Source organism: Ipomoea nil, unplaced genomic scaffold (genome assembly GCF_001879475.1).
Source record: "Ipomoea nil cultivar Tokyo-kokei standard unplaced genomic scaffold, Asagao_1.1 scaffold2939, whole genome shotgun sequence".
Classification (NCBI taxonomy): domain Eukaryota; kingdom Viridiplantae; phylum Streptophyta; class Magnoliopsida; order Solanales; family Convolvulaceae; genus Ipomoea; species Ipomoea nil.
Genome location: NW_017619367.1, coordinates 530,907 through 602,995, shown reverse-complemented (window position 1 = coordinate 602,995; position 72,089 = coordinate 530,907). Strand labels below are relative to the sequence as shown.

Here is a 72,089-nt window from a genome sequence, read left to right as displayed (position 1 = left end):
TTCATAATTTTTATACTGCACATTCATAATTTCTGTACTGTAGATTCATAATTTTTATACTGCACATTTATAATTTCTGTACTGTAGATTCATAATGTCTATGCATTTCTTTAATTTATAATTATGTGTCTACAATGCCTTTATTCAAAAAAAATTATTCATTATCAATAAATTAAATAAGAAAAATAATTTCATTAGTTATATTGTCTTTATTTTTCGCCAATATAAAAATTCTCTACATTCAAATTCATCAATTAATTATATTCATTACATTGTCCCTACAATGTCTTTATTCAAAAAAAAAAATTATTCATTATCAATAAATTAATTAAGAGAAATAATTTCATTAGTTATATTGTCTTTATTTTTCTCGAATGTAAAAATTCTTTACATTCAAATTCATCAATTGATTATATTCACTACATAGTCTATTATCTTTTTTGTGCACTATTTTTTAATTAAATATCAAAGTTATAATACAAAATAATACTATATATTTATTTACCAAGTATTTTATAAGTATCATGAAAAAACTAAAAATATATATATAATTAATAAAGTCAATCATATTAACTACTTGAGGGATTTGTTGACAAAGAGAGTATTCAAATCACACAACAAATTGAAGTGGGAAACTACCTCGCAATATCCTTGTTTGACAATCAGCAGTTAGCGGTTAGCGTTAGCGGATTATACTAGCGGATTTGACTAGCGAATTATATCAACGGTGGGTAAAAAGATATTTGGAGAAAATAGCTGTCTAGATTAACATGTAAAATGACCTAAGGGTATACATATATATTTAATAATAATAATAATAATAATAATAATAATAATAATAATAATAATAATAATAATAATTATTATTATTATTATTATTATTATTATTATTGTTGTTGTTGTTGTTGTTGTTGTTATTGTTTTTGTTTTAAAATAATAATAATAATAATAATTTAATAAAAAAATTTAAAAAATAAATAAAACATATGGAGAGTCGAACGATCGGTTCCCCTTAGTTTTGTCACTTTTTTCACATCGGTGGAAAAAGTGGCATGGGAGCCTTAAGGCTCCAATTTAAAAATATAGCTTGCCCATCCGTTGATGGGCAAGCAATGAGCCAGTGAAACTAGCTCTTATTATTCAAGGAATCGAAATGGCTTTACAGTAAATTTTTTTTTTTATTAATAAATATAGAGGTGGTTTGGAGAAATCATTGTAAAAAACGTTAAGTGAAAAAATTGTAAATTACAATGTTTGTATTTTCAGTGGTTTGGAATAAATTGTTATTTCAAACTGTTGAATAACCTAATACTTTCTTTAGCATTTTGATCTTTGGGTTACATCATATGTACCAATCATCCAACATCACAACAGAATTAATTTTTGTTGCCGATTCTATCGCCATAACGTGACAGACATATAGGGCGTTGCATTTTCTATCCCCAATGTGTTAACATATTAGCGACGGAATTAATTCCGTCGTCCCATTCTGTAGCAAAAATAAACTTTACTTCAAAATTTATATATTTTCGCGACGAAAAAAATTCCCGTCGCAAATTCCGTCGTCAATCCCTTGTTGCCAGAATATTTTTCACATTGCGCCAATTCTCGAAACAGAATTTATTCTCGTTGCCGATTCTGTAGCAAAACCACGATGGAATCATCGGTCGTTGCCTTTTCCGTCGCTATTGTGGTGACAGAACTTAATTCTGTCGCAATATCCGTCGCCAAAATGTGGGCGCCAAAATTTACCGGTTTTTTTCTCACTTTGCGCCAAAAATCGCTACGGAATTGCATTCTGTCACCATTTCCGACGCAAGATCGCGACGGAACACATTCCGTCGCAAAAACTGTCACGAATTAACAACGGATTACGTTCCGTCGCGATATTTCCGTCGCTATTCATGATTTTTCTTGTAGTTATAATATACTCATACTCATATGCAATCTAGTGCAACAATATAATCATACTCTTATGCAATCTAGTGCAACAATATACTCATACTCATAAGCAATCTAGTGCAATAATATAATCATACTTTTATGCAATCTAGTGCAACAATATAATCATACTCTTATGCAATCTAGTGCAACAATATACTCATACACTCTTTTATAAATTAGAGTACTTTCTGTGGAGGTCTCTTTGTTACTTTCTCGAGTCTCTCTTGACTCTCTTTCTTTCTCTCGAGTCTTTATTGACTCTCTTTCTTGAGTCTCTATTGACTCTCTTTCTTTCTCTTATACTCGTAGATGGTTTAGGGTTTCACAAAAGTGTGAATTACCCCATCGGGAACGGCATAATTCCGACCCAATATCTCCTACTGTCTACGGAACCAATCTCGTGGTTCAAACTCTGTGGAAATAGGTATCGAACTATTAGTGTGCACACCCCCTAACCAGGATTCCAAGCCAGGTGGGATGTTTCCAACCTCGTAACGTGGGAATACGCCGTGTTACATATACTGGGACCGCAATGTCCATAAATATCTCCCGAGAGGAACATAGTCCAAACGGTATCCTCCAAAACCTCACTGATATAGATAATACATAAATATATCGCTCATGCATCAATCTCATGCATGCAACAATTCTACTACTTCTCAATGCATCAAAGAATGCTATACCACATGTTTATGGTTTTTGAAAGTATTCTAGGACACACGTTGGCCCCTTATACATTTTTGAAATATGACGCATGTGAAATTTCAAAATGCTCTATAACATGCTTCTAAATCATGTATAAACTAACATGAAGTATTCAAGAATATAATATCATGCTTGATTTGCAACGTAGCAAATTCTATACATTCTATCAACAAAATATGCTTCATTTCTCATTGATCAAATATCACAAACTAATCATGCTTTCATAATAAATCATATTCTCAAATGATCATGCTTCTTTACTTAATAAAATATCATCAGATCACAATAAGCAAATAATTCTTCATACACAGTAAACTAGCAAATATGCACTGTGTAGCAATCCTTCACAAATTCCTTCATAATATACTCGTTTTTAATCCAAATTCCATGAAATCAAAGCCAAAATGTGCGTCGAGACGATCCCGAAGAGCCGAGCCACAAGGGCCCGTAACACTCGGTCCGAAGCGACACGTAGCTGAGCCACAAGGGCCCGACCACTGCACAAAAATCCTTCACAGACTATACTCAGGGACCTAGGGCTGGACTCCTCATGGTCCGCCCCATGAGCCCCGTTAAAGAATCGGGACTAGGCAACGACCCTCCTCTAGGGCCGTGCCCTAGTCCCGTGCCACCACGGCTCTAGCTGGCGGCCCTTCTGATGGGCCGCGCCTAGGGCCGCCCCTCTGATCTGGTGCACACTGTGTTGTGCACCAGATGATGCTTCTCCTGCAAAGTCTCATCCAAACAAGTCCAAAATAATCTCAAAAACTCACAAACACATACTAAATCACTTCTAAGCATGAACACATCAAAACTCATAGTCTACTCAAAGCTAAGGCTTCACAGAGCCGAATTTAAAGAGGAATCCATGGGGTTATACCTCTTGTAGTATAATCTTCTTGCTTGGATTTCTTCTTCCTCTCTACCTAGCTTGAGCCTCCTTCACCACCTATACTTCCCAAACACACCTTCTATCCTTAGCCTAGAACCTCAAAGACTAAAGGAAACTAGAAGAGAAAAGAGGCTAGAAATGAAGGATGAACAAGCTTACTATGATGTTGTTTCTCTTCTTGTTCTTGGCAGACAAAATGGTGAGGAAGAGACAAAGAATGAGATCGGGGAATCACGATGGAATAAGGTGGTTTATATAGGGTTCAAAACCCTAGGATGATTCACAATTATTGGTTCAGGGCAAAGGGGTAATTCCACAAGCTAAAAGATGATTCAAGAAGGGATTTTGGATGTCTTGTGGTCCACCATGCAACATGAACCATAAGCTAGAAATGCTATCTTTTATTACTTTGGGGTTGAAAGTGAATTTTCCCAAAATCTATTTGGATGAACACTTGTTCAAAAATCCTTTTTGAATTCTCCCGGTCTCACTCAGAAAAAATTTTCGATTTAAATCTTGGTACGCGAAGTATCCGAAAACTTAGAAATTTTCGAATAGAATCCATTTCTTCGGTGTCAAATAAATTTTAAAATGCGACGAAATTATTTTATTTAAACACCGATTGATCGTAAAATTTTTTACTGGAGTGAAAAAGCTATTTTGGAATTTCTTAATACTGGATTTATAAAATGAAATTTTGGGTTGTTACAGTGGGTACGCAAGTCAAGCGATCGGGAAGACTCTACCGATCGATACTAGGTATACGGTCACGGGTACGGGGGTCTATCCCTATCATGAAGCCCCCCTTGGCTTGCGAGCCCAACGACGGGTCGGGAGGAGGGACGCGGGCCATGAACAACTTGTGGATGCGTTTGGGGGGAAAGTTGTATGCAACGCGACACACCTTGCACTCGTGTGAGGCAGCCGTTCCCCAGGCCGAAGGACACGCGTCGTCTCACTATCAGCCTCGGGATCTGCGCGAAGGTTTTGGGAGACGGAACGTTTCCTGCTGAAATCCCCTCCCTATAAATAGGGCCAACCTTGGGGACCCATTATATTTTCAATTCCTGCAACTATAGATCGGACGTTCCCGAGCACCGACCGCCAGCACTTGATTTCTCGCTATCTTTCCATACTCAATCAATCACTCAACATGCACAACAACGCCGTGGCCACCGCTCAACAACAACAACAATCAATACACATCAACACACATCAATGGATAGTCAAAAGGGAAGACACAACAATCATATCAACAAGTGACATCAACATAAACACGCAACCCACAAGATGCAGCCTAAACACTACTTCCCAAGATAATGAGACAACCATAAGGCACTCACGGGATCATACAAATCTCATCCTAGGCCAACGGGATACTAACTTAACTCACATGCAATAACCACGACTCACGACTCCTAAAACGGTACCCGAAACATCAAACGAGACACATAAATATCAAATGGTGCACAACGGGGCACGGGGAAACGACAAATGGGGTAAAACGTCACGACACACCTTTCCGTTCCAGCGGGCGAGCGGCGGGTGGTCAACCACCCGCCGGCCACCCGCTGGTGGGCGACTGTGTACCAGCGGGTACACGACGGGTGGTCGGCTACCCGCTGGTATAGCGAGCAGTACTGGCGACTGGTTAGGTGGGGGTTCGTCCCCCCACTGACCCCCCACTGGTACGATGGTAACTTGGTATTTTTCCCAACTCGGGAATTCCCCAATTACACCCAAAACCAAGTCCGAATACATCTCAATACATAACAACAACAATATGGACTTGAACCACAAGAATTAAGCCAAGAAACCAACACAAACAAATCTTAAATTCATGCTCCTAATATATCAAGATTCAAGAATCAATTCCTAAACATGCAAGAACAACAAGAATCACAAGGACATCAAGATTCCATTAAACAAACCCTAATAACAAGCTCTAGACATGCCTAAACGTAGGATCACACATATAATAAATCGCAACATCAAGATCATCAATATTATCGAATAAACACAACATAAACCTTAGGCAAAGCTCTATCAAGACTCAAACAATGAATCATACATACAATTATCAAAGGAGCCAATAATCAAGATATAGCAAGGAAAATAGGTTTTGTAAGACATGGGTTACCTCTTAGCCTTAATTAATTCTTCCTTGGCTATTAAGGTTCTTTCCCAAGATTTCCTCCCGGTTGATTTCCCTAGGCTCGGTGGCGGGGAATTCCTTTTTGGCTAGGTCTCCTGGGCGGTTCATGTATTCAGTATTATGAGAGGTGGGAGGGTTCTAATTGCTTTCTAATCCCCTATTTATAAAGTTATGAATCCTAATCTGAGTCTGAGTAGCAGAAGGCCTATTTCTTTATCCCTATTGGGCTTGTAGTCTTTAATATGGACAAGGGTCCCATGGTCCATCGTGGACCACATTAATTAATTAGGGGGTCCTAACGAATTTAAGTCCCTTTTAATTATTTATCTACGGGATTAATTCCAAAATTCATCCGGGTTTGAAGGCCGTAACACCGGGTGTTACAGCTATCATTGAAACCTTCCTCCCCTCCTCTTTTAGGGGCGGAATCATGTCAGGCTCGGACAGACAGAATTAGTTAGCCCAGAGCTACAGGGGCAGCGACGGCGATGAGAGCGAGGATACGATGGTAGAGGACTCGTCGCCTGAAGAGTCGACAATCGCCCGGGGCGAAATTGCCAGAGGGCAACAGAGCGGCAGCGATCACGATCGGGCATCCACGAGGTCGGGTGACGACCGCGAGAGCGATCGAGCTTCGGCCCGGCTGGATGAGGCGGACGAGGCGGGGCCCTCAGGGCGAGTGTGACACCCCGAAATCCAAATTCAATTAAGGGATTAATTGAGTAATTAATCCTATTTCAATTTGTAATTTAATTCCTTAAATTCCTGAAATTTAATAGTTGGGGAATAGTAATTGACTAGTCAACCCCAAAGTCAAAGTTGTACATTGCGCTTTGTAAGGAGTTCCCTTGTTCCTTACACTTCCTTATGTTAGTAAGGGTATTCTTGACCTTTCACTTGTTGTTGGTAATGTAACCTAACCTAGTAAGACCACTTTCATTCTCTCCTTACACCTTTCTAAATATCTAGCTCCACCTTCTCTCTAAAAAGGTGAGTAGCTTTTCTTCCAAGCCAAGTTGGAGCCTTGCCAAAACTTCAAGAGTTGCTTCCAAGATTCAACCTTTCTTATATTTGGGCATCTAGGAGGGTAAGATCTAAGTTCATCTTGTGTTTTTGGTTTTATCTAAGGTGTCTTTTCTTAAAGATAAGATCTTTATGATCTTTTGGTAAGTTCTTGAAGTGGGTTTGGAAGGTGAGCCTTGTGAGGAGCTTGTTGAGGTGTAAAGTGAAGTCTTTAGTCTACAAGAGGTAACCCATGCTCTACAAAACCTATTTTGCTTACCTATATGTGATTTCTTGGATTTTACATGTGTTTTGCTATGAAATGTGAGTGTTGATGCATGATCTTGTGAAAATGCATATATAGAGCTTGTGTTTAGGGTTCATTTGTGCCATTGCTTGGCATTTCCTTCGATTCAAGTCATTTTTTTGTATTTGGTGAGATTTGGCATGTTTTGGACTTTAATTTGAGTTGGAGATGAAAAATCCGCGAAGTTGGTTTTGTGGTACAGGACGTGTACCCGCGGGTGGGGCACTACTCGTCGCCCCACCCACGGGTACAAGCCTTGTGGGAATGTGTTCCCGCGGGTGGAACCACGGGCGGGGCACCACCCGTGGGTCTACCCGCGGGTACACAAGTGTGAATGTTGGGGGATTTGTTCCCCGTGATTCTTTTGACTCGGTATTTGGTCTTTTGACTTCCCGATGTTCTTTTGTGGAACTATTTGAGTGTCTTCTTGATGTTTCGTATGTCTAGAACTATATGGTAGGATTCCATGTAGGTTTTGGTGTCTTGAATCGTGCTAAGTGTTCAACATTGTGTTTCGTTGAACCGTGATGAGTCTTGTGTGTTCTTCGGAACTAGGTTTGGTTTACCCGTTTGATAAGCATGTTAGTTCGGTGTTTAAATGCTAGCGTGTGTGTTGTTTATACCTTCCGATTGGTTGATGATAACTTGTGTTATTCATTGTTGTTGTTGTTGGGTTGTGACCCATTTCTTGATTGAGTATGGTTTCATATCTTCGTTGTGATCCGTTGATTGATTCCTGTTGAGGTGTGATGTGTGTGTAGCTTTACCTGGATTGCACGATTAGTGGTATGGGACACTAGTCACCAAGGTATTGCACCGGTCCTCGTGGTGGCCATGACGTGATTATGGAGTTGTGGCCTTTGTGTAAGGTTCACGTGTTTATTTCTGGGATAACATGTGTTATTCAGGGCATATGTTGCCGTGTGTGATCGGTACCCTTGTGTACTATGAAATTGGTGGTCTCGTTGGTGGTCGTTGGTGGGGGACGACGGTCCCAGGAGGGAAAAGGTTGGACTAAGAAGTACAGGGGTCCTGGAGGTAATGGTTGGAAAGAAGATACAAGGTTGGGGGTAGCCATAAGGTTGGAACCGGGCATAAGGAAGGCATATCAACTCGTGATGGGTGATGTCACGAGGGCTTGTGTAGCCATTGTGGTGAGTACTTCTCTTGTGACATGTGTAGTCACAAAGGCATGTGTTGCCGTTGGGTGAGTCTTATTCCTTTGCGTTGTGCTTGTCGGGTTTTGATATATTGAGTGATGATAGATCATGCCTTGACTCTTTTTGTGAGTCATGTTGTTCCTTGTGGTCTTGGGATGTGTTCCCGTGTTGTTGTTGAGAGTGTTGAGTCTTTTGTTGACTATTGCTCTTGGTTTTGTACTTATATATATGTATTCCGTTTCGAAAATGGCTTTACAACTTATATCTTACTTATGTATGTTATTTCACATGTATTGGTGGGTTACCAGCTTTATTCGCTGACCGGGCGTCGTCCCATGTTTTATTGTGTTCTTTCAGGTAATGTCTAGGCGAGTGAGCAGTCTAGTGCCTGTAACATAGCTTCCCCCGTTGGTTTTATGGCCTGTGTGCCGCTCTAGTTATAGAATTTGGAGACTTTTGGATAGTTGTAAACAATGCAGATATTGCCGTAGCGTTCATCCTTGTTGGTGAACGTGGCATAACACCCCATGACTTGGATTTATATTTATCCAGTTATCTTTTAGTTTTTCACTGTGTTTGTTGTTTAGTTGCGTTATCTGCATGTTTTAAGGTTTTAATTAGCCTGTTTTAGGGGGGTGTTACAGTTGGTATCAGAGCCTAGATTTGAGCCTAGGAAGGAGTTAAGTCTAGACTTTCTAAGTGGCTAAGTGTGGTTTGAGACCTTTAAGCGACCTTAAGAATCTAAGTGTTAGGCTTAGGACTCTAGGTTCCACGGTGAGGTTGTGAGTTCTTGTGTCGTTTTCTGTTGTGTTTTCGGTCCTTTGTTTTTCTTTTTGCTTTGGTTCTCTTTAGTTAAGGCACCGGGTAAGGGTGCGGGCCCTAAGTTTCCTCCCGTTATCGTGTTGTTGCTGTTGAAGTCTAGGATGGAACCATCGAGACGTCGTGTAAGGTCTTTAGAAGCAGTCACCAATGATCAGCAAGTTCAGAAAGTAATCCGAGAGAACCGTAAGAGGAAGCTTGAAGGAAGTGTTGCACCTATGGTTAAGAGTTTGATGGCTACCGGTGCCAAATCAACAAGAAGTTTTCAAAGAGATGGCTCTAAGAGAGATAAGGCTCCCAAACCAAGCCGGAAGATCAAGGCTAAGGGAAGGCGCTCCGTTTGCAAGAAGTGTGGAAGTGACCACCCCGGCGTTGGCTGTCATGGGAAGCCGATAGAGTGCTTTGCTTGTGGCAAGAAAGGCCACCGGTCCTTCGAGTGCAAGTTTAGGAGGAAGACTTCAGCGGCCTCAACGACAACCTCGGCAAGGCAAGATCAATAGTTGTGAGACAGATGCAAGTGGGAACCGTGGAAGTAAGCTCTTGTGTCTTTTGTTGCACCTTCCTTCGTCTTTGTGCTTTTCTTGCGTGTTAGCTTCGGACGTTAGCTTGTTTGAGTGTTACCCTTGATCCCCGTTAATCTTTCCTTTCCCTAGTCAAACCCTATCACCCTTTTTGCCAAGTGATCCTTTTTCTTCCGATCCTTGTTCTTGTTTTCTTTTTGAATCATCTTGTGCAAGATGGCGGTGACATCTGCTGTTGAAGGAATCTGGCAAGATCTAAGAGTTAAGCCGCGTTCGAGTTGAAGTAGAGAGCCTTCAGTTCATCAAAAGTGCAGTGATCGAAGAAGTCGCCTGTAATCGAGAATCCTTAACCCTCTTTAAGCCGTCTTTCTATCCCCTTCTTGTCAAACCAATTGTCTCTTTCCGAGAAATCTTTCATATCTCTTTGAGCGTCGTTCTCGTTTCCTTCTTAATGTGATTCTGTACAAGATGACAACCTCGTTTTCTTAAGTTGTAATCTTGAAAATCTTGATTTCCTTCCTAACCTACGCTATTCTTGAGCATAAAGCTAGAACCCTTCGTTAGGAAATCTTTCCTATCTTTTCAAACCTCGTCTTTTCTAAGTTGTGACTTTGAAAATCTTGATTCCCTTCATAAACAACGTTATTCTTGAGTTTTAAACCGGATACCCCCCGTGAGGAAATTCTTTCAACTCCCTAAAACCTCGTTTTGATTCCTTACTCCCTAAGTTGTAACTTCGTTTACAATTCCCTTCTTCTTAATCAACATGGTCATCGAATTGTTGAACCTAAACTCTCACCTTGATCTTTCCCTTTGAATCGAACCTCGTTCTTGTATTCCCCACTTCTAACGATTCTGTGCAAGGTGGCAACCTTATTTCCTAAGTTGCAACTTTGATGACTTTGATCCTACTCCTAAGTAACGTGGTCCTTGAGTTTCTGAACCCAAACCTTTCGCTCTAATCCTTTCCGTTGAACCGAATCCCTTCTTGTGAGCTTTCTTTCCCCTGAGTTACCTTTCTCCTTTGTTACCGATCCTGTTTCGAACCTTTTCATCCGGACCGGAAATTTTGAAGTTTCAAGCGTTGCTTGGTGGAGAGTTCGAAGTGGTGTGCTAATGCAAGTGTTAAGTTGACAGGCTGCATCAAGTTAGCCCAAGAGTTAGGGAGAAGTTCATCCTTCTCGTGTTTTGGACCTATCAGTTGAAGCCTTTGTCGGAAGTGTCGGGTCAAGTTCACGTAGATGCCGAGCTCAAGTTGTGTAGTGTGTTTACCTTGGTTGAAGAAGTCAGCAGAGATCAGTTGAAGTTGCAACCCTGGTTCTGTGATCCTGAGTCATCTAGTTTAGGGTTCTTGTGGTGTCTGTTTCTGTTTGTGGCTTGTTCCTTAGCTGAGCCGTCTCGTTTTGAGTAGATCGTTGGCTAGTTTTGAGCAGGAGTTAGGCTCAGTGTGAAGTTAGCTTTCCTTTCGGGTAAATCTTTTATCCATCACCTTATCTTTCTTTCTTGTCTTACCTTTGTGAACCCTCAACCTATCTCTAAGTCTTGTCTCTTGTTTTGTTAACCGACGGTTTTGGTGTTGAACTTCGTTGTGACTAAGCCTATCATTCTTACTACCTTAATTCGAACCCTTGTTTCCTCTAAATCTAGTTAGTGGCGAACACCTTTATTGCTTAAAACCTCGTTTGCAACTCATCTCTTAAACTTTGTCACCCGTTTCGCAAGCCGACTGTTTTGTTGTGGTAGCTCGTTTATTCCTTCGTTTGCTGTTGCCACTTTGTTGTTGTCACTTTTTGGCTGTACTTAGTTGTTCTCTCTTGTTTGTCGTGGTTGTTAGCTTGTAGTTTGGATAGTTGGTTTAGTTGCTTTGCTTTTATGAAGACGCAGTTTGTCGCCGTGCACCAAAGGCTAGATCAGATGGAGGCCAGTTCAAGCCGTAGAAGAGAAAGCGATGAAGAGTTCGAGAAGTCGGAGAGCGAGTCCTTCTAGAGTGAAGTTGTGGCTATCTTGTTCGCCTTTCCTGAGTAGTTGGGTCTCCTTAGCCGTCGTTGCCGTTTGTTGTTGCTTTTGTGTTTGCTTCGCTTTTTGCTTTGTTGTTTAGTTAGCTTAGTAGTAGTTGGTGCTTTGTGTTGGTTGTTTAAGTTCTTAGTTGTTGTTTAGAAGTTGATGTTTGTGTTGGGACTAGAGTTCGTGATGCTAAATCTATCCGTTTGTTTAACTCTTGCCAATCCTTGATTTGATATGCCCTTTTTCTTGCTTTGGAATTCTTGTGAAATCTTTTGGAGTTTTTGACCAAAAGAGTTTATTCTTGAACCTCTTGTCACAATATTGTTTCTTTTCACCGTTTGCTTTCAATTCGTCGTACCCAAGCTCCGGGGACGAAGCTTCTTTGAAGGGGGAGGGGATGTGACACCCCGAAATCCAAATTCAATTAAGGGATTAATTGAGTAATTAATCCTATTTCAATTTGTAATTTAATTCCTTAAATTCCTGAAATTTAATAGTTGGGGACTAGTAATTGACTAGTCAACCCCAAAGTCAAAGTTGTACATTGAGCTTTGTAAGGAGTTCCGTTGTTCCTTACACTTCCTTATGTTAGCAAGGGTATTCTTGACCTTTCACTTGTTGTTGGTAATGTAACCTAACCTAGTATGACCACTTTTATTCTCTCCTTACACCTTTCTAAAAATCTAGCTCCACCTTCTCTCTAAAAAGGTGAGTAACTTTTCTTCCAAGCCAAGTTGGAGCCTTGCCAAAACTTCAAGAGTTGCTTCCAAGATTCAACCTTTCTTATATTTGGTCATCTAGGAGGGTAAGATCTAAGTTCATCTTGTGTTTTTAGTTTTATCTAAGGTGTCTTTTCTTAAAGATAGGATCTTTATGATCTTTTGGTATGTTCTTGAAGTGGGTTTGGAAGGTGAGCCTTGTGAGGAGCTTGTTGAGGTGTAAAGTGAAGTCTTTAGTCTACAAGAGGTAACCCATGCTCTAAAAAACCTATTTTGCTTACCTATATGTGATTTCTTGGATTCTACATGTGTTTTGCTATGAAATGTGAGTGTTGATGCATGATCTTGTGAAAATGCATATCTAGAGCTTGTGTTTAGGGTTCATTTGTGCCATTGCTTGGCATTTCCTTTGATTCAAGTCATTTTGTTGTATTTGGTGAGATTTGGCATGTTTTGGACTTGAATTTGAGTTGGAGATGAAAAATCCGCGAAGTTGGTTTTGTGGTACAGGACGTGTACCCGCGGGCGGAACGGCGGGCGGGGCACCACCCGTCGCCCCACCCACTGGTACAAGCCTTGTGGGAATGTGTTCCCGCGGGCGGAACCACGGGCGGGGCACCACCCGTGGGTCCACCCGCGGGTACACAAGTGTGAATGTTGGGGGATTTGTTCCCCGTGATTCTTTTGACTCGGTATTTGGTCTTTTGACTTTCCGATGTTCTTTTGTGGAACTATTTGAGTGTCTTCTTGATGTTTCGTATGTTTAGAACTATATGGTGGGATTCCATGTAGGTTTTGGTGTCTTGAATCGTACTAAGTGTTCAACATTGTGTTTCGTTGAACCGTGATGAGTCTTGTGTGTTCTTCGGATCTACGTTTGGTTTTCCCGTTTGATAAGCATGCTAGTTCGGTGTTTAAATGCTAGCGTGTGTGTTGTTTATACCTTCCGATTGGTTGATGATAACTTGTGTTATTCATTGTTGTTGTTGTTGGGCTGTGACCCATTTCTTGATTGAGTATGGTTTCATATCTTCGTTGTGATCCGTTGATTGATTCCTGTTGAGGTGTGATGTGTGTGTGGCTTTACCTGGATTGCACGATTAGTGGTATGGGACACTAGTCACCAAGGTATTGCACCGGTCCTCGTGGTGGCCGTGACGTGATTATGGAGTTGTGGCCTTTGTGTAAGGTTCACGTGTTTATTTCTGGGATAACATGTGTTATTCAGGGCATATGTTGCCGTGTGTGATCGGTACCCTCGTGTACTATGAAATTGGTGGTCTCGTTGGTGGTCGTTGGTGGGGGACGACGGTCCCAGGAGGGAAAAGGTTGGACTAAGAAGTACAGGGGTCCTGGAGGTAATGGTTGGAAAGAAGATACAAGGTTGGGGGTAGCCATAAGGTTGGAACCGGGCATAAGGAAGGCATATCAACTCGTGATGGGTGATGTCACGAGGGCTTGTGTAGCCATTGTGGTGAGTACTTCTCTTGTGACATGTGTAGTCACAAAGGCATGTGTTGCCGTTGGGTGAGTCTTATTCCTTTGCGTTGTGCTTGTCGGGTTTTGATATATTGAGTGATGATAGATCATGCCTTGACTCTTTTTGTGAGTCATGTTGTTCCTTGTGGTCTTGGGATGTGTTCCCGCGTTGTTGTTGAGAGTGTTGAGTCTTTTGTTGACTATTGCTCTTGGTTTTGTACTTATATATATGTATTCCGTTTCGAAAATGACTTTACAACTTATATCTTACTTATGTATGTTATTTCACATGTATTGGTGGGTTGCCAGCTTTATTCGCTGACCGGGCGTCGTCCCATGTTTTATTGTGTTCTTTCAGGTGATGTCTAGGCGTGTGAGCAGTCTAGTGCCTGTAGCATAGCTTCTCCCGTTGGTTTTATGGCCTGTGTGCCGCTCTAGTTATAGACTTTGGAGACTTTTGGATAGTTGTAAACAATGCAGATATTGCCGTAGCGTTCATCCTTGTTGGTGAACGTGGCATAACACCCCATGACTTGGATTTATATTTATCCAGTTATCTTTTAGTCTTCCGCTGTGTTTGTTGTTTAGTTGTGTTATCTGCATGTTTTAAGGTTTTAATTATCCTGTTTTCGGGGGGTGTTACAGCGAGAGCCTCCTGCATACGGCAACCAAGGTCGTGGAATAACGGAGCTTGGGCCTTGAAGAGCATGGCTTACATACTATACAGGTCACTGAACTCCCTCCGAATCCGTGCGACACAACACTGCGCTAACGGCCCGGTCCGACACAGCGTGGTAAACGTCTAGATCTTCACCCAGCTCGGGTTTGGAGAGGACGATCGGTGACATCAAGTACTCCTTTAGCTTAGCGAAGGTTGTCTTGCATTCCTCGTCCCATGCGAAACCATTTACTTTTCTTAGTGTCTTGAAGAAGGGGAGTGCTTTCTCTGCTAGCTTGGACAAAAAACGACTGAGAGCGGCCAACCTCTCCGTTAGCTGCTGGACCTCGCGGATTGTAGATGTCCGGTTGCATTTCCAAAATAGCTTTCACCTTGGTCGGGTTGGGCTCGATTCCACGCTTTGTCATCATAAATCCTAAGAACTTTCCGGTTTGTACTGCGAACGTGCACTTGGTCGGGTTTAGGCATAGGCGGTACGTGCGCATAATCTCGAAGCAAGCTCAGAGATCTTGGTCATGCTGAGACCGATCGACGCTCTTCACGAGCATGTCGTCGACATACGCCTCCATTGTACGACCTAACAGTCCCTCAAACAGGGCGTTGATCATCTGCTGGTACGTCGCGCCGGCGTTCCTTAGCCTGAACGGCATTACCCGGTAACAGTATAGGTCATCCAGCGTAACGAAGGACGTCTTGTTCTCGTCCTCCTCAGCCATCATTATTTGGTGGTAGCCTTTAAAGGCATCCATAAAACTCATGAGATCAGCCTCGACTGTATCGTCAACCATTGGATGCATGCTCGGCAAGGGGTATGGATCCAACGGGTAGGCACAATTCAGGTCAGTGTAGTCGATGCACATCCGTCAGGTGGGAGGCTTAGGCACAAGAACAACGTTTGCGACCCAGTCTGGGTACGCCACCGATCGAATGTGACCGATCTCGACGAGGGTTTTAACTTCGTTTTTCACAAAGTCTCGTCGGTCAGTGGAGAGGTGCTTTGTCCTTTGCTTTATCGGCCGGGCTGTTGGGTTGACAGCCAAATGGTGATATATCACAGACCGGTCCACGCCCGGCATATCTTCTGGGCCCCAGGTGAAGACGTTTGAAAACTCCCTTAGGACCGATAGTACGGCGGCCTTGAGTTCAAGAGTCAATCCCCGACCAATTCGAACTGTCCTCTCTGGTCGGCACTTGTGTAGTGGGACCTCCTCTATTTCATCCACGGGTTTGAACTGCTCCCTCTTTCCCCTCGTCGCTCCTCTTGGAGATCGAATTTACTCGAGAGCTCTTGGCCTCCTTTCGATTCACAGCTTTGAGGTAGCAGCTCCTGGAAGATCGGACATCTCCTCGGATAACGCTGACCCCTTTTGGTGTCGGGAACTTCATGCACAGGTGCGATATGGAAATTATCCCCCCAGTCGAAATGATGGTCGGCCGTCCTAGGATTGCATTGTGTACACAGCACAAACTGACTACCACAAACTCCATCATGGTCTTCACTACACGTGGGAACGTGCCGATCTCCACCGGCAAGCTTATCTTTCCTTCCGGGTGGATTGTGTCACCGGTAAAATCGGACAGGGGGGTACTAATCGGGGTGAGCTCGATCGGGTCGAGCTTGAGCTTCTGGAACACATCTATGTAGAGGACGTTTACGCTGCTTCCAGTGTCAATCATAACTCGCTGCACGTCCATTCCTATGGTGTCGATCGTGACCATGAGCGCCTCCGCGCTATTGTCCATTCCCTTTGGGACGTCGTTGGTAGTGAATGTGATTGGCTCGAGTTTCTGCCTTTTTTCTCCGGTCTCTGATCTGATTAGACCGATTGGGAGATGCTCTCTGGGCCCACGACAATCCTCAGGACCGCCAAAGATGACATGGATCACCTACTTAGTGGATGGCGGGCGAGAGGGGTCATTGTCTTTCTTACCGTGGTCCGACCTTTTGAAGATCTTCTTCCACGAGGACTTCTTTCCTTCCTCCTTCTTGTCAGTGAATTGTGTTAATTTACCCGATTAAAGTAAATCCTCGATCAACTGTTTCAGGTATGTGCATTCCTACGTCTCATGGCCCTTGCAGCGATGGTAGGCGCAAAACTTCGACTTATCCCGACCGTCACTAAACGGTTCGGGGAGCTGGATCATATCACAAAACTGGGCGTACCGAGGGACGTCTACCACCGATCGGTTCAGCAGCGTGAAATCCAGTGCCCCACCCGGACCTCGACCGGCTTTGGCATAGTCAGTGACTCGTCGTATGGGCTCATCATAACTCTTCGGGGGGTGCAGGATGAACTCTTGGTACAACGCTCCTGCTTGGATAGATGAGTGAAGGACGTTCACCGCAGTCCGATCAGCCATCAGCTCAACTTCGCCGATCGCACTTTTCCACTTGACTAGGACGTCGGTCAAGGACTCGCCTTCCAACTGCTTCGCCTTTTCGAGGTACGTAAAATGCTTCCTCACTGCCTTTGAGGTCGCAAATTTTTGCACTAACTTCTTCCCCAGCTCAGCGAAGCACGGTATCGATCCGGGCTCTAGCGATTTGAACTAATTTGTAGCTCGCCCGGTGAGAGTGGAATAGAATGCCCGGCACATTACTGCGTCGGTTACGCTCATCATTGACATGTTGCAATAATAGGAGTTGACATGGGCCTCTGGGTCAGCTTTTCCATCATAATCCTTGCTTCCGGGGATCCGCAGGTCATAAGGGTATGGCTGGTTCATGATGTCGGTCGTGAAGGGAGTTCGTAGCAAGGGCGCATCGGCCTCGTTCGATCGTGATCCGTGCTCTTGCTTCCATCTGTTGAACTCCTGACGGACCTGTTGCAGGAGTCTCCTAGCCTCTATCTGCAGGTCATCACGGGCGTGCGGTGGCCCGCTTCGCATGTCTCCTAGATCAGGAGGTACTGACCTCGACCGACCCCTCCTGATGACTGGCCGCCGGTGCGTTCACGGATTCCCGAGCTTCACCGCGGGAACCCAAACGAACGAAGGCACTGGTCTTTTCGGGGACCACTTCGTCTCTTCCCTTAGAGGCACCCTCAAGGCCTAATCTCGACCGGACCGGGCGACGTTCGGACTAGGCTCGGCGGAGCTCGGGTGCATTGGGCACGGGCATCTGTGCATACAACGGGTACACTCCCGGAACGGGTTGGTAAGGGTACTGCGGGGTGTAGAACCTTTGGGGGCTCTGCCAAAATTGGTAAGCGGGATCAAACATCCCGGGCGGGTATGCTGGGTATTGGAACATCATCTGCCTGACCATTGCGGGGAAGGTCGGCCCTTGTTGGATGTCGTTAACTGGGTCGGTGGTTGGGCCCCTCCCCGGAGTGCTATTGAGATCCATCCGGGAATTGAGCTACGAGTGGTGGTCGGAGGAGCTTTCCTCGGCTTCCGCGTCGTTGTGGAAATTCATGAACGGATACATAGCGTAAGGGATCGGTAATTATCGCACTAAGCGGCTTCTCGTACCGGTCCCCATAGACGGCGCCAAAATGATATTGTAAATACGGGTATACGTAGAGTACTGAAGCTTGGGATTCCCAACAGTGGGTCGGGAGGCTCCGGTTCAATTAAATGCCAAAAGTCCTCTCCAGTTGCAATAAATGTCCTATTTATAGGAAGGGGGGGGGGGGTGGGGAACAGGCCCCGGCAGCTCGGCATGGCTGCCACGTGGTGAGCATGCACCGGTCACCTCCGAGGTCATGTAACATCCCGCCACGCAGCAGTGCATTCCTAGCGGACCAAGGGATACGAGGCCAGACACATAGCGTGCGGTCCCCGAGCGGGTAACGAAGGACGGTTGGCACAGGCTCGCGGTCAAACTGCGATAGGGTGTACCCTGGCACGATCGGCTCGGTCGGGTTACCGATCGGCTCTGGCGGTCCCAAAAAGGGTCAGGAAGTCGCCTGAGTGTCTGGTCAGGGTGGGTTCGCAAGTCAAGCGGTCGGGAAGACTCTACCGACCGATACTAGGTATATGGTCACGGGTTCGGGGGTCTATCCCTATCAGAAAGTATTATTTTATAGGAAAATACTACATGTACTCCCATTCTCTACTCCCAACTTTTACTCTCACACATAAAATATTGATGTAGACACTTTTACAGGAGCCCACATGAAAAAATAACATATCAGAGAGTAAATTTGAGGGAGTAAGATTTGGGAGTACATGTAGTAGAACTCTATTTTATATACTATCAAATAATGTACTTTTAGTATATTAGAAATGTACATTTTATTCAGGGAAAGTATATTATCTGGGTAATAAAAGTACATTATTTTGCATAATGTACATTATGTATACAAATAATCTACTTTAAAATATTAAAAATATTTTTTTATGGTCCACATAGCACTGTGTGGACTATATTCCACATAATAATTTACCTTTTAGGGATGGAGTTCTATAAATTTACGATTAGTCAGGCGAAACTAATATCATCTAATTTTTTTTTTTTAAAAAAAATGAAAATTTCTTTTGACAAATGATACTCTCATTACTCCGTTGTATTACTTTTACCTTCCTACGGAGTGGAGATTCCATTGAGTTTAACTGTTCTAGAAGCTATACTTTTGGATTAATTGGCATTATTCCACAAGACACATTAATAAAGAAAATAATGCATGTTAGGGTGAGGTTGAAGATCAAGTATAATATTTTATTATAAAAAATGTGATATTAACTATTATCTAAATATAAAGAAATACAATTATACTTTCACTACTAATTATAATTTTTGATATAATTGTTGATGGAATAATTATGAATAGATCCGGAGTGGAACAATATGGAACAAATCAAACCCGAAACAACGGACGAACCCACACCGAGGTCGGTCGAGCAGACCATTGGATGGTCTTCCACCCCATGGTCTGCCATGCCACGGTCGGCCACCTCGTGGTTGGGCACCCCGAGGGTCGGCCAACTCGAGGGTCGGCCACCTCGAGGGTTGGGTACCTCGAGGGTCGGACACCCCAAGGGTCGGCTACCTTGAGGGTCGGGCACCCCGAGGGTCGGCTACCCCGAGGGTTAGCCACCTCGAGGGTCGGCCGCCTCATGGTCGGCCACTTGGCCGAGCTCCGTCACTGCTGGAAATTATAGAATTTCTGACCACCTGAAAGTGATCTTAAATCAAGTCGAAAGCCTTGTTTCGACCACTTTTGGTATCCGGAAAAACCTTTGTTGCTATTTCCGACCACTTTTTGCTTTCGACTTGATTTAAGATTACTTTCAGGTGGTCGGAAATTCCATAATTTCCAGCAGTGCGTGCTCGGACAAGGAGCGGGGTCTCCGCGTTGTCCGAGTCTTGCAGCGACGATTGCGGTCCATGGCGGTTGAAGCAGCTCCCACCGCGTCCTCCGGGATTATTGGGGCGACATGGAGTATAAAAACCCTCATTTGTGTCTTGTTTAGACATCTCCTACCTTTTATCTAGACTTGTCTTGTTATTACATGATTCCTGTCTTTGTAATAGCACTTTATATACGATTAATACAATATTCATCCCCGTGACGTATATTCGTTCATTATTATCGTTATATTTGTTCTTAGTTCGTTTAATCCTATACTTGTCACGTTCTTTCATATATTTGGGTTTATTAATTCGAACCCCCGGGTTAATATAATCCATCAATTGTAAGTACACTATGAATTCAAAGTCCATTGAAAACATGTTGTATAATTGCGCCTTTGTAGTGATATTTAATTAATTTATTAGGAATTGAACAAGACAATCATAAACAAATTATTTACATTTATAAACAAATTATAACAGAAATCCATACGGCATATATACACAAACATTTTATTGACATTAATTAACAGATTATTATAACATGTTAATTAAGTTGTTAACAGTCTAATGACATGAAAGCTCCATGAAATCCATATGGCACTCTACTTGGTAAGCTAATTACTGCAACTGCTTCACTTGAAAACTTCTTTGCATCAACTATATATACCTGCAAAAGGAAATCAATGGAACTAACACACCGTTTGGTTGTAAAGAGATAATTAGGGGAGAAAAGAATTGGAATTCAGTTGGAAAGGAATTGAATAAAGTGGAATAAAATAAGAATTCAAATTCCATTGTTTGGTCGCCATAAATAGAATTACTAAGAATTTCAATTATAGTGTTTGGTATATATAGGAATTGAAAGAGAAGGAGCTGAGTAATTTAAAGAATAAAAGGTCTTTGTGTTGTGGTGATGATGATGATGAGCAAAGCCACTTAATAATAATAATAATAATACTCCGTAATAATGTACTCTGAAACACAATATATTGAACAGATATTACATTATAATAGAGTCGATAGTACTCAAAAATAATAATGTGAAGCAAAGCAAAGCAACCACATTTATTTGGCAAGTATAAGGAAATAAAATTACCTTATTATTGAAATGTAACATTAATTGCTACGCAAGTATAAAGAAATAAAGTTACGCGTTCGTTACAAGATATAAGTTTTGCCGTGGTGGTAACCGCTTGAATTTGACAATTATTACATTTGCATTGACATGTATGGGTGCAATGTGCTAAATTAGTGTGTTATAATATAAGAATAATTGTAATTTGATTAATATAAGGAAACATAATCTTATTCTAGCATGCAACAATAATTAAAACACTAAAAATAATAATAACAATTACCTACCTGAGATATATTTGTGTTTTCGTTGTGTACAAACATGATAATCCAACCATCATCCTCGTCCACTCCTCCGATTCTTGGAACAAACGTAGCTCCACTGCAAAATGTGTTGTTTGGGAGCATATGGTACTCAACTTTCATCAAATCTTGTGATTCTTTTTCATCCTAAGTCACAAGTACAAATGCTAGCTTGATTATATTAATCATTTAGAATTTTAATTGTCTACTTGTCGGATAAATTCAACAAAACTGATATATACAAGGTGTATCTTGTGATATATGTTTTACCATGGAGGTTTCAAATCTCCAATGCTCAAAATTTAGCTTGGCCAACCCTCCATATTTTGCGATCCCTACCAACAAATTTAAGATGGTCGTAGAAATGTTGAGCATATAATACATTTAAAAATAAAAAAAAAAAAAAACGATGGGAGAACATAAAATTTTCCTACAGTGATATATATATATATATATATATATATATATATATATATATATATATATATATATATATATATAGGAGAGCGCTCAGGTGCGAATGGCTTGTCCAAACAAGAAATGAGAATGCATGTCATCCGTCTACGTATCTAGATCTAATGGATGAAAATATTGATTTATAAAAAAAAATGAGATGGTATTTTCGTAAATAATTGAATATCGAAGTGCAAGTAAAATGTATTACAAGTGCATGTAAAATGTATTATAGGTGCAAGTAAAATTTACACTAAGCATCAATGCTAAGTGCACCTGGCATTATAACTAGGTACATCTATAGTTATAAGTAGTTGCACCTAGGTGCACGAATGTTAACAAGACAAAACTACTTGCACTTGTAAGTGAAAATATGTGCACTCGTAAGTGATTTTACTTGCACATTTTAATTGCAAAGATGTACCAGCTACTTGCACTTATAACACATTTACTTGCACCAAAGTTTGAGTTATTTACAAAAATGCCACCACGTCTTATTTCTTTTTTTTTTTTTTAAATAAGTCTGATTCGTTGATCTAGACACGTGGATGACTGGCATGCATTCTTATTTCTCTCCTGGACGAGTATTCTCACCAGATCACACCTATATATATATATATATATATATATATATATATATATATGGGCGCGCTTAGGTGAGAACGACCGCGTTATGTCTAATTATTTACGAAAATGCTACCACGTTATGTTAAAAATCAGTATTTCTCGTCCGTTAAATCTGGACATGTGGACGAATGTTATGCGTTCTGAGTAATTCTTTCCTGGACGGGCAGTTATATATATATATATATATATATATATATATATATATATATATATATATATATATGTTCAGGTGCGGTTGTGATTTTCATGTGCGCGGTTGTGCGGTTAAATCTAAACCATTGATCTTGCCTAAATCAAAGTCTAGGATTAACAATGATAAAAAAAACGCGCAATGTCAATTTGATCTTTTTGCATCTAAGTCAAATTTAAGGTGCGTGATTTTCCTTGTTATGGTGCGTAATTTTTGTGCTTAAAATGAGTGATTTTTTACTCTGTGATTTAAGGTGCGTCAAGGGTTGAAAACTTAACTCTCCTAATAAATATGAAGTCTACGAACAACCAAACAATAAACAATTAAGAAAATTACCTGAAATAGAGCTAGCTTGCGAGTCAACAACTTGGGTGTAACCAAATTTGTTTCTAACTCCCACAAAATTGTGATTAATCATCGGAAATTCCATCGAGAAATCAGTTCCGGTGAGAATCCTCTGCTTCACCTCTCCGGTATGCATGTTCAATCTCCATTCACACACGCGACAAAGAAATGATTCGTCGTCTGTAGAAAATTTGTCACAATTTTCGTCAATATGATCTTTTGTATGCTGAAAGCCTTTGGAAAACCATTCAAATTTGTCCAGTCCAAAGTCAGGTCCTGGTATAGCCGATTTACAGGCTCTCAATGCTATTACCACCACCTATCACATTAAACTGAAATTTTCTCAGTACTCAAACAAGAAAATTCAAATCATATGGCACACAGTTTTCGTAAAATTGATTTGTTATTTTTATGCGCGAGAAAGTCTATATTATACCTTTCAAACTCATCTAAAAAGGATGGAATTATATATATATATATATATATATATATATATATATATATATATATATATATATATATATATATATATATATATATATATATATATATATAATCCGGATCAGGTGAGGACCTAATCTTAGGTGAGGACGTGAGAACTAATCTTGTGCGTTTGTTTTTTAATTTGGATGGTCCAGATTTGAGTTCTTGAGATGACATGGATTGATTTTTTTGTTAAAGTGGGATAATAGTGTCTTTTTCTATTTTTTTAAGTGTGTACGCATGTATAATCCTTGGCCAAATTGATTTCCTATTTTCTTGGATCATCACCGTTGCAATTTGGAGCCGCGATTTCTTCATCATTGATTGAGTGTTCGCCCATGCAAACTAATCAGTATTTTTTTTATTTTTTTCGCTTGTTCTTTTGAGTATAATATTGTCTATATTTGGATTGTCGTGTATATGTATAAATGCCTGGATAGTACGATTGTGCATTCGTGTGTGCTGATTGTGCAACCTAGTGTTGTAAGTTGTGCACTATAGGCTAGGGAGTTGTGCATTATAGCACATAGTTCAATGCATCGTAGAACATTGGATGTTCACTGTGTGATTTTTTGGCGGGGTTTGAATGCACAACAATGAAGTTATTGATGCACAACACACAGTATAGGAATGCACAACATTTTGTATAGGAATGCACATATTTTAATAAGACTGATTTACCTTAAATTTATATATTTTAATATTTTAAAGGGATTTGTTTTCTTAATCCGTGTGATTTGTTTCTTTTAATCTCAATCATACATCATTCTGATTTAATGGTCTAGATTAGTCCTCACGTCCTCACCTAAGATTAGGTCCTCACCTGATCCGGACTATATATATATATATATATATATATATATGGAAGGGTTCCGGTGCGGGAGGGTTTCCCGTGAAGTTGTGCGGTTGGATGCACATTAAACATTAACTGATGCACTTTAAGTACACAACACAAACACATTAAGCACACAAACAAAAACCTTCAGAACACAAACTCACGCACGTTAAGCACAAAACTCACGCATCTTAAGCACAAGCCTCGCGCATGTTAAGAACAAGCCGCACGCACCTTAAGCACAGAACTCAGGCACCTTTTAAGTTTCAACAACTACGCACATTAAGCACAAACACATGCACGTTAAGCACAAAACGCACGCATGTTAAGCACGAAACTCACGCACCGTAAGCACAAAACTCACGCACTTAAGCACAAAACTCACTCACTTAAGTTTTTAACAATAACTCACATTAAGCACAAACACACGCACATTAAGCACAAACCTAATGCACATTAAGCACAAGACTCACGCACTTGAAGTACAAAACTGACGCACGTTAAAACCGCACAACCGCACGGGAAACACTTAAATGCACTGGAACTTAATTATATATATATATATATATATATATATATATATATATATAATTAGGTTCAGGTACAGTTGGTGCATCCATGTGCGGTTGTGTAGTGAGAGGAGAGCCATTGTCACATCTAGGATTATCAAAATTATAAAAAAAAAAAAAATACGGTGGCAATTTGATAATTTTTGCATTTAGGTCAAATTTAAGGTGCGTGGTTTTTGTACTTAAGGTGCGAGAGTTTTGTGCTTAAGGTGCGTGGGGTTTGTGCTTAAGGTGCGTGGGTTGTGTACTTAATTTAATGTGAGTAGTTGTTAAAACTTAAGGTGTGTGTGTTTTGTGTTTAAGGTGCGTGATTTGTATGCTTAAGCTGCGTCAGTTGTGTGAAACTTAAGGTGAACCATTTTGAAACCTTAGGTGCGTGGTTTGTGTTCTTAAGGTGCTTTGTTGTATGCTTAAGGTGCGTGGTTTGTGTTCTTAAGGTGCGTGATTTGTGTTCTTAAGGTGTTTTATTTGTGTGCTTAAGGTGCGTGGTTTGTGTACTTAAGGTGCACTATTTTAATGCTTAAGGTGCATCCTTCGCACAACCACACGGGAACCCTTCCCTGCACCACAAAACACACCACACACTAAAAAAATCCACCACACCTCACAACACCTAATGGTGTATTCCGACCACTTTGTGGTGAATTTATGCGCACCAAATGGTGAGTGATCGCACGGCCGCACCAGAACTTGACCATATATATATCGCACACACACACACATATCCCTTACACATAAGGGTGTAATCAAATCGAATCAAGTTAAATATCTTACTATTCGATTCAAATTCGAGTATTTTAAGAACTATTCATATTCGTATTCGATAAATATTCGAATATAAAATTTTATTCATATTCGATTCGGTTTATATTATTCGAATATATTCGATTCGACTTGAATATTCGAATTTGAAATGCTTAACTTAATATTTTTCCAAGTTCTTCAAGAAATTAATAAGATAAAATATAATAAAAATTTAATTTAAAATAGCATAAAAATTTTGATTACAAATTTAAGTTTTAATATATATATATATATATATATATATATATATATATATATATATATATATATATATATATATTCGAATATATTTGAATATTAATCGAATCAAATATACTCTGATTCGTATAATTCAATTTCAAATCGATATATTCAAATTCGAATCACGAATCGAATTAAAATATTTGATTTGTTTATATTAGGACTATGTTATCCATATTAGACTAGGACTATGTTATCCATATTAGACTAGGACTATATTATTCATGTTAGACTAGGATTCTATCTAGTATCTATATATTCGCTTTTTGTACTCTCAGACATTATGATTGAATACAACACAATCTATATTCTCATCTGGTATCAGTTTCCAGGTTTTATCTCATGGAGCTAGGGTTTAGCGCTTAAGAGTGTTGGTAATTACAATTGTTGGTTGATGTGGTTCCATAATTACAATGAGCACTTGTAAAGGTTACCGAGAACCGTGTCAAATTTGTAAAGGTTTCGGCCACACGGGAGCTAATTGTTTATGGCGCTATGATGAACCGAGTCAAATTTGTAAAGGTTTTGGTCACACGGGAGCCAATTGTTTTTGGCACTATGCTGATCCATGTCAAATTTGAAAATGTTTCGGTCACACGGGAGCCAATTGATTTCGGCGATATTCAGGGGCTCAGGGTTCTCAGCGTTTTGCAACCTCCCCGGCTCCTCAGGCGAATGTGTCTGTCTCTGGTGAGAATGGTGATCACACAGGTCCACATGAGTGGTTCCCAGACACTGGTGCTACGAATCATGCTACACATGATTCGTCCTTGATGACTTCTGCAACAAGTTATAATGCCCCGGAAACTTTGCGAGTCGGCAGTGGTACAGGTTTGCCTATTGTTAATGTTGGTTCTGCTTCGTTAGCCACTAATTCTAGATCCTTTACATTGCGTGATGTTTTGCATGTCCCTGGTCTCTCTACTTCATTATTATCTGTTCAGCGTTTTGCCAAAGATAATAATGTTTTCTTTGAGTTTCACCCTCTTTGTTTCTTTGTGAAAGACACTTTGACCAAGAAAGTCTTTTTTAAAAGGCATGCGTCTGGAGGTCTTTATTCCTGGCCTACGTCTTCTCCTGCCCCAGCTGCCTTTGTTGTTGCGCGCTCGTCCTTCGTTTGGCATATGCGGTTGGGTCATCCGCACTCTCGAGTCTTACGCAAAATTTTAGTGCCTTCGTCTGTTAGTACTTTTAATTCGAAAGATCTTCCCAATGTTTGTTCCTCTTGTCAATTGGGAAAATCATCTCGTTTTCCATTATCTCGTGTTGAAACTACTAGTACACATCCTTTAGAATTAATATATTCTGATATTTGGGGCCCTGCGCCGTTACTTTCTGCGAATGGCTTTAAATATTTTGTGTTGTTTGTGGATGATTACACACGGTATATATGGTATTATCCGATGCGTGACAAATCTGAATTATTTGGCATATTTGATAAGTTTCGGTCACTTGTTGAACGTTCTTTTTCTCGCAATATTATTTCTTTTCAATCTGATTTAGGGGGGGAATATAAGAAGCTTGGTTCCACCCTTTCTTCTCTAGGTATTCGTCACAGGCAATCTTGTGCGTATACTCATGAACAGAATGGACGGGTGGAGCGCAGGCATCGTCATGTTGTTGAGACAGGACTGTCCTTAATGGCTCAAGCATCTGTTCCTTCTCGTTTCTGGGACTATGCTTTTGAGACTGCTGTCTATCTTATAAATAAAATACCCACTCGTGTTTTGTCTGATGAGTCACCACACTTTCGTTTGCATCGTACTCCCCCATACTACTCTTACTTTCGGGTATTTGGTTGTTTGTGCTTTCCTGTTTTGCGTCCATATAATTGAAATAAGGTACAATTTCGTTCATCTCCGTGTGTCTTTTTGGGTTACCCCTGTCTTATCGTGGCTATTGTTGTTTAGATACTAACACTAATAAGGTTTTTATCTATCGCCACGTGCGATTCGATGAGGCTGTGTTTCCTTTTGTTTCTCCTATTGCCTCGCAGGTTCCTAAGCCACGGTTCGAACCGTGGGCCACAGCACCGGTTGTGCCGAGCCGAAGAATGATGTCTCGGCCACTTTTGTTGATGGCACTCGGTAGATTGACGAGCCTATGTTGGCTTCTGGCCATAGTGACGGTGCTGGTCACGAGCAGTTCGCATCGAGTGAGCGGACTGTCTCGGACCAGCAGGTTGAGCAACGCGGCAGACCGCGCGGGTGTCCTCGGCGATCCACTTCGCCTCCTCGATTACATGGCATGAACACTCGTAGCTCGGGTCTGCATCAACATGTTGCCTTAACCACTATTTCCACCGTGGTGTCTGAGCCTACCTGTTACTCTCAGGCGGTCAAGTTTCCTGAGTGGCGTGATGCAATGGACGCAGAGTTCAATGCCTTGGTTCATAATCATACATGGCATCTTGTTCCTTCTCAACCAAGTATGAATGTTGTTGGTTGCAAGTGAGTTTTCAGAAGCAAACGGAAGGCCGATGGTTCAATAGAACGTCATAAAGCACGGTTGGTGGCCAAGGGTTTTAATCAGGTTGCTGGAGAGGAATTTTTTAAGACATTTAGTCCTGTGGTTAAACCTACTACGGTACGTCTTCTCTTATCTTTAGCCGTATCGCGTGGGTGGTCTATTCACCAATTGGATATCCACAATGCTTTTTTGAATGGCGAGCTAGCTGAGACTGTTTACATGCGCCAGCCACCTGGTTATGAGGATCAGTCATTACCTGATCATGTGTGTTTGCTTTAAAAAATCTCTCTACGGTCTCAAACAGGCTCCACGTGCATGGTTCACAAGGTTACATGATTTTCTAGTCTCTGTGGGCTTTGCGCCTTAAAAGACTAATTTGTCTCTTTTTATCTATTCTCGTGATAATGTTCGTCTTTATTTCTTGGTGTATGTTGATGACATTTTGATTATGGGGTCTGACTCAGACCGTGTTACTGCTCTTATTGATAAGTTGGCACTTGAGTTTATAGTTCGTGATATGGGTGTGCCTTCTTTCTTTTTGGGAATTGAAACTGTCCCGTTATCTGGTGGTATGCTTTTATTTCAACAACGGTACATGAAGGATATTCTCAAACGTGCTGGCATGGTGGACTGTAAGCCAGTGGTCACGCCTGTCTCTACCGCGAAAGCCGCTGACAATGTTGCCACTCCCTATGCCGATCCAACACAATACAGAAGCCTTACTGGTGCTCTCCAATATCTTATGGTAACTCGTCCTGATCTGTCTTATGTTATTAATCTATTGTGTCAACATATGCATGCTCCCACTACTACGTACTAGGCCTCTCTAAAAAGAGTCATGCGATATGTCAAAGGCACCCTGCATTTTGGTATGCGTATTTCTCCGTCTGCGTCGATGGATATTCACGCCTATTCTGACTCAGATTGGGCTGGCGATCCGAATGATCGCAAGTCTACTAGTGGTTTTGCTGTGTTCTTGGGGAGTAATCTTATATCTTGGGTTTGTTCGAAGCAACGAACAGCGACACGTTCTTCAACTAAAGCAGAATACAAGGGTCTGGCTGATGTATCTGCGGAGGTTACATGGCTTGTTTCTCTGCTACACGAGATCGGCATCCCACCTGCGTCTCCTCCTTGACTATGGTGTGATAACTTGGGAGCTACTTACTTATGTGCCAATCCAGTGTTTCATGCCCGCACGAAGCACATTGAGATTGATTATCATTTTTTTCGCGATAAAGTAGCCAAATAGGAGTTAGAGGTGCACTTTATTTCAACCAAAGATCAACTAGTAGATATCTTCACCAAGTCTCTTTCGTCTATTCGTTTTAATTCTCTCTGTGACAAGCTCAATGTTTTGGCTAGCCAACCTTGTGCTTGAGGGGGAGTATTAAGACTATGTTATCCATATTAGACTAGGACTATCCATATTAGACTAGGACTATGTTATCCATATTAGACTAGGGCTATATTATTCATGTTAGACTAGGATTCTATCTAGTATCTATATATACGCTATCTGTACTCTCAGACATTATAATTGAATACAACACAATCTATATTCTCATCGTTTACACTCCTACTTACACACACGCACATCCCTTTTTTTCAATATGGGACTAATGTTCCATACAAGCCTTCCAACTCCATTTTTTTCTTAACTCGAATGAATATACTTTAATAATCAATTTTTCATCCATTCTTTTTTTTTTTTTTGGCATGTACTCAATGAAATTAAGCATTTCACGTAAGAGAACCCAAATACTCAACTAAAATTAGGAGTAAACACCACTAAAAAATTATATTACAAAATAACCCCTTTAAATGGACTTTCTGAGTCAAATTTTCCAACAAGAAGTTGCTACCTATTTCCCACCACCTTAAAAATTTGACAAAATTGAAGAAAATTTCTTATCTTTTTGACCTCTATTCTAGGTGGTCACAAAAAAAAAAACAAAAAAAAAAACAAAAAAAAAACAAAGAAAAAATAAATAAAAAAATCAATACCTGTGGACAAAAAAAAATAAAAAAAAATCTTATTTCTAACCATTTTAGTGATTAGAAATTTCAATCACTGTTTTTTAAATTTTCAAGATGGCCAAAAAAGTAATTTTTTTTATCAAAAATCTTAGAATTTTGACCACTTCTAGTGGTCGAAAAAAAAAACTATGAATACACAAGGGATTGGAATGATTAGATAGCATGCCGCCCTCCCCTTTCCCCCGTAATTGATGATCGATTACAATAAATTAAGTGACTAATGTAACAATTCAATAAATGACTAACAACTTATAAACAACAGGACTAAGCTAGATATTAGGACTATTAGGACTCTATTATCCATATTAGGCTAGGACTATATTATTTGTGTTAGACTAGGATTCTATCTAGCATCTCTATATATTCGCTCCCTGTACTCTCAGACATTATCATTGAATACAACACAATTATATTCTCATCTGGTATCAGTTAGCCAGAGTTTTCTTTTTCAACATTCATGTTCCTCACTTCGTAGCAGTAGCCGATGGCATCAAACCAAGATACATCATATTAGAAGCGGTCCGGTCAACGACGTGACGTTGATGATCCGTGTCAAATTTGTGAAGGTTTCGGCCACACGGGAGCCAATTGTGTTTGGCGCTATGATGATCCGTGTCAAATTTCTGACCGTTTTGGTCACACGGGAGCCAATTGTTTTTGGCGCTATGATGATTCGTGTCAAATTTGTAACCGTTTTGGTCACACGGGAGTCAACTGTTTTCAGCGTTATTCAGGGGCTCCGGGTTTTCAGGCTAATGTGGCCGTCTCTGGTGATAATGGTGATTCCAACGGTCCTCATCAGTGGTTCCCTGACACTGGTGCTACAAATCATGCAACGCCTGATTCTTCTTTGATGACTTCTATGACAAGTTATGATGGCCCGGAGACTCTGCGAGTCGGCAATGGTACATGTTTGCCTATTGTTAATGTTGGTTCTGCTTCGTTAGCCACTGATTTTATGTCTTTTAAGTTACATAATGTTTTGCATGTCCCTGGTCTCTCTTCTTCTCTATTATCTGTCCAGCGTTTTGCAAAGGACAATAATGTTTTCTTTGAGTTCCACCCTCTTTGTTTCTATGTGAAAGACATTTTGACCAAGAAGGTTCTTTTTAAGGGACATGTGTCTGGGAGTCTCTACACATGGCCTTCGTCTTCTGCTTCCCCTGCTGCATTTGTTGCTGCACGATCCTCTTACGTTTGGCACATGCGGTTGGGGCATCCTCATTCTCGAGTCTTACGTAAAATTTTAGCGTCTTCGTCTGTTGGTACATTTAATTCTAGTGATCTTCCCAATGTCTGTTCCTCTTGTCAATTAGGAAAATCTTCTCGTTTTCCTTTGTCTCGTGTCAAAACTACTAGTACGCATCCTTTGGAATTAATTTATTCAGATCTTTGGGGCCCTGCGTCTGGCTTTAAATATTTTGTGTTGTTTTTGGATGATTACACTCGTTATATGTGGTATTATCACATGCATGCTAAATCTGATTTGTATGCTATATTTGATAAGTTTCAGTCACTAGTTGAACATTCCTTTTCTCGCAAGATTATTTCTTTTCAATCTGATTTAGGTGGAGAATATAAAAAGCTTGGTTCCACTCTTGCGTCCTTAGGTATTCGTCACAAGCAATCATGTGCGTATACTCATGAAAAAAATGGCAGGGTAGAACGTAAGCATAGGCATGTTGTTGAAACGGGACTAGCATTAATGGCCCAATCCTCTGTTCCGTCTCGTTTTTGGGATTATGCTTTTGAAACTGCGGTTTATATAATCAATAAAATGCCACTCCTGTCTTATATGATAAATCTCCTCATTATCTTTTGCATCGGTCTCCTCCATCTTATTCATATCTGTGTGTTTTTGGGTGTTTATGCTTTCCAAATCTGCGTCCCTATAATCGCAACAAACTACAATTTCGGTCATCCCCTTATGTCTTTCTAGGATATCCTCCATCTTTTCGTGGCTATCGTTGTTTAGACACTAACACTAACAAGGTTTTTATATGTCGCCATGTGCGATTCGATGAGGCTGTGTTTCCTTTTGTTGCTTCTGTGGATTCGAAGGTTCTAAAACCACGCCCGGAGCTGTGGGGTGTTGCACCAATTGTTTCTGGTGGTGATCCGACTATTGTCACGGCTCGTGACCCTCCTGCCGCGCCCATAGCCACTTCTGACCACCACTGCCAGCAGCATGCTACTGCCGAGCCCGTGACCGAGTCTGAGCGGACAGTCACGGACCAGCCGGCTCCTAGGCCAAGAGGCCGGCCTCGTGGTCGGTCTTGTCACGTGCCCTCACCCGTTCGCTCTCATGGAATGAATACGAGAAGTTCGGGACCACATGATCATGTTGCTTTATCTGCTGCTGGCCTGCTGCTGTTACTCCTGAACCTACATGTTTTACTCAAGCGGTTAAATTTCCTGAATGGCGGGATGCAATGGATTTGGAATTTAATGCCTTGGTGCACAATAATACATGGAGGCTTGTTCCCTTTAAATCAGGTATGAATGTAGTTGGATGTAAATGGGTGTTTAGAACCAAGAGAAAGGCTAATGGTTCGATTGAGCGTTACAAGGCTCGGTTAGTTGCCAATGGATTCAATCAAATTGCCGGCGAGGATTTCTTTGAGACCTTTAGTCCCGTTGTTAAACCGACTACGGTACATCTTCTTTTATCCTTAGCTATTTCTCGTGGATAGACTATTCGACAGTTGGACATACACAATGCTTTTCTAAATGGCAATCTCGCTGAGACGGTTTATATGCGCCAGCCCCCTGGTTATGAAGACAAAACGATGCCCGTGCACGTTTGTCTCCTTCAACGTTCTTTATATGGGCTTAAGCAAGCTCCCCGTGCTTGTTCACTCGTTTGCATGATTTTCTGGTTTCTGCTGGTTTCTCACCTTCCAAGACGGATGTCTCTCTATTTATATATTCACATAGCAATACTCGTCTATATTTTCTGGTTTATGTGGATGATATTTTGGTTATGGGATCTGATCCGGCTCATGTGACTGCTTTTATTGACAAGTTGGCTCTTGAGTTTAAAGTTCGTGATATGGGTGTGCCCTCGTTTTTTCTGGGTATTGAGACCATTTCGTTGTCTGATGGCATGCTTCTGTATCAACAACGGTACATGAAGGATATTCTAAAACGAGCAGGTATGGTTGATTGCAAGCCCGTGGCTATTCCGGTTTCAACCACGAAGGCCGAGACTGATGTCGTGATGCCATACGCTGATCCCACTCAGTATCGCAGCTTTGCAGGTGCTCTGCAATATCTTATGGTAACTCGGCCTGATCTTTCCTATGCAGTCAATCGTTTGTGTCAACACATGCACTCTCCCTCTACTGCGGATTGGGCGGCTCTCAAGAGGGTGTTACAGTATGTAAATGAGACACTACATCTTGGTCTTAAGATTACGTCTTCTCCTTCTCTAGATATTCATGCATATTCTGATTCGGATTGGGCTGGCAATCCTGATGATCGCAAATCTACTAGTGGTTTTGCTGTATTTTTTGGGACCAATCTTGTCTCATGGGTTTGTCGAAAACAACGTACTGTGGCTCGTTCATCAACTGAGGCTGAATACAAAGGACTGACTGATGTCTCTGCAGAGGTTACTTGGCTCGTCTCTCTAATGAAGGAAATCGGGTTTGCGCCACCTTCTGTGCCCAAACTTTGGTGTGACAATCTGGGAGCTACTTATCTGTGTGCTAATCCGGTGTTTCATGCTCGCACCAAGCACATTGAGATCGACTACCACTTTGTTCGTGATAAAGTCGCGAAGAAGGAATTACAAGTCAATTTTATTTCTACCAAAGATCAGATAGCGGATATTTTTACTAAGTCTTGTTCGTGATAAAGTCGCGAAGAAGGAATTACAAGTCAATTTTATTTCTACCAAAGATCAGATAGCGGATATTTTTACTAAGTCTCTTTCTTTTAATTTTTTTTTTTTTGAATGCTACTAGCTCTATTACATTGTAGTATCTGTTCATATACTTTCTCAACCTACTGAAACACAAAGAGCTAATAACGCCTCCACTGAGGCTTGAACTCACAACCTTCCTAATGGAAGTCCAACCCGGGTACCATTGGACCACATAGTCCTGGTCTGTACGTTTTAATTTACTTCGTTGCAAGCTCAATGTTTTGGCTGACCAACCTTGTGCTTGAGGGGGAGTATTAGCACTATTAGGACTCTATTATCCATATTAGACTAGGACTATATTATTCGTGTTAGACTAGGATTCTATCTAGCATCTCTATATATTCGCTCCCTGTACTCTCAGACATTATCATTGAATACAACACAATTATATTCTCATCCTAGAAACCTCACAAAAAATTTATTCGGGATAAATGTCAAATCTCATAATTTTAGTGTGTCAACCAACCCCACCTTTATGTTGTGGCATTGTGCCTTTATCACAAAATTAATTAAAGAAAAATAAGACCAAACTAAAAAGACATTAACAATATTGTACCTCGTCATTATGTTCAAAGGAGTTTATGACGTGAAACACACAGCATGGTTCCACTTCAAACCATCGGATTGAATCAGCATCACCATAGCGTGGCATTACTCCTATTCTCGCATATCCCTCCTTCTCATACTTTATTAATCTGCTTACAACAACATTAATTAATAAAAATTGCACTTTTGGTCATTCAGTTATATCCGTGGCACAAACTTAAGTTATATGCGTGAGTGCGTGACCATCTTTAACCCTTAAGTTTCATTATGCACGAAGTGTCAATTTTAGTCATTCGGGGACTATTTCTACCACCAATTTATCACTTAATAAAGTGGCTAATTTGATCCTTCCAGGACTAAAATCGTCACTCCATGCATAACTTAGGAGTTAAAAGATGGTCACACATATAACTCAGTGACTAAGTCTGTACCACGGGTATAACAGGAGGACAAAAATACAATTTTCCCTTAATATTTCACAAAATTAATCTCAGTTAATTATTTTTTAATTAAAAATTTCTTTGTTTTCTTTTTTTATTTAGTTATTGTAGTTGTTTGTGTGTACGTGGTGTTAAATATATTGTGCATTAAAAAATATATATGTAGAAGTACTCACGGGCCTCCCCTAATGAGTCGCATTATGTTCAATGTTAGCGGGAAATCCATGATCACATTGTACCTGCAAATTAATTGTATATATATAAATCTCCTCCCAAAAGGTTGAATCCCTTGTATATATATGTCTAAGCTTATGGTTGGACGGTACATTTATATTTATATATTATATATTTAAAAAAAAATCTTTATTGAATTTCATATTATATGATTATGTTACACATCAAATGACTTTGTCTAACTAACTAGGAAAAAAATAAAATAAAATAAACAAGATACCTTTGTGTAACACCTATTTCATGACAAAGACTACATCTGTTGAATCTGAGGTCTGCTTTGTGCATTATTTTCTTTCCATCAGCTGAGAATAAGTATATTAAAAAAAAATTACATTAGAGCTTTTAAAGAAGAACAATATTATTTTCCTCCGATTTTACCTGCTACTGTTAACATCCTACCACACTAATAAAACTTTTTTTTATTTTAGGCTACCGTGAATTGATCAACTTCATACTACATTAAAAAATGAATATACTTTTTTAATCAAAAAAAAAAAAAAATCATATATTGCCACGTAAGGAAGCAAAATCAAGAAGGGAATATAGCATCACTCTTTGAAACATATTACATTTATTTTAACTTTCTAATTTTTCTTTTCTCAGTCCTTTGTTTTCAAATTGAAAAAAAAATGCACAAATAAATACATTTTCTGTTTTCCTTTTTTTTTTTTTTTTCTACAAAAATGTATAAATACTTTTAAGCTGTAAACACATATGTTTTACGGAATATATGTTTTTTAAAAAAATTAAAGAAATAATGTACCTGAAATTATTCCAAGCATAAAGTAGGGTTTCTTTGGCTCAATCCCCATTACAACTAATTCTCCAGTGCCAGGGGCTTTCTGCGTAAATTTACAAGTCAATCAACCTACACTTCTGGTTAAACATATCATGATCTCTAGAGTTGTTTTATTTAAATTATTTACAATTTTTTTCTTTTGTAATATTTAGTTTAGTTTTAATGGATGAAGCTTATATTATATATTTAGAAATCACAAGTACTATTAAATAAAAAAATCAAAATTTTACAAAATTATAAGAGTAATAAAGATCGATAATAAGCAAAAAAAAAAAAAAAAAAAAAAAAAAAAGAAAAAGTTTATTTGTCCTTCAGTAAGTTGAGAAAGTATGTATGGACAGATACTACATTGTAACAGAGTCAGTAGTACTAAAAAAAGAAAATGTGATAGGTAATTAAAAAGAGACAGAAGAAGAGTATTATTTATATATATAGACGGACTACAATATCTTAGTCAAGATTACACTTGTTGAAACTATATCTTTTTAAACTCATTTTATATATGGAGCCTGTTATTAAAATGTAGTGCTAACTAAGAGGGGACTATTATATATGGCAAATTATGTTGTGCATCCGTATGCATCATGCATGGTGCATGGTGCATGGTGCATACGGCTGCAAAAATGATGTCGTTTTGCATCAAAACACGCATCCTATTAAAAAAAAAAATCAGTTTCGATTCCCAGCAACAACACATTATGTTATTCATTTTTTAGTTCATTCATTCTGAATTTTTAGTTATGAAATTCTGGATGTATAGTTATGCAATTCTAGATGTGTAGTTATGAAGTTATAGATGTGTAGTTATGCAATTCTGGATTTATAGTTATGAAGTTATGAATGCGTAGTTATGCAATACTGGATGTATAGTTATGAAGTTATGAATGTGTAGTTATGCAATTCTGGATTTATAGTTATGAAATTATAGATGTGTAGTTATGTAATTCTGGATGTATAGTTATGAAATTATGGATATGATGAAATTATGGATGTGTATTTATGCAATTCTGATTTTTTATCTTTAAGTTAGACGTCAAAACGACGTTGTTTTTGCATAACGATTGATTATATATATAATTTCACTTTCACTATTAACTAAAACGTTTGATATAATGATAAATGTTCAATCTTGAGACAATAATGTCATCTATGCACGTGTTTTATGGAAGCATGACATAAACATATGAGTTTATTGTTTTCAAATTAAAATATATATATATATATATATATATATATATATATATATATATATATATATATATATATATATATATATATTAAGAAAACAAAAAGTGGGGGTTGGAAAGTACTATACCTTTGGATGGCTAGTGAAAGGTCGATCCCAAGATCCATTTAGGTTCCAATTACGCAGCGTTTCAAGAGAAAAGATGTCTATCTCTTGGGGCAAGTGGTTCTCTGCAATTGAGTAATACTTGTTTGAATGCTCAAAAACATTGGTATTGCTTAGATACTTGTTCACTTCGCCAAATCTCAACTGCAATTGCAAAACCATTTAAAAGTTGCTATATTAAGAAATTCATTGTTTAGTATAACACACACACACAAATATATATAGAGGCAAGATCAAATAAGAACATGGTCTTCTATAAAAAGTAAGAATTAGTCTCAACCGTCAATCATTATTCATTAATTATTGAGAGATTTAGTAAAAAAAATAAATAATAAGAGCCAAATAGGCCATCGAACTGCACACGATAATGCAATTAGGCCACTGAACCTAAAAAAAAAAATAATCAACAATTGGGTCCCTAAACTAACCAATTTAAAACAATTCTTCCAATTTGAAAGTTTCTAACAAGTAACAGGTCATCATCCCAAATTAATTATTTTTAAAAAAATAAATTTTAAAAATTAATATTTAAATTAAAAAAAAAAAAGGACTCCGCTCAGAGATGAAGAAACCTTCTTCGTCTCCAGCTGGTTTCTTCGTCTCCACAACCGGAGACGAAGAAAGTTTCTTCGTCTCGGCTGGAGTCCATTTTTTATTTATAATTTAAATAATTAATTTTTAAATTTTATTTTTTAAAAAATAATTAATTTGGGAGGATGACCTGTTGAAAAGTTCAAATTGAAAGAATTGTTTGAAATTATTTAGTTTAGGGACCCAATTGTTGGTCTTTTAGGTTCAGTGGCCTAGTTGTATTATCGTGTGCAGTTCAATGCCCTATTTGACCCTTATTCAAAAAAAATATATATATACGAGGTCAATTTTATAACTTTTTAAACCCTTTAAGAGTGGGATTCATTTTAATTATGACAAACTTGAAAATTTATTAATGGTAAGATCTTAGTCTTTGATTTTTCAAGATGAATTGTGTGGATGTGTTTATATATTTTTTTTTTTTATAAGGGGAGGTGTTCTCAAGAAATAATGTACTTTCAGTATTTAAATAATGTATTTTATGTACCCAAATAATATTTTTTTATTTGTGGTCCACAGAACTAAGGCAATAACAAGTCCTCATCCCTGAGTGAGTTGGGCTACTCAAAATACATGTTTAAAAGTGGCCAATTCACCTTTCATTAAAAAAAAAAAAAAAAAAAAAAAAAAAAAAAAAAAAAAAAAAAGTGGCCAATTCAACCTCACCTGTATTTTGATTGGCCCATGCCCGGATTGTCCCATTTCGACAGTTTTACTTGATAACCACGTAAAAGGATCAATAAAGACTGTCAAATTGGTCAGTTTGAGTTTCTGGTGATGTAAAAGTTAGGAAATCAATACAAACTGTTTTTTTTTTTTTTTTTTTTTTAAACAGTCAATACAAACTGTTAATTATTAAATTATACTTAATAGGTTTTTATCAACTATAATAATTGTAATTGAGTTATATTCATCTGTTACCTCGAAATTAAAACAATAGTGTTTCATTTGCAAATTGAAAATCTTACCATATTTAAAAGGTAAGCGAGCACAACAGCAAGAGAGTCACCTTCAATTGCGGGAAGAAAACCTGGTTTCTTTCGAACTTTTTCCAGGTTGAAAGTATCTGTTTGGACGTGTTTGTTTTTGTACGAAATGTTCCAGGCAGCAGTCCGTCTATCTTTGACCAAGTACAAACCATGAAGCATTCCTTCTCCTTCTATCCAAACGTGGCTTGACTTCCCAAACATAGATTTCGTCGACTTTAATCCCCCAAATAGAGGGTTTGGGCCTGCAAATTAAAGCATTATCTTTCATGTTCCATTTATATGTATTCTTGAGAGAGATATATGCCATTTAGAAGTGAGAAATAAAAGTAAAAAACAAAGGTTGAAGGTGACTTTAATTTGTAATTACCATTTCTTACGTAAACTCCAATGGGGAAATCCTCAGGAATTTTCCCTTCGATAGTAGTCACCCCAACAGCTTCTCCGATCTCTTCCACCGGACAAAAATTACTCTTTTTTTTTTTTTTTTTTTTTTTTTTCGTTTAAAACACACAAAAAATATGATACCTCAGTTAGTTTTATAACTTTAATTTTCCTAAATATGAAATTACTAATCTTAAAATGTATGTAATACAATATGAATATGGCAATAATGTTGGTGTCCGAGACACAAAAGCCAATCAATACGAGGAGAGTTAGAGACAACCTGCGAGGGGAGTAATGGTTGGTCTACAAATTCAAAAGTTGAGTCCACAAAAGCCTCTAACACTCCCACACAAGTCTTCTTAATCATAGTTGGAACATGCTTTACCAAGGTTGTAATGCGCTCCAACTCCTTTGACAATGGCTACAACCATCAGATACAAATTGTTGAGCATATAATATACAAAATATAAATGTACGTGCAATTTCAATCATTATCAGTTTATTAAACTCTTAAGTTGAAATAGTTGAACTCTTGTTTAATATGTCACCCTATAGTTTAAATTTAGTGAGATGCGATCAATGTTACAAAATGCGCTAGTCACTAATCAGGCGCCCAGGGGACGTCTAGCGCCTAGCTAGGTGGTTGAGTAATTCGAGTATATCATTTCTCAGGGTTGTGAGTTGTTAGATTATTATAATCCCATAAACTAGTCAACTACATATGTTAGATGGTTAGTTGAGTACATGATTGGATGAATATAGAAGAGAATCTAGATGCCCAGCTCTAGACTCCTAGTCGGCCAGCCAACTAAAAGTCGCCTAAGGCTTAAATCTCCTTGGCTTAGGCGGCCGCCTAGACCAATTTTTACAATACTGGACGGGATATATATCTTTAAATTCAAATGATTTCTACATGCACGGAGGCAGATGAAGATTATTTCAAACTGCAGAAAGTAAGATGAGAAGGAATTGTATGTATGTAGTGTAATTTACCTTGACTTGAGAAGAAGACGATGATGACAACAAAGCTCTTAGATTATCAAGTTTCATAGGGGTTATTGAAGGTTTGTGTATGTTGCAACTTACTTGAAGTAATGCATAGTTCTTAGTGCCCATTTTACCTCTCCCCTTTATCTCCCTCTCCCTGAAATAGAAATGAATTTCTTGTGATTTTCAGTGCCTAAACACAAGAAGATAATGTTCGATTTTGGATTTAGTCATGACTTCTAGCACAAGGGTTTTAAAGAAAAGGACCTTACCTAGTCCAAAAAATGGCATCTTTTGGTTGGCATTTACAGTATCTTCTCTTTGGATGCATACATATATGTGGACCGAATATATATATTTTTTAAATAAACTAACAACATGACTATAGTCTATAATATATATATTTTGATAATAGGTAACATATATGATATTGTTGGGCGCGCGGTAGCTTAGTGGGCTGAGTCAAGCATCCTACCATTGGAACTGTTACGCAAGTATAAGAAAATAAAATTGTGTTTTCGCTACTAGGTATACATTTTGACATAGTAGTGAACTCTTGATCCTAACAACGGTTAGACCAGGTGCTAGGAGAGGATTGGGCAGGTATTTGGAGAGGAGTTGGGCATTCTTGGGCGACGGTTGGCACTGACTATTACGCATGTTAAAAGAAATAAAGTTGAGCATTCGCTACTAGTTATACTTTTTGGCACAGTTGTAAGTGCTTAATCATGACAATTGGTAGAACAGATGCTAGGAGGGGGATTGTTGGTCAACTGTTGGCGCTGATTGCTACACATGTATAGTGAAATAAAGTTGCGTCTTTGCTGATTGCTAAGCAAATATAAAAAAAAAAAAAATAAAGTTACATCTTCAATATTAATTAGCTATAACTTTTGGCGTAGTGTTAAATGTCTGACTCTAATATTATACCTTTTGGTATAGTGGTAAATGCTTGACCATAACATTATAAATGTAATTTGATAATAAGTAACATATATATATATATATATATATATATATATATATATATATATAGTGGCATTATATTACTTTGGTAATAGGTAGCAGGCAATGTATGACTGGCATTAGCATAATACAAAAGTCTTTTGACATTTTTAATTGGCATTATGGATGCCTGAAAATCACCTACTGATGTCAGTCAACCCAAAGCTAGAGAAATTTAAAAAGAAAAAAAAAATCATAATATTTATTTTAATGTTTGAATTCTCTAGAGGTTACTAGTGGTTAATTTGGATGCACATGGATTGGAGATGCCTAGCTTGCTAAGTATTATTCCTATAGAACAGTACAATAAATGCCACTGGTATGTATTTGTGGATGGGTTTATATACACAGGGTATTGGGCAGAAGCTCCGTGGAAAAGTTTTAATAACCTGTCATAAAAAAAAGCATCACTAATTTGATCTTATACAAGTATTTTTCTTTTTGGTGAATAAAAAGAGGCTAATAAAGCCTCAGAGTTATCTAATTCTTTTAATGAGAGCTCCTTCCGCATCACGAGCTAGAAGGGGAGCCAAACCATCCGATCCATTGATTCAGTGAACACCCAAGTGGATGCCCCAATCTTTTTTTTGAGCTAAATTAACCAGAAAATCAGCGCAGAAATTTCATTCCCGGAAGATATGTTTGAAGACAATTCCCTCAAATCTATTAGTTTATGAATTTTAGCGTGATAATAAATTTGATTCAATTCAAAACGTGGCACGGACTACTGCACAAATATAAGAGAATAGAAGTCTTTGTTATTAGAATACTTAGGGTGTGATTGGTGCACAAGGGAATCGGAATGAGAATGGGAATCAAATACTTAGTAATGGTAATGGGTTTTGGTGATGAAATTATTTTGCATGTTTGGTAGTAGTGTGAAGTTTGTACTGTTCTATAGGAATAAAGGTTTTAAAAATAGAAAGATAAAAAGTTAAGACAATTGATCCTAATATAATGACATCCAAAGCACCAATATTGATAGGGATTAAGACAATTAATCATAATATAATGACATCCAAAGTACCAATATTGATAGAGATTATCCCCGACGTACTTGTAGCATACACAGTACACCTGGTCGGTACCGGACTACCAGGTCCACCTACGGAGTAGAGCCGGACTCGAGCATGACTGACCGCTTTGCGCTCTTGCCCCGACCTAAACCACTGAGTGGAGTTTTCACTGGCCAGTGGGGCCTAGTACTCGTTACTCCGCCCCTACCATATTAGGTCGAGACGAGCATCTGACTTGTGGAACTTAGAGACTCGAGCAAAGTCCCCTCAGCTAAATCCAAGAGCGGTGGGACCATTGAAATCAGGTATCTCTAAATGTGTGGAGAGATTAGCTAAGGCCCTGACCTCACCCAATGCATGCATTCCACGTGTTGCACATGCCGAGAGACCGGCATGTACCCCCTCGCTACTCCTATAAACACCGCATTAAATACAGGGTGAAGGACTTTTCGCAACTTTTATACAACTTTAGTAAGTTCGGGAACCTCTGATCTCACATCATTTACCGAGCATAAACTCTTAAACCAAAAGTATACTAGAAAAGGATCTCCGCACGTACCCTATGTTATAGTAGAGATCGTATTTACTGGCTATATTAGATGCTACAAATCTAATATTAACGAATAATCTTTCTAATCGCATCAAGCAAGTGGCAATCAACTCCCCTGCTCTGACCTATTGACTATTGTCGTTTTATTTATATTCTTGCGATATGATGGCAAGTTGGCAACTAGAGAATTACTTTCGACTTCAAGACTTATTATCTCAACATATAACGAGTCCATCATAAATCGCCTACACGCGGCCTTAACATGTATCACTTTTTATTTTCTGACAATTGGATTTACACATTTTTCGTTGATTTAGTATTATACATCTAGTTGAAATGATTTATAATTAAGAAGTTAATTTAACAAGTTGTGTTTGTCTGCATTTAAAGGTGACAATGGGAGACTAACCTTAGGAATATTCGTTATGTGGCATTTGTTATACACAATGGTATGTTTTTTTATGCATAGAATTTGGCATTATTTTAGACATTGCATATAATACTCCAGATATATGTATCATTGTGGTTGGTCAAAGTGTTATTAGTTCTAATCTAATCATGTCATTAAATTGAGTTTATTATTGTTAGGAAAGTCTCATTATTTATGGGAATATTAATTATAGGAATAAATATGTAAAGATAATTATAGTAATAACATCCCTCCAATCTGTTAAATTATATTTGATTTACGAAAAAGTACCGCTATTTGAAAGCGTGCTTTGAGTAAAGTTTGCCTTGTAACGTTTGCTGACAAAGGACCATAAAGGGGTATACTTGTCTAGGTTACCCACAGTTGACCGGTTCAAATCAAGAATATCAATAGACATCTTTCACAAAAAGTTAATTCAACTTGAAATTTTGTAGTTACTAAGTCAATTATCCAACCAACTTGACTGAGTTGTCCCATCATGTGATTTTTATATTTAGAAGGCTACAAATTTAACTTTTGCCAACACTTTCTTGATCGAGTCTGTTACACAAGTTTTAATTACCACCGGGTAGGATAACAATAGACTAGGTTTTTTTTTTCATACGGAGGGGAGACACCTAAAGACAAAACTAACGTTGAGACTTATTGACACTCCTACATGCCCCTAGTATTTTCATTAATTAATTAATTAGTTGTTTAAAGGTTGGGTAGTTTTTTGAATGCCATTGGTTCGATTACAATGTAATATCTGTTTATATACTTTTTCAACCTATTGAAACACAAAAAATCAATAACGCCTTCGCCTTCACTGAGGCTCGAACTCACAATCTTCCAAATAGAAAAGTCTAACTCGGGTATCATTAGACCACATAGTCTTGGTTAAAAGGTTGGATAGTTAAATATCAATACTTTACATTTGTTCTAAGTTATGAGTTTTTAACGTTTTGTAAGCATTGCACTTAAGTCGTCTCAACAATATAATAAAGTTCTTCGTCTCATCTTCTTGTAACGTGCCCAGGCTCCAGGGGCAAATTATGTTGTGAATCCGCATCCATGTATGGTGCATACGGATACAAAAACGACGTTGTTTTATTAAAAACGTGCGTCCCACTTTTAAACAAAAATCTAATTTCGATTCTCAGCAACAAAATTATGTTGTGCATAATTTGAATTATATATCCAGAAACAATGAACTAAAAATCCAGAATCAATGAACTAAAAATTCATAATCAATGAACTAAAAACCCAGAATCTATGAACTAAAAATACAGAATTAATGAACTAAAAATAAAGAATGAATGAACTAAAAATGCTAATGAATGAACTAAATATCCATAATGAATGAACTAAATATCCAGCATGAATGAAAAAAATCAGTTTCGATTTACGTTTAAATATCCAGAATCAATGAACTAAAAATCCAGAATCAATGAACGAACTAAAAATCCAGAATCAATGAACGAACTAAAAATCCAGAATGAACGAACTAAAAATCCAGAATGAACGAACTAAAAATCCAGAATCAATGAATGAACTAAAAATCCAGAATCAAAGAACGAAATAAAAATCCAGAATCAATGAACGAACTAAAAATCCAAAATCAATGAACTAAAAATCCAGAATCAATAAACTAAAAATCCAGAATCTATGAACTAAAAATCTAGAATGAATGAACAACATAATGCTGTTGAGGGGAATTAAAACTAATTTTTTTTAAGTGGGACGCGCGTTTTTAGTCAAAACGACGTCGTTTTTTGCATCTGTATGTACCATGCATGGTGCACACGGATGCACAGCATAACGATCCGGCTCCAGGAGTACTCTCGACCAAAAAAAGTTGAGCTATAAGTGTGTTGTGTGTACAATTTTATGAAATTAATTGATTGTATCGAACTTTACAAATTGCAAAATTCTTTGACATTGTTTGTATGGTTTTTGTTCTAATTCGGCCTATGAACTCGTTAGTTCTCGCGGGATGATTGCATGGTAATTGCCCGAAGGTTCATATGTATGTATATGCGTGTATATATAACGAAGTAAAGGGAGAAAGAAGAAGAAGAAGAAGAAGAAGAAGAAGAAGAAGAAGAAGAAGAAGAAGAACACCAAATGTAGGGCACAACAACCATGTCATTTCATTAAGCTTTCAACCATATATATAGTGATCCATACAACCTTTCAACTCTTCAACATAAATAAGGGATTAAATGAAAGGCAAATGAAGGGTCTCATGGTTTAATGACCATCAATATAAAATATTTATAACACTCTCCCTTGACCATTAAATAACTATACTCATGCCTCATTAAAAACCTCGCTAGAAAACCCAGTGAGAAAAAAACTAGACGAGGAAAAGAGTACAGGAAGTATATTAAACCATTGTGTTGCACCGGTTGCCTCATTAAAAACCTTAGTCTAAGAAAATCCAATAGGGAAAAACTTAGCTAAGGGAAAAAAAAAAAGTGCAACCATATGCCTTTAGAGCATAATCTTCAAGATTTTAAAGGTCTTCAGGACTATCCACTCAAGTGCACCTACATCGATTGCCTCATTAAAAACCTTAGCCTAAGAAAACCCCATGGAAAAAACTTAGCTAAGGGAAAAAGAGTACAACCATATGCTCGGAGCATAATCTTCAAAATTTCAAAAGTCCTCTAGATTGTCCATTCTAGCACAGCTAGGGGTTGTCGCTCCCTCTGAAGATAACAATCTTCTAAGCCAATGCATCCCAATTTTATAAACATATTACTGAAAAGTGGATGTAGGCAGAGACTTAGTGTACATATCTGCAAGATTATTCACTAGGGTGAACTTTCTCAACAAGAATTTTACCACTCTTCTGGAGTTCATGTGTGTAGAAGGACTTAGGTGCAATATGTTTTGTAAGGTTCCCCTTAACAAACCTATTACTTGCTTGGGCAACACAATCTTTATTCGTCCTCATATGGGACATTGGGAGCAAAACATAGCATAACCATTTTGGGACTTGGCATCATAGGGATCAAATAAAAGAGCCAGTACCCAAGTAGCCCAACAAAACCACATATTGGTTTCTCACATAAACGTCAAATTCTTTGTACCTCGAAAATGCTGGAAGGATATGTTAAACACAATTCCAATATTTAATTATAGATTGGGAGCACTAAATGTTGCTACCAATTTCATCGCAAATTCAATATCAGGCCTGATGCGACTATGGAACTTCTAGTTCTATAATAGTGCTTCAATAACAACGAAGTAATGGACTTCTAGTCCCAAAATATCCTCATTATCATCTTCGAGTCTAAATGGTCCTTTATCTATTTCAAGAGATTATTGGATAGCCGTTTGTGTGATAAGTAAATAATATTTATCCATATAAAACATCTTCAAGATATTTTTCAAGTAGGCTAACTGGTGTATAAAACTTCTTCAAGGAGAAGCTCGATCTTCAAGTCGAGACAATACTTGGATTTCCAAGTCTTTTATTTCAAAACTCCGTATTTTGGTATGAACTGATATCACCAAGCTCTCTATGTGATTCAATGATATTTAAACCGTCAATATCGACTGAGATGATAAATAAATAAATCCATTAGCAATTCGATAACGAACACATAATGGTACATATTATTTGCATATTCCTTCTTCGGGAGGAAAACACTCAGTCAATAATATTCAAGTCATACAAAGATTTTAGTAGTTTAATGATACACATTGCCATTTTCGCTTTCTTCATTTCAAAAGTGCTGAATCCATCAGGGATTTACAAATAAATATTAGCATCTAATGACCCATAAGTTTACGGTCATGACGTTCATCAACTCCATATCTAAACTCATAATTCACTGCCAATAATGTTAATTTACGGAACGTAATGCCATTTGTTATGGGAGACAACATTTGATCAAAATCAATTCAAAGTCTCTGTGTAAACCCTTAAGCTACCAGTCTCGCTTTATATCATACCACCATATTGTTTGTATTTCTCTTTTGTGCAAACACCCATTTGTAACCTTCAGGGTTAACATTAAATGGTGTACATGTTATAAAGAGAATACAGTTTTAGGAAGCTGAGTTGTACATGCCTTAATTTCTCTTTTATACATTAAAAAATCAGGACACTACTGGTGCCTAGCTCTGGATCCAGATTCTCATATATTGAGAGCAATTTATAAAGACAATTCTGTTGTCGACAACTATAACATTTTTATTAAATTTCTCCCATATATATAAAATAATTGCGATTTCTAATTCAACCAGACTCTAGACATTTGCTAAAGATATTTTTATCTAGTTGTTCCGCATCCTCAGTATTATGATTTTGGGTGCACCTATAATTTTACTAGGGTTTTTCGCTTTCTGGGCGAATGTCTTCAGGACATACTTCTTTAAGAGATTTCAAGAGTGACGAAATTTTCTACTAGCTTTAGCTTTCCGCGGATTCTTGTCTTTTATACCAACATGTCTCCACGCTTCTAGCATTAGGAGCATTGGTAGATACATACAGTCCAAGTTGAGGAAGATATATAGGACCTAGTCACTCTTTTATGATCAATATATGTATTGGTAGATTAATTATCTTCTGAACTTCCAGTTCAGTTTACTTCTTCTGAACTTCTAGTTCAGTCTACCTAGTACGTGGATTTAAATATTGTTTTAAATTTGAACTTTTATCTCCCCCTAATACCGTGAAATGACCTTCATAAAGTGTGTAGTCAGCGTACCTAATTATATATTGATCCCTTATCATGGGCTCTAATGATTTAAATAATAGACGGAGGGTTATAATCAACATATACATGCCCAAAAAAGGTTCGCTATGGTGGTGATATAGGAAAAACACTACACATTGTGAATAAAACGCAGATGAGAAATGTTTGGTTTTATACCACGTACTAGGTTCTACGGGGAATAATTATGATATGCAGTAGGTCAGATTGTGACAACCACAATAGCAAATAAAACTGATGTCCCCAACAAGAAAATATATAATTACCCAAGGTGACCCACTAGTTCATGTTATACTATAAAATCATTTGGGTCTATAAAGCCTTTAAAAGTGTATCGCAACATATGAAGTACCCAAAACATATATGCAATCATCTAAGCGTAACATATATAATCAGATATGAAAGCATACATATCAAATGATATTATAAGGGTACACAACAATCATAGGGAAGCTGGGAAGCTTGTCAAATAAAATAGATCTTCAAGATCTCCCAAAAATCTTTATCCTCAACTTTCCATTAGTTCACTCACTGGTTTGGGAATTGCTTCGTGCAAATTCACATGATATAATTCACTCCCTCATTTGCTTCGGGCAAACTGATATGAAATAATCCATTCCCTCGTTTACTTCGGGCAAACTGATATGATACCATTTTCTTCTATCTTTCAAACCAATGACATTTAAATCAATCATATCATGTATGACATTAGTCGAGGATCATTCTTATAAAGGGCTATACCACTCCTTAAATAATACATAATTGCACTAAGCCATATTCGGAGAGGGATTTGTCATGTTGACATCTTAAATTTAGTCAAAAGATGATTATCATAATTTATTGATAATAGCAATCCTTCTAGGATTGATAATAATTCAATTTTGAATTAGCAACCAGTCAATTTCATACAAGAGTCATGTTGCATGCATGAGAAAAATTTTCATAAATAAGCATGAAAACAAAGAGAACTCCGAGAAGTAAACTTTCAGAATAGTCACTCTTCAAATAGTCAATTCGAGTAGTAAAATCAGCAAAGTAAAATCACTTTGCACTCATAATAATTTGTGTCCAAAAATAACTTTTGGAGTTATATACTTCTCGACCATGCAATCAATATTGTGGTCATGAATTAACTTTTTGGGTGCTTCAGGCATAAACTAATTTCTCGGATGCTTCAAACATGTGCTAACTTCTCAAATGTTTCAAGCATGAGCTAACTTCTCGGATGCTTCATGCTTCAGGCATGAACTAACTTTTTCCGCCATGAATATATTTTCATGCATTGTTCAAAATATTATTAGGACACCAATCATTTCTTCATCAATTGCTCATCATCATTTCATTATCATCATTTATCGCAGTATTTGCTTCAGGCAAATTAGCTAGAATCATCAAGATGAGATGCATTCTTCGACGATCAAATGCTTTGGTGTGCGGCACGTAGAGACAAATTCCATTCACACCCATATTGATGGCAAACCTGCTTCTGGCTAGAATTTTGCTTCGATGGATTTGGTCGTCCTTGATTATCTTGATCACTTTGCTTCTTATTTTGAGCTCGAAACTCATACCACACCAGTCATAATCTTGACCGCAACCTCTTATAAAGTTGCTTAACTGGGCAACATTATGTGTTTCAGGCACCAGTCCAAAGACAACCATAATTGCATTATGCTTCTTCATCAACAAATGGTTGCGTTTCTTAGCCACAAGGGCTGTGAAAATCAGCTTATAATGTTTCTCATAATTTGTTATCATGTACTGTTGCTGGAGTACAAAATTACTTTGATGAAAAGTTAACAATGTCTTTTCAATTAAATATTCCTCTGAAACTTCTTGTTTAGAGTTTCACTTGCGAGACTATTTTGTGCATAGCTAAATTATAGTTAATCACTGACTTACATTATAATCTCAAAATTAAATATGAGATTAAAATAGTCAAAATGTGTCTGAGGAAGAACATTTGATGACTTTTGGTCGGGATAGTCCTTTAGGGACTTCTATTAATTCAAGGGGTTCTTTTTCAATCAGATACTCATTTTTAAGATCGTGATTCAAGTGGTGATGTATGAAAATGAGAGCTTGTGCCTTCTAGGTATCGGTGCTCTGTGACTTAGCCACAAAAAATTTGACTCAATTCTTTAGATGCCGAATATATTTCAATATCCAGAGCCCAAGCTAAATTATTGCTTCATTCATAAGCAAGCTCAAAAAATTCACATTTGGCAATGGAAGACATGACCTACAAGATCATTATTTTCATGCAACTTTATGAAGCAGTGTGTGACAATGTTAGGAAAAACACTACTTGAAATACATGTTCAAATAATAGATGAAAAAACACCTTTTACATTATTGCATAGAAAGTTAATACGGAGTATTTCTAAAATGAAAGGCACACTCTTCAAAGAGAAGAGAAACATCATATAGTTGCATAAGAAATCCATCCTTTTCCTCCACAGGTACACAACTCCAATAATCACATAACTCAATTTATTCTTTATTGCTTCAGCCAGCAATTCATATCTCAATTGTACAATAACAGTCTTTCCTTTGAAGGTAGGTAAACTATTTCGATTGGTATAATAAAAATCAAAAGCCAATTAGATATGTAAAATAAACAAAATAAGAAAAGTCAAACACTTTCTAAATCCACTCCATTAACGATTCATAGATAAAACTACTAATATTCATAAATTGGGGAGAATACTCATTATGCAGAAACAAGAATTTAAAGTTTCAATTCATACCTGAAGACATCTATATAAGATCATTATGCACAAACAAAATCATAGATTCCATAATAAAATGGACAAGATATCACGCATACCGCTCAAAAGAGGCATTGGTTGTGTCACAAAAGGTGATCAAGTGGATGAAGTATTATTAGAAAATCTCGAATTCAATTCTTGTTAATTTTCTTTCGGTCGAGCTCATCGTACGTAGTCTTCTTAGTGATATTTATCTATCATGTGTGGTTTATGGACTACACATGAAAGGAGTTTAATTTACTCAGTGCACACCTTCGGATATCGGCTACAAGTTTCTTCCCTCATTTTTTATTTTTTATTTTAAAAATGATGACGAATTAACTTAGGGGGGTGTATTCAATCATGACTTTCATAGAGTTTTAAAGACTTTTATGAACTTTAAAAGTTTGGAGGTATTCAATTCAAACTTTTAGAGAGTCTTTAAAAGTCAGACAGTATTCAATCAAGATTTTAAAGAGTCTTTAAAAGTCGTGTGGTATTCGATTAAGATTTTTAAAGAGTCTTTAAAAGTCATGTGGTATTCAAAAAGTTATGAACTTTTGTAGACTTTTTAATTTTAAGACTTTTCCTTCTCAAATATAAATAGTTGAAATCCAACCATCAACCCCAATATTTCAAATTTTCTTTCTAACAATTTTGAATGTTTTCTCTTTCTATTTAAACTCTATTTTTTCTCTCTATTTAAACTCTATAAACCTATCTAAATTCAATAAAATTATTTTTTTCTTCATTATCCTATATTTTCCTCATACCTAAACTCTACCAATTTTTCTCTCTCCTAAACTTCAGAATCTTCTGTTAGAAATAATTATTTCCTAACAATGATTTATATAATAAAGGTTGTAATTCCATAAGGTACTCACGTTGATGATTAGTGATGTGTAAAAGCGGAATTACTGGGTGAAATTCCCTCCCTCTCATTCTGTTAAAATTTAAGTTTATAAGGGTTAAAAGATGTATAATGGATAAGGTTATGGGTCTCACAATCCTAAATGGATTTCTATTCCTAAAGGAGGTTCTCCATTCCTCTTGAAAGAGGGTTTTTCATCACATCTATAAATACCCAGGAAAACTCTAGGGATCTTAACGGTTTCAAATCTCTAAGTTTTCTAGTCTCCTTATCATCAGGAGGTGAATAAGGTATACGGATCAGAGAGGTAAAGCATTATATTCTTGATTCATTCAATTTAGAGATTACATCTTCAATGGAACCAAGTAAGTCTTATCCTTCCTATTTATTTAAAAGTCCATGATCATGAACATTGTTTAGTTGATTGATTTGATTTACATGCGATCATTGTTAATTGTGCTTCCGCATTTAAGTTATAGCGCATTAAGGATTATTTAACATTTGTATCAGAGTCTGCTTGTAAATTAATTAATCACTAAAATTAAGGTTCATGATGTTTGGGGATTTTTAATTATAAAGTTTTATTAATTATGGTCCAAAGAGTCCGCACTTCCGAAATTAATTGATTGACATTTATGGTTAAAATCCTGTGGTTGTGTTTTGTTGATGGAGAATTGAAGGCTGCGTACGCACAATTTCTTTTTTTATATAAATTGATTTGTATGATTAGTTTGGAACTGAATCAATGGAATTCAACATCAATATATATAATTCTTGTTTATCGTGCATGCACACTGTGAATCAACTGTTGACACATGGGAATTTGGGATCAATTGCTATATACGTACTGTGTATACGGCTGTTTATGTATTCGTTTAACATCAACGTGTTGTTTGTGCGTACTGGATATATAAATTTATATATATATGAATTCATTAAGCATGTTTACTTGGATATATGGATTTATTCATATATATGAATTCTATGTATGTACGTACTGTTTGTATATACATGATTGGAATGCTTTTTTGAGGGGGCTCCTTGTGCGCAGTGAGCATCGGTCTAGTCTCTGTGATTAATGTTCAGTTGAGTCACCATGATTTACAACTTCCCACCGCTCTGTCGTGCCGGGGTGTGGGGGGCCCTTAGGGTTGAGGTTCAGTCTTTTGGAAGAATGATTGGAATGCTTTTTTGTCTTATTATATGGGATGGTAATGACATGGCTATGTACGTACAGTTCAATTAACAAACATATATGGTTGGTATGTGTATACTGTAATGTATATATGTTTGGATTTGAATCATATGAAATCAAGAAACATCATGTTAGTTGTACTGTGTTCGTACAGTATATGATTCATATGTTATATGGTTTGTCTCTATCAAATCATGAATTATATGTTATAAGAGAACGACATATAAATTAAGGTTTATTTTGTTTGGACAATTAAATTGAGTCTATTTGGATTTATTTAAAGTACTAGTATTTGTCCCGTGCGCTGCACGGTATATAAATTGAAAAGTATCAAGTTTATGGATGTTATATTATAAATTGTGTGCAATAATCAGGTTAAAATTTATAATATATAACTTAATTGTGTTTGGAAATTGAACAAAAAAAAAAAAGAGATGTAAATGTATATTATAAATGGTTGAAATTAATGTTATGATATCAAAAAAAAAAAAAAAAAAAAAAAAAATCTTTACAAAATTACAAATTATTGAAAACTTCATGATATAGAACGTTAGTGGTTGATGTAGTAGTTGTACTTAGTCTTTTACTATCAATAATTTCAAACCATCTGGATTGTTAACCCGAGATGCAGCCACGTACAACTTGTCATGTACAAAAACCATGTACTAATTACCAATTTTTCATCAATTTTTTTTGGAATGCAATGGGTTTTACTTAATTGATTTGTGCCTAATTTTTAAGTTGACTTCATTTTTAAAGTTTGTACCATTGCTCAGTTTTCTAAAAAATCATTAATTCACAGCATACTCAATTTGAAAAATTAACTTCTAAGATCTATAAGTTGACTTCCTTATTCCTGACTGTTTTTACTTATAAATTCGAAGTTAATTTCTTGGGATGCAATTAGTTTTATTTAATTGATTTGTGTCAATTTAAGTTGACTTTAAGCAGTAAGTGTTCATACCATTGCTTAGTTCTATAATAATAATGTACTATAATGGAGTAATGTGATTTGCCGAAATCTTATGGCTTTATTATATAGTAGGATTGTGTGCAATAATTATAATTTAATTTATTATTTTTATACAGGAGTAAATAATAATTATAAAAATATATTTAAATTGCAAATTGAATCAAAAAAAAAAACATGTACCGACCTAGTTTGATCTCTGTACTAATTTTTTTTTTTTGATTTTTCAGACACATTATCAAGATCTGATGATTTTACCGGTAATTCATGAGATAGACTTATTGATTTCCATTTATGATGATACTTAACTGTTTAGGTTTTATGTTTCTAAATAAGACTAATTTTCGTATTAATATGTTGGGTATATACAGATCTGAAAATATATGAGATTTACTTTTAGATCTATAGATATGCCTAAAAACTCTTGTTTGACATTAATTGTCCCGTGCGATGCACGGATGAAACTTATACCGATTAAGTGAATATAATAATCTTATTTTTTATATGTAATATTTAAGCTTACCATTGTTTGAGTCGATGTTTATTTGTTATGGTTCAATAATCTCATCAAAATTTGGTAAGTCTAGTAAGTCTGGTAAGTATGGCAGTATGCTAACCTTTGAATCAAAGATATAGTAAATTGATAAAACATAATTTATCCACCTTGTTGTTATAAATTCTTATTTATGGACATTATTATGGCATTGATTACTTGATTTGTAACTGTTGTAACAGTCATTTGTATAGATTATATATATGATGTATACGGATATACTGAGATGATGAATACAAGAGATGATTCTCCCTTTCTACCTTTCTCCCTATTATGATTTTACTTTTAACACGTAATCAGCATAGATGCTTTACTAATGGATTATTGGCTTTGATCAGAGGGAGTACGATCGTGAGATGTCGCAGTCACCTCTCCTCTCCGCTTCTATCTCAATTCAATTCACCATACATCGATCGAACATGGAAGTAGTTCATCACATACCAATTGAGATCATTCGCCAGATTCTTTTCAACTTGGAGGTAAAAGCTGTGGTCCAATGTGAATGCGTATGCAAAGAATGGCGTTCCATCATACAAGACTCCGATTTTAAGCTCTCCTACCGTGGACCGAAGCGAGTGATTGTACAGTACACAGCAGCCCATCCCCGGTGGAGAAAGTAGTGTAATCCTTGGAATGGGAATATATCATTGATGATTGTCTCTGCGTGGCTCTCGAATTGGAAGAATTGATACAAGTCTTGGTTATGAAGGAATATGGAGTGGAGAAATCATGGGTTAATTATTCGTGAATGTATGCTCGCCGGAGGCGATCTCTCGCATAAGGGTCGACGATCAGCCCCTACACAAATCATCGGCGATCAACCATCCCATTCGTGATCGATCGCCGTCAAGAAACACAGATCGAGTCTTGACCCGGTGAGACACTTCACAAATCATCACGGTCTTCATCGACGAAGCCGTTCCCGGCGATCCAACCAGTTGATCAAGGATCAAGTGGTAGGGATGGACTTGTCTCGTTGCTGCGATCCTCCTCCGATGGTTTGATTATTGATCAGCCACCAACGTCTTCCGCCGATTGGTCCGATTGTTGATCGCACATAGGGGGCGATGAACCGTTGTCAACAGCCGCCATCTCGGACCCGGCGAACTGGATTGGCGGATGACGGCCGTGATGCAGCGGTAACTCACTCAGGTCCAAGGCGCTGTCGGTTTGAATGGAGTACATGATGGATGGGAGCCTTCAAGAATCTTTGGTAATCTGCCGCCTGACTCTGGAAGATGTCTACCAGGGTGCTAGAGTCCAATAATTAATTTCTACTATGCATATATGTTATTGAGGTAAAAATTTCCTTAGATTGCCAACCCTTGTTTCATTAAGTCTCATGATTAATTTGCCACTTGCAATGTCTGAAGCTTGTTATTGGGAGCATGTATGTGCCTTATTAATTTGCCGCTTACAATGATTAATTTGCCTGTCAACAAGCTTTAAGTTTATGATTTCTCCTTGTTAAGATGTTCTTCTGGAATTTCAGAAAAATTCATTGATTTGGGGAAATTCACCCAGTAGTTAAATCTCCCTTCTGGTGCTAAGCTGCCCTTTTAAGCTTTGTAGTTTTTGCTCACATGATGAGATATATTGCTTTATCAATGGGCATTTGTTAATTGTTTTCTAATTGTGAGATATATGGCATGCACTTTAACATCTTAAAATTAGGTGTTTTTTTTGTGTGCCTTATTAGGGGCTTTGTGCATGTAGTGGCAGTCACAATTAATATTCCCTTTGTTAATTATGGTTGATTATTCGAATGAATATCTTGAAACCACTTCCTTGAATATGCATTTTTTTTGGGGTGTCTCCGTTAAAAGAAAAGGGAAGAACACTCTACTCTAATTGAACTAGTTGGCTGTATGCATATGATATATGATATATATGAGGTTTTGTTTTAATCTTGCAATGATAATTGACTGGCACAGCATTTACGAAGCATCACAATATTTGTTGTGCACTGATGACATTGAATTTGGTGAGGTGATAATTGCTTTGTGGTTGTCATATATATATTTCAATATGCAACTCGTTATGCAAGATGTGCTCTCTGCTATTTCAATGATCATAGTCACCATGTTTTAACCTCATGAGCAAGTTTTAAATGAGTTCTGAGAATATTCTTTTTTATCATAATGTATGGCCTTATTAGTATACTCTTTAATTTGGGTTAACAAAGAGTTTATAGCGTTCTGTTGAATTGCATGCATGCCTGTAAGCTGGTCGGGCTCATGCCAGAACTCAATGAAATTATGAATTTGCTATTAAGAGTAGTTATGATGGGTTTTTAAAATGTCAATGGATTATTTGTTATAGCTCATAAAGATTAAGATTTATTAACACTTTGTGTTTAAATCTTAATGGGAGATAGCCCGGAAGGCACATCAAAGCCACTGTTTATTATGGGACAATCCCTGAAGGATTGTTTTGATCAACAAGTGGTCATAGTCTGAATTCTAAATATAGTTTTGCCCAGAAGGTAAATCAAGACCACTAATTTTATCTGTCACCCGTAATTTTGTCCAAAATCCTCAATTTAGATATTTGATCTAAAAAAGATCTATAGACCCTAAGTCAATCCCTAAAGGATATTTGTTGTATGCTATTTGGTGTATGCGGGTCTCATTATCAATGGTCGTATTGTACTATAGTAATAGTACATGAAAAATATACTAAGTGTTTTGAGTTATTTTTTTTTTAATTTTTTGAAAGAAACCATAAACTTAGTATTTTTTTGTGAGAATATACTCTCTGAGTTGAAATCTTCCCTACTTGGCAATATATTTGGCCATTATTGGGCTACTTTCTAATAAGGTTTGGAAGACCTCAAATGGGATTGATCTTTAAGGTGCCTAATGGCTCATGAATGAAGTTTGCATTTTCTATTTCTAATGCTATGATACTTTCTAAAAGTCAAAATTGACTCGCATAATGTTGGTTTGCCTGAAATAAACAAATTGTGTTTTTTTTTTACACAGTAATCACTGCTTGAAAATTCTGACCGGCGCAGTTTGAAAATTAAATTCGTGAAAAATACTTGTTGAACTCCTTTTGGCATGAAATATTTTCTGGAGAACCTAGACTCGTGATATTTGATGTCTGTAAAAATATTTTGTTAAAAATATTCTTTGGTTATTCCAGAAAAATTTGTAAAGTTTTGGCAGTGTGCTGCCAATTATTTTTCTGCCTGGAGCAATGTTGGGAAAATTTTTTAGAAAAAATACTTCCACACCTTGGATTGATATGAAAAGTTTTATGTACGTTCTAGACTTTCTGAATTACATATCTGCCAAATTTTATGTCAAAATGTGTTACCGTTTTCCCCCAGAAAATTCTGCAATCCAGGTCAAAATTCTGAAAATTTTCTGCCGTTTTCAGCTTGTATATCTTGCTATTTTGTGATGTTTTCATGCTGATATGAAACTATGAAATAAAATGAGAGCTTGCTTGGAAAAGTGCTATTTTTGACTCCCCGAAATAGGAATGAATGGGCCCGGCAACAAACATGTGCTCATTATTCTTTGGCGAACGGTACTTCTCTCATTTTTCTAATTTATGAATTAATAAACAATATCTCTTGTCATGTCATGCCTTGTGTGTACCAAACATGATACTCTTTATTTAATGGATGTGCATGACTTATTTGAGAGTTTAGTGTCCAAGACATAAGGGACAATTATATCACATGCTATTGCATGCTTCTCTTTAATTGACAACTTTTAGCATATAATCTCTTGATTAGGCTCATATAAGAGCTTTTGTTATTTCTTGTTGGCAATTAATTATTTGCTATAGGCCATAGCTATTGAGATTCATCACCCAATTTATAAGTGTGGCAATATCATGAATTCTCAATATGGTTAGGTTGCACCTGTCGTTGCTAAACCTTAGCTTGCATGTGATAATAGTTAAAGGCTATGACATGTTTACAGTGCTAGTTTCTGCTATAGAAACTTTTTGACATGAGATTTGGGCATATGATATTTAAATTTATAGCCCTCATTGTTTTGTATATTTATTTGCCCAGAAGGTAGTTTAAGGATTTTAATTCTCTAAGTCACCATTTTTAGGATGAAACGTGACGATAAATTCCTGACCAAAAATGGTCCACATATCTCATCAATCCCTGAAGGATTGCTATGACGTTACTATGAGTCAAGTTCTTTTTACCCAAGTCTAACTCAATGCATATCACAAATCAATCCCTCAAGGATTGCTATACCCCCCTTTTCACCTAGTACGTGGTTTCAGAAGTAACATTTTCCTATCTGCGTTATTTTTTTTTGCGCATTCTATTTTATATCACCACCACAACGTACCTCTAAAAGGGCTATCAAAGAAACCTCCGTCTATTGATTAAAATACTGAAAGCCCATGATAGGGGATCAATACATATAATTGGGTACGTTGACTGCATTCCTAATGAAGATTGTTTCTCGGCATTAGGGGGAGATAATATACTACTCCGTAGCTTTTTGGAATGCCAAGAAATTTCATAAGAATAAAAACATCTTCATTATTTAAATCCATGTACTAGTTAGATTGAACTGGGAGTTCAAAAGATAATCTATTTGCGATTTTAGCAAATAATCTGCCAAATACATCTATTGATCATAATGATCATAAAAGAAGTGACTAGGTCCCATATCCTTGGACCAAACATATCTATCTATACTCCTTGACACTATAAGTGTAGGAGATCTATTGGTGAAAGAGATATGGATCATAATACTAGATCTAGTAAAGAAATATTGTCACTCTTGAATAGCGATGTCCTGCAGACGTTCGTCCAGATGACGAAAAACCCTGGTAAGACTTATTGGTGCACCTAACAAACGTAATACTAGGGATGCGGAACGACCAGATCAAAATATCTTCGGAAAATGTTTAAAATCTGTTTGTTTTAGAAATTGCCATTACTTTTACAAATATGGGAGTTTTACAAAAAGGTTATAGTTGTCGACAACACAATTGCCATTACAAATTGCTCGTTATATGATAATCTGGATCCAGAGTTAGGCACCAGAAGTGCCATGACTATTTAATATATAAAGGAGCAATTAAGGCATAGCTCGACTCGCTAATATGAATAAATTCTCTTTATAACAATACACCATTAAGCGTTAACCCTGAAGGTTACAAATGGGTGTGTGCATGAAAGAGAAGTAAGAATAACAAGGTGATATGATATGCAACGAGTTTGTAGCCTATGGGTTCACGCAGAGACCCTTAATTGATTTTAATCAAATATACTCTCCTACGGTAAATGGCATTAAGTTCCGCTACATAATACAATTGGCAGAATAATAAATTTAGATATGCAGTTAAATTTATCTTGAGAAATCCCTGATGGAATCATAATTCTCGAAATGAGGATTTTTAAGTATTATTATGTGTCATTATTTACTCTTTAAAGGGTTACGAATGGAGTTAATATCCTCATTGAAGGAATAATATGTACCATTGTGTACTCGATAAAGGGTTGATAATGGACTTATTTATTACTTATTATCTCAGTCAAGATTGATAGTGTAAACATCTATGGTATATATATAAAGAGCTTGATAATGTCAGCTCATGTTTAAAGACTGAGACTTTTGAAATAAAAAGCTTGTGAAAGCTATAAGTATTATCTCGACTTGAAGATCGAGTTTTTCTTTGAAGTTTTTTTTTTTTTTTATATATACACCAGTCAGCCTACATCTAAAAATGCTTTTTCACATGTCTATATGCATATAAGTGTCATGTTTTCATCAAACTAAAGGTTGCCTAATAATCTCCTGAAGCAGATAAGGAACCTTTTTGGACTCGAAGTCCCTTACTTCATTATCGTTGGAGCACCATTATAGAACCAGAAGTTCCATAATTGCAACATATTTACGATGAAATTGATAGCAAAATCTAGTGCCCCCCTACAAATGAAGTACTTGAATAATGATTAACATATCCTCCAGTATCTTCGAGATACAAAGAAATGACATGTATGTAAGAAACCATGATACTATTTTAATAGGCTACTTGGGTACTGGCTATTTTGTTTGATCCCCGCCATGCCAAGTCCAAACTGGTTATACAATGAATTTTCCTAAATGTTCAAAATGATGACAATAACACTTGTGTTGCACAAATGTTATATTAGCTCTAGAAGAGCCATAAGATTATTGTACACTACTCTAGTGACAATCCAGAAGATTTGTCCAATCCATCTCTTAAAAATTTGAAATATATATAGAACTTGAAGATTGTTATCTTCAGGGGGAGACTGGAAGTACATTTACTCGAATCAATCCAGAAGATTAAACATTGAATGTAAAATCCTGAAGATTAAGTCATAAAAGACTAACAGTTGCGCACTATTTGCAACACATAAATACATAAATATCATGTACTCTTTTCCTCACTAGTTTTCTCCCATTGGGTTTTCTAGTGTGGTTTTTAACGAGGCATGAGTATGATATAGTAATGACAATGAGGAAAAGTTGCAAAATAATTGCTTAATGGACAAACCCCAAAATCCTGAAGATTATGCGGTTTGCGCCCTGAAGGCTTATGGTTGTACTCTTTTTCCCTTAACTAAGTTTTTCCCACAGGGTTTTCTTAAGTTAAGGTTTTTAATGAGGCGACCAATACAATATATGTTCTTACATATATCATGTACTCTTTTCTTCAACTAGGTTTTTTCCCACGTGGTTTTCCTAGTGAAGTTTTTAATGAGGCATGAATATATTTAAACATACTATCTATTGTACTCTTTTCTTGTCTAGGTTTTTCCCACAGGGTTTTCCTAGCAAGTTTTTAATGAGGCAAGATCGTGGTGTTATAATGTCCAAGGAGGAGTGTTATAAATTCTTATTTATGGACATTATTATGGCATTGATTACTTGATTTGTAACTGTTGTAACAGTCATTTGTATAGATTATATATATGATGTATACCGATATACCGAGATGATGAATACAAGAGATGATTCTCCCTTTCTACCTTTCTCCCTATATGGTTTTACTTTTAACACTTCTCTAATAATCATAACTATCCTAAAAATACTATTAATAGGCATACTAATAATCCTAATTATAAACCTAACAGTCAAAATTAGCATTATTAATTTTTACGCCATATATTAGAAATTAGTTTAGTGGATAGGGTGGGAGTCAAATTTAGTGTTACTGTCTGAAATTGTCGAGAAGCTTCGTTATCCATTTCCAGATTTTTGTTTCTCTCTACCTCCATTCACGATGAAGAATACATCAAACTTCTCTCTAAAAATCTGGCTAGATTTTTTGCTTAATCTTGCGATTCTGAGTGTCTAATGGGCATAACTGTTCAAAAATATTTGATTTTAGAACAGATCTTTGAATCTGATGTTTGCTGTTTACACTACTTAGCTAGGTTTCATTCTTGAAGTTTTGTTTTCGAGATTCACCGTTCGCCAAAACCGAAACCAAAACCGTCTCTAGGGAGTTCGCATCATCCAATTCCGGCATAAGCTTGCGCGATTGAATCCAGTCGCACTCAATTTAGGTAAATGTTCTAACTCTATGCTTAATCTATGTATTTTTGTTCGGAATTTGAAATAAATATTGTAGATTCTGTAATCGGGAAGGAATAAGCTTAATGCACTACTATTCATACTGACCTAGTTAGAGATTTGACATTTTGTGTTTATGTTTTTCAGGTGTATGTTGGGATATCGCTAATTTTATCACCGATTTGCTTAAGATGAGTTCTTTCATTTGTAATTTTGGCCATCTGTTTATATATTCATGAAATCTGGTATGAATAAACTTAATACGCTACTATTCACGGCGACCTTGTTAGAGATCTGTTCTAATAGTAAACTGTTTTCAGGAGCATGTTTGGATAACTCTAATTCCTCACAGCTTGATTCATGCTAGAGACAAAACTATATTGGTTACGGGTAAGTTATCGAAGACTTGAAGTTAATTTTTTGTGACTTACTTTCTGTTTTAGGTTGTAAAGGTGTGCAGTGTGTACCGAGATTTACTTTCTTATGTGGTAGTTTTCAGTCATACATAAAATTTTTTTATTGAAATGAACAATGCATGCTACTTTACTTTTCTTTATGAACAATGCATGCTACTTTATGTTCCCCCATATTTTGACTTTAAATTATTTTTTTTGATATTTCTGCAAAAGAAACTAACATGTTTTTCCCCTAAGGGATGGCAAATGATGAATACTCAATTCCGATGCCCATGTTTTATAGAAAAAAACATAAATAAACTATTAATATACATAAAATGTAAAATTGCACCATTATACAATAAAAATTTGCCAAATTATTGTGTGGACCATAACAAAAAAGTATATTTTTAATATATTAAATGTACATTTTAATATATTAAAAATATATTATTTTTGTATTAAATATACATTATTTTATAACTTACGAAATATGGTCCACACAGCTTGTGTGGATCATGGTCCACACAATAATGATTGTAAAATTTTGCACAATAATAATTAGGCCTATCAATATAATTAAACAATAAGGTCTATGTATATTATGTTTTCATATACTAATACAATATGTACTTAATCATCCAAGCCCATTCTGGTGGCCCAATCTTCTGACCCAATCCAAATTTCATACCCAACCCAAATCAATGGAACATTTAAGCTATTTTGGCATTCATCTGTGACCTTATCGCCGACGATTCACCTTCTTTTTCCTCTCTCTCGAACATTCTACTGTTCTCTATCTCTTGGTCTGAATGTCTCAAATCAAACCTCTAATCTCAACTCTACGACCAATTTTCGGTTGTAGAAGGCTGTAAATGTGTTTGTCGAGGTTTTATATGCTAGTAATCGTTCTCTACATCACTGTCTTTAACTTGTATCCTAAAATCGTGAATCTGATAGGCTAAAAATTAAACCCTAGTTCGTCGGCGATGTTGGATTTGTCGGCCATGTTCGCATTCAGCTCATCATAAACATGAAGTATTACCATGTTCGCGATGTTGATTTCAAAACCTAATTCCAGAAAACCCTATGAGATAAGTGATTCTGGTCTATCTATTTCTACTTACTTATTTCGATTTGATTGACTATTTTGTTTTGCATGTTAGTCAAAATTAGATTTCTGTAAAACCCTATATACATACTTTCGCGATTTTGTATCAGAACAAATGTACAGTAAATTTCCGTTTGTAAAATGAAGAAATTACTAACAATGTATTTTTTTTTTTTGTTTTTCAGAGCAAAAAGATGGAGGCTACAACATTGGTAAAATCAATCTAAGCACTGCTACTATATAGAACACATCATAAAGTAAGCCTCAAAAATGAAACTCCATTTATTTTGCAACCATCCAGTTTTTGGTTAATCTTCATTAGGGCAGATGATGAATGTAAAAAGTGTGATCAGTACTTCATAAATTTTTAGTTATCCAGTTCCTGCCATCAATTTGAAATTCTCTTAACTGTTAGTTACATTTGTTTCTTCTTAATGAATTTAAGTTCTTAGAAACTTAAAACTTAATTACATAGATAATTTTATTACTTAATTATACAGAAAGAAAATTACATACAGCGAGATAGATACATTTTAAGTACTATAGTGACTCCTTACATCGAAATCTAGAATTCTAGATACATTATAACTACTAACTATAGTTCTGATCTGTCTTCACTTGATTCCAGCTTTAGTTGTCATTCATTTTAGTACAGAATGTTGATATAAACACCATTGTTCCTAGGAAAATGGAAAAGTATTAGTATAAGCTTGTAATTAAGCAGTAATTTAAAATAGGATGGTGTACTTACATCTGCATTTTGACACTGCTAAAATCACAACTTGAAAACAGTGTGAAAAACAAAAATACATAGGACAAAAATAAAAACACAAATATAGTTAAAAAAAAGTATATTTTTAAACTTCATAGAATCACACAAAATCATTTAAGTTTGTTAAATAAAAAAACAGATATATGTGCTTACACAACAACTTCAAACTCCTTTGGAATTTTGGAATTTTATGAATATATAAAGCTAATAAAATCACACATAGAAGAGTACAAATTAGTGTTTTAGCTAGAGTTCTATAAGTTTGAGTAAATAGGCAACTTATCTTTATTAGATCATTCTTGCCCCTTTGAAAGAAGCTTTCAGACTCCATAATCTCTCTGCATGCAAACCTTGATTTTCTCCCTGTGTTTATGTTCAGATGTAGGTAGCTCTGTAAACAAATTAAATAAGGTTTCTAGCTAATGAGGTAAAACTATGTGTGTTAGTAGACTGTAAGTAAAACATACCTGATACTGTAGAATCTTTACCCAATTTTGTCTGACCACATGCATAATCCAGAAAAAATATCAATACAATTGTCAAAAAAAAAAAAAAAAAAAAAAAAAAAAAAAAAAACAAACAGAAGTGCAGGTGTATAGAGCTTTAGCAGATGTGCAGGTGTATAGAGCAATTTTTTCCACTATGCTATAGGAAATCATAAATTCATATGCTTTTGTACTGTGTGTGATACTGTAATGTCTGTACAGATTATGCAATTCTTTGGGCTTATTTTAATAGCATTTTTACTGGATTCTATTTTTTTTCAAGAAAAAGTGAAAGAGGATGCAAAGCTTTACCAAATCTGCAGCCCAGATTTTGCAGCAACAACTACTGCTTCCCCTAAGCACATCCCCGTTCGTGAAGCTTCCCCTGCACATCCTTCTTGATGCTATTCATTCCAGCCTATCTCCTCTAAATACATGAACATCTTCGTCCAGACTTTGCGCTTCAACCCCTCCGTATCTATCTCCAATTGGCTGTGATATAAGACTTATTTATAATGTTGAAGTAGGTATAGATTTAATATAACAGATTTTGAATTTGAAATTTATCTCCAAACAATTAATGTTAGTCTAGTAGATTGTAATAGTCTTATTGGAATTTGTAAGCATGCTTTGTTTGTTGCAATAATCTGAACACAATAAATACATTCAATAGAGCTAGAGATATATATTTATTATTCTGAGCACAATAAATGTCTTTTGCAGTAATAATCTTACAAATCTCTATGTACCAAAATGCATTCACACACTTAGGCGGGAAAAATTTGTGGCTATTTCATTTTGCTTTAATATATATAGAGATAGAGATATAGAGATTATGGACTCACTTTAAATTTTAGGCTCATTTAATTTGTGTTTATATTTGAGTCTATTTGGGTTATTTAAAGTATTATGGATTTGCTTTAAATTCAAGGTTCATTTAATTTGGGTTTATATTTGAGCTGTTTGGTTTATTTAAGGCATTAAGGACTTGCTTTAAATTATAGGCTCATTTGAGATCAATTATGGTTGGAGGTTATATCCATTACTAATTTATATACATGTTTATAAATGAATTATTAGCATAAGGCGAGTGTGTTAGTCGCCAAAGCGGCCCACTCATGGTAATAGCTAAATAATCATTTATGTTTATGTTTACAACATATATATAAATTAAAGTTTACTCACATAAATGAGTTATTAGCATAAGGCGAGTGTGTTAGTCGCCAAAGCGGCCCACTCATGGTAATAGCTAAATAAACATTTATAATTATGTTACAACATAAATTAAAGTTTACTCACATAAATGAGTTATTAGCATAAGGCGAGTGTGTTAGTCGCCAAAGCGGTCCACTCATGGTAATGGCTAAATAATCATTTATGTTTATGTTACAACATAAATTAAGGTTTATTCACATAAATAGATTATTAGCATAAGGCGAGTGCGTTAGTCACCAAAGTGGCCCACTCAAGGTAATAGCTAAATAATTATTTATGTTTACAAATGTTTATCGTACACAGGTATTTTGCATCATTGAATGACATTAAAATATTGATAAGCATTTGTGATCATTAATACATGGTTCTAGCGGTTGCCCAAAGGTAGATCAGACATGTGATTAATGACAATTTAGGAGATTATGATTCTTGTTTTGTTAATATGTAGTGCATGTCCAAAGATGACCTATATATTAAATTGAAACTTGATGAATAGTCTCATTCAAGTATGTGTGAATGATGCATGTCGGTAAATAGACATTGTATTTAAATTTGACCCAAAGGCGAATTTAAATGCAAACTTAAGGTCTATAAATTATAGTCTGAATAAAGGTTTGTTACTCAAAGCAATTGATATGTGAGATAAATGTTCGTAGTGAACACTATAATGTCACGCTATAATGGTGACAGTTTTAATGTCAGAGTTTTTTTTTTTTTTTTTTTTTTTTTTTTTTTTTTTGTTAAAAGGAGGTCAAGCATCCTATGAAGGTGCAAGGTAATGTTCAGAAAGTGCCGAAATGCTATTTCCGTAACAAACCTGGGCACAAGAAGGCTGAATGCCTGAAGAGGAAAGCTTGGATGGAAATAAAAGTATACATCCAGTTTCAGTATGCTTTGAATCCAATCTTGTTAAGGTTCCTTCTAATACTTGGTGTTGGACATTGGTGCTACAACACATGTTTATAACATTAAGCAAAGTTTTTTTTTGATGTTTCAACCTCATAGGGAAAATGAAAAGTGTCTTTTCATGAGAAACATGATGAAAGCTAGAATTGAAGGTGTTGGAACTTACAGAATTAAGCTGGATACAGGTTTTTGCCGTGATCTTGAGAATTGTCTGTATGTTCCAAAATTGTTCTAGAAATCTTGTTTCAACAGCTAGGCACACCACATCAAAAAAGGAGGTTTGTTACTCAAATATTTGTATCAACAAAAACCTTTATGGTTCTGGTGTTTTGTTGGATACACTATACTGTTTCAATCTTAATGATGACTTTGTTAATTCCTTGTTTAATGTGATGTTTGTGTTAAAAGGAGTGCGCCAAAAGAATCTTCAGCCGACTTGTGGCATAAAAGGCTTAGTCATATATCCAAAGAAAGGATATTGAGACTTATTAAAGTTGGAATTTTGTCTCAATTGGATTTTACTGACTGGAATGGTGCATGTGTCGATTGCATAAAGGTAAAGCAAGTCAGACATGTATCAGTACACTCAGCCACAAGAAGCTCATGATTACTTGATTTAATACATACAGATATCTGTGGTCTTTTTTTATGTTCCGTCATAGGGCGGTGATAAATATTGTATTACCTTTATTAATGATCATTCTGGGTACTGTTACATCTATTGACTGCGTGAAAGATCTCAGTTTGTGGATGTCCAAGAGACATTCATATTTGCAGTTGAGAATCAGTTAAATAGAAAGGTAAAGACAATTAGATCATATAAAGGTGATGAGTATTATGGGAAAACATCAAAAGTTAGGCAAATTCCCGACCCATTTAAAGAAATTCCTCGAATCTAAGGGCATTTGTGCATAATACACAATGCTAGGCACACCACATCAAAATGGTGTGGAAGAAAGGTGAAATCGTACTCTAAGGGAAATGGTTAGGAGTAAGGTCAATAACTGTACATTGCTTGTTTCATTGTGGATATGTGCATCAAAGACAACAACATACTTACTCAATAGGGTTCCTAGTAAGGTTGTTTTTTAAAACACCTTATGAACTGTGGACAAGAAGGAAACCTAGTTTGAGGCATCTTCACATTTGGGGCTGTCAAGCTGGAGTGAGGATATATAATCCACATGAAAATAAATTAGAATCCAGAACCATTAGTGGTTATTTCATTGGATATCCAGAAAGGTCTAAAGGGTACATGTTGATTGTCCTAATCATAAGTACGAGGATAGTTGAGTCTGGTGATGCTCGCTTCATTTAAAATGGCGAAGTCCGTGGGAGTGTGGGAGCTCGTAATGTTGCGATTAAGGAGTCATTGATGGATCCAGATTCATCAAGTGATCCTTTTTCCTGTTGTTGTTCCTATTGCTGCAGTGTAGCCTTATGGAAATACTATGGAACAACAGCAAGTAGATGCTCCAATTCCATATGAGGAAGCTATTGTAAATGAAGATGAGGTTGAAACTCAAGATGATGATCAAGTGCAACCTCAGCAGGAAGTGGAATTAAGGAGATCTACTAGATAGAAAAGATCAGCCATTCCTGATGACTATATTGTTTATGCACTTGAGCATGAAAGTGACTTGAGCATTGATAATTATCCAGTCTCATTTAACCAAGCCATACAGGATAATAATTCTCCTTGAGAATTATTTTGGTTTTGGTGGCTCATTCTGTTCTTGAGCTCCACCAAATGGTTGTTAAAATTGCCTTTCTGAATGGTAAATTAAAAGAGGAAGTGTACATGGATCAGCCGCAAGGTTTCATGACCACATGAAAGGAAAATCTAGTACGTAGATTGAAGAGGTCGACCTATGGATTAAAACATGCTTCTAGACAATGGTACTTGAAATTGTCATTTGGTTTTGTAGAGATCACTGTTGATCGGTGTATCTACATAAAGATTTAATGGAAGAAAGTTTGTAATCCTAATATTACATGTTGACGACATTCTTCTTGCTGCTAATAATAAAGAGATGTTGCGTGATGCTAAGGAATATCTTTCTAAGAACTTTGAAATGAAGGATATGGGTGAGACTTCATATGTGATTTGGAATAAGAAATATTCTGTGATAGATCACATGGGATTTTAGGTTTATCCTAGAAGTCTCACATTAACAAAGTTTTAGAAAGATATAAACTGGAAAACTGCAAAAGAGGGTCTTGTGATACTTACAAGGCACTAAGGACCACATGCTCACCTATAAAAGGAACGAATAACCTGGAGGTTATAGGTTATTCGGATTCAAACTATGCCAGATGTTTGGATACCCGAAAATCCACATTCGAATATATTTTTCCACTTGCTCATGGAGCAATATCTTGGATGAGTGTGAAGGAGCCTGTCATTGCTACTTCCACTATAAAGGCAGAATTTGTAGCATGCTTTGAGGCTACAATTCAATCACTATGGCTGCGTAATTCCATTTATGGTTTGGGCATTGTCGACACTATAGCCAAACCATTGAGGATTCATTGTGATAATACGGCAGCTATGTTCTTCTCAAAGAACGACAAATATACTAGTGGTGCCAAGCACATGGGTTTGAAATTTCTGTCTGTTAAGGAGAAGGTACAAAATCAAAAGAGTATCAATAGTGCACATTGGCACCGATCTTATGATCACGGATCCGTTGACTAAGGGATTGGCGCCCATGACCTTCATTGGCCATGTTGGAAGAATGGGCATAATGGTAAAGTGCTTGTATAACGGTTAACTCTGCCATACATGTATGGATTTATGTTTGATAGAACATCAGGTTGATGATACTCTTAGATATCTATTCAGGTTTTGATTTTGTTATGGTTGATGTTGATCACTTATTTATGCATAATTCAGAAGTGATAACAATGGTCTTGTTTAGGACATAAGGAATAAGGTACTTTCGGATTTTACATTATTATTATGGTTCGAATTCTTATTAACTGTGATACATGGAAGGGAGCGGGACGCTATGTCAGGCTTGTAACCGCCATGATTCGGTTAATAAAGTTCGATAAGGTGGTGACTTTTACATTTTCATATTAAGTGAGCTCAAATTAAGGATTGAAAATTGTAAAGTCACGCATATATGAATCAAGTGGGAGATTGTTAGAAATAATTTATTCCTAACGTTGATTCATATAATTAAGTTGTCATGCTCATATGAATCAGTGGGAGACTGTTAGAAATAATTATTTCCTAACAATGATTTATATAATAAAGGTTGTAATTCCATAAGGTACTCACGTTGATGATTAGTGATGTGTAAAAGCAGAATTACTGGGTGAAATTCCCTCCCTCTCATTCTGTTAAAATTTAAGTTTATAAGGGTTAAAAGATGTATAATGGATAAGGTTATGGGTCTCACAATCCTAAAGGGATTTCTATTCCTAAAGGAGGTCACATTCCTAAAGGGATTTCTATTCCTAAAGGAGGTTCCTCATTCCTCTTGAAAGAGGGTTTCTCATCACATCTATAAATACCTAGGAAAACTCTAGGGATCTTAACGGTTTCAAATCTCTAAGTTTTCTAGTCTCCGTATCATCAGGAGGTGAATAAGGTATACGGATCAAAGTATTATATTCTTGATTCATTCAATTTAGAGATTACATCTTCAATGGAACCAAATAAGTCCTATCTTTCCTATTTATTTATAAAAGTCCATGATCATGAACATTGTTTAGTTGATTGATTTGATTTACATGCGATCATTGTTAATTGTGCTTCCGCATTTAAGTTATAGCGCATTAAGGTTTATTTAACATCTTCATCTAAAAATTCAAAATAATATTATTTTTACTTCATTATTGCTTGTTTATATTGATTTTTATTTTTTCTATGAGTGTTTTATCCCTAACTTTCTCTAATTCTCCCTAAATACATGAACAAAGCAAATTTTTCATCGTCAAATTTTCGTATATGTTTCATAATAGTCATATAAATATTTATATATTTTGATTTTTATTCTTTTTATGTTTATATTCGTAATATATATTTTTCATTTTTTTTAACAACAGATTACTATGAATAGCAAATTACTGTTCGCAACAACAATTTGGGGTTGCAAACAGTAGCACATTGTTGTTGTTTGCAGTCTCAAATTGCTATTGTAAATAATAGTTCTTTGCGTGATGCCTAGAAATATATCAAGTATAATTATATATATATATATATATATATATATATATATATATATATATATATATATATATATATATATATATATATATATATAAAGTAATTAGCATATAAGTCTCAGCATACTATGGATAAAAATAATAATGTTGAGAATGTTGATGTGTGTGAAGAACTATATAATAAGAAGAATTTTATAATATATTATAAATGTTTTGTAAGAAAATTGTAAATGATAAGAATCAAAATCATTGAAAGTTTGTAAGGATGTATTCAATTTATAATTTCAATGACTTTTGTAGACTTTTTAAAATAAAAAGTTGATAAAAATCTATGAATGTTTTTTATATAGACTTTTATAGTCTTATAAAGTTTTAAAAAGTTTTAAACGACTCTATAAAAGTCAATCAAAGTTTATTAAAATCTATCATTTTAAAAGTCTTTAAAATTCTACAAAAGTCATGATTGAATACACCCCCTTTAGTCTAATGTTACATTGTTACTTAGGGATGGAAATAGGCCAAGCTGAGCCGAACTTTAGAAAATTAGGCATGGGCCTGTTACGAAAATCTAAGGTCTGGGCTTGAGCCTATATGTAGGCTTTTTGTTAGGCTCAAGGGTAAGTCTATAATTGGCTTGGCCTGGCCTGAAGCCTTTTTAAAAGGCTGTTTAATATGTAGGCCATTAAAAATGCTTCAAAGTAACTCTTGCTTTAAGCCTTTTTAAAACATACATGTTAAGTCTTTTTAAAAACTTTAATAAGTATTTTTATATAATTTAAGAAATATACCCAATAGAAAACTAATATATAACTACATAAGTATATCACTACAGTGCAAACATAATAGCATTAAACTATAAAATAAAACAAGTGACCGCTTCAACATGCTCGTTAACTTGTTTAGAAATAAATTCAATTGTATTATTGCTTGTCATCGTATATAATTTCATAAATAATTAACAATCAACACACATAATTAAGTCGTGACACTTCACTAAATATTATAACAATACGAACAATTAATAAACAATTGAGTAAAAGACATTTTTGGTCCTAGACTTATAGTGACACATACAATTT

At 36.7% G+C, this 72,089-nt stretch overlaps 1 protein-coding gene and 3 long non-coding RNA genes across 5 annotated transcripts; 1 reads left to right on the top strand and 3 right to left on the bottom strand.

Moving 5' to 3' along the window:
• Positions 1–20,181: 20,181 nt before the first annotated feature.
• On the bottom strand, positions 20,182–40,569 carry LOC109162353 (carotenoid 9,10(9',10')-cleavage dioxygenase 1-like). The gene is made up of 13 exons (XM_019311075.1): positions 40,373–40,569; positions 39,660–39,800; positions 39,363–39,465; positions 38,975–39,237; positions 37,380–37,559; positions 36,029–36,107; positions 35,486–35,567; positions 35,208–35,270; positions 34,602–34,740; positions 22,669–22,996; positions 21,333–21,397; positions 21,048–21,209; positions 20,182–20,352 (listed from the first exon to the last, which is right to left on the bottom strand). The coding sequence occupies exons 1-13, from the start codon at positions 40,493–40,495 to the stop codon at positions 20,242–20,244; spliced, it is 1,839 nt and encodes a 612-aa protein (XP_019166620.1). The 5' UTR covers positions 40,496–40,569; the 3' UTR covers positions 20,182–20,241.
• Positions 40,570–52,492: 11,923 nt separating this feature from the next.
• LOC109162327 lies at positions 52,493–65,057 on the bottom strand. Its single transcript, XR_002051073.1, has 3 exons — positions 64,976–65,057; positions 56,257–56,260; positions 52,493–52,502 (listed from the first exon to the last, which is right to left on the bottom strand). It is a non-coding gene; the product is annotated as an uncharacterized LOC109162327 (long non-coding RNA).
• Positions 61,584–65,414, top strand: LOC109162326. Of its 2 annotated transcripts, none has more exons than XR_002051072.1 (5): positions 61,584–61,943; positions 62,098–62,195; positions 62,271–62,340; positions 63,642–63,713; positions 64,997–65,414. It is a non-coding gene; the product is annotated as an uncharacterized LOC109162326 (long non-coding RNA). The 2 variants fall into 2 exon arrangements; XR_002051071.1 differs by having other exon boundaries at positions 63,306–63,713.
• On the bottom strand, positions 63,913–64,810 carry LOC109162328. The gene is made up of 2 exons (XR_002051074.1): positions 64,696–64,810; positions 63,913–64,619 (listed from the first exon to the last, which is right to left on the bottom strand). It is a non-coding gene; the product is annotated as an uncharacterized LOC109162328 (long non-coding RNA).
• Positions 65,415–72,089: the final 6,675 nt, after the last annotated feature.

Coding starts and splice junctions, on each gene's coding strand:
- LOC109162353 (XM_019311075.1), bottom strand. CDS start 40,495: ATGGGCACTAAGAACTATGCATTACTTCAAGTAAGTTGCAACATACAC. Junction 39,801..40,372: donor CGTCTTCTTCTCAAGTCAAG/GTAAATTACACT, acceptor TGATGGTTGTAG/CCATTGTCAAAGGAGTTGGA. Junction 21,398..22,668: donor GCAAGCTAGCTCTATTTCAG/GTAATTTTCTTA, acceptor ATTTGTTGGTAG/GGATCGCAAAATATGGAGGG.